The sequence below is a fragment of the Blennius ocellaris genome, assembly GCF_963422515.1.
Source record: "Blennius ocellaris genome assembly, chromosome: 8".
NCBI classification, from domain to species: domain Eukaryota; kingdom Metazoa; phylum Chordata; class Actinopteri; order Blenniiformes; family Blenniidae; genus Blennius; species Blennius ocellaris.
Genome location: NC_137657.1, coordinates 6,713,876 through 6,780,794, shown reverse-complemented (window position 1 = coordinate 6,780,794; position 66,919 = coordinate 6,713,876). Strand labels below are relative to the sequence as shown.

Sequence of the window (66,919 nt, the reverse complement as noted above, 5' to 3'; positions counted from 1 at the left end):
TAGCAGGATAAAGAACATGATGAACGCGGAACAGAGCTGTGATGTTAAAATGATCCCGTGTTAAAGCCGACAGGCGTCGACAACCTGGTTACATAACTCTTCTAAAAGAAGAGAATCTCACGTCGAATATGATGTTCATGATTCTGCACCTTCATAGGCCTTGATTTTAGGACGACGGCGTGAGTTACCTTTACACTGTTTGTGCGAGGCGAGGCAAGGTGAGGCAAGGCGAGGCGAGGCAAGGTCAGGAGCCAAATCTACCCAGAGTGCATCGATAGCAGAATACCTGATAAGTGCCACAGTAAACAGTCTGAACATGTGTCAAATCATGCGCATATTATAGTCCTGCATCTCTCAGTGTCTGCATGTGAACGTCCTCGTTTTGTGTGTTTTCTTTAAAAAAAAAGAAAAGAAAAAAATGGCCAGTTTCTGGTGCAGAAAAATAAACACATCTTGCAGATATGAATCTGCTTTTTTTTCCCTTATCTGGATTTTAGGAAACCAGAAGTGCTCTGGTTTGAATCCCTCACACCCTGAGAAAGGCCCCAACGGCTCAGGAAAAAACCGGGACGAATATCCGGTGTGCAGCTCGTGCCAAATCAAACATGCAGGTCATGTGATTGACTGCGAAATAGCAGCTGAAACACTCCACATGCATTACTCTGGGAAAAAACACACACAAAACAACCTGCTCTGCAGCTGCACAGTGCTTTCATTATATTATTTATGAAGGAAGGTAAGACACTTCCTGGATAGTTGCCAGTCCATTTCAGGGTAAATAGACACACACACACACATGCACGCACACACACACACACACACACACACACACACACACACACACACACACACACACACACACACACACACACACACACACACACATGCAGCAAAAAAGAAATCTATACAGTATATATTCTTATATCAAGTAAATACATGACGAGAAAAGTCCTCAATTTGTACAGTCGGCTTTTGACCTTTGAAAAGGTCAAAAGCCGAAACAGGCTGTATGTGACACGCCTGATTATATCTTATCGCCAGTTTCACAATCACAATCAGGTTGAGCAGTAAACCTGATTGTGACTAAAACTCAACCTCAAGCTGCCAACTGGTCAGTTTGAAACCCGGCGGCTCAGATTAGATCGTCACTGTTTAAACGACTGGAGCTGCACTTCTGACACGGAATAATTCAAAAGTTTATGTCTTGAATATTATGTAGATCATCACTGTTGGGAAAACCTTCAGAAAGTGCATTTTGCATAATATGACCCCTTTTAACAAGGGGAGAACATTCTAATGGACAGACGGCCACGTTGGATTGTTATTACGGTGACTGTCAAAATAAAAGCACCAAGTCCCAGGAGAATATGGGCTGGGAGTCATGACACTCATTGTCCGTCTACTGAGCATGTGCAGAACTATTGACTGCGGCTGTGGAGGGCAGGACGAGGAGCATTTTCCGCATTTTCTGTTTCCATAGAGACGGAGTCAGAGCGTTTTTTAAAAAAAGTGTTGCACCCCCCCCCTCCCCCTCCATGCGCCCCTGCTGCACTGCTCCTCCTTTCCTCAGATAACTACAACAAAGCGTTCTAGTGTCAGAGAACAGGACATTCCTCTGTCTGAGACATACCACAGTGAGGAATGTTCTTCCTGTGGTTCTTTTTTAATATTTGATAAGAGGGCTTTTTGTTTTTTTTCCCCCCCTTTCTTATTTTTTTGGGTTTCGTGAGCCACGCGGAAAACGTGCTGGAGAGGAGCTTTGTGTTTGCTGGTGTTCTCTGGCTGCTGCACGGTGCGCACGTAACACACACACACACACACACACACACACACACACACACACACACACACACACACACACACACACACACACACACACACACACACACACACAAACACGCACGCACGCACGCACACACACACACACACACACACACACACACACACACACACACACACACACACACACACACGCACGCACACACACACACACACACACACACACACACACACACACACACACACACACACACACACACACACACACACACACACACACAAAGGCTTTTTGTCTGACGCACATAACCGTGTGATTTACTCCATCTAGTGGAAGGGGAAGAAAAAAAAACCCCAACGTATTTTTATTTAAATACTTTACAAGAAATTCGTCAGTGTGTTTCCGCTTTTCACTGAATGAGGAAGCAGAGGTGTGAGAGGAAACTGAGAGAGTAAAAAAGAAGTATCGGGGGGGGGGGGGGGGGGGGGGGGGGGCAGTGGTTAAAGTGGGGATTTTGTGGAAGGTATAGGAGAAGGAGGATGCAGGTTTGTGGTCTTGGTGGTTAATATGAGAAATGTCCAGTTTGATCTCATACTGAAGTTTCAGCGATACCGATAGTTTGAACAAAGTCCAGCGTGTGATCGAGAATTTACATAGAATAGAAATGAGACCTTAACCCTTATTATAGCGATTAAAAAGACACAAACGATATTGTTTCTCAAGGCCAATATACACAACTTTTGACCTCAATGACATCACAAGCCGACTTTTAATACATTGCATTGAATCTTTCTGATAAGAGCCTGTCCTTTTAAACATCTTGATCATTATAGAGTTTGATTTTGTTTGTTACATTTGAAAGACTATAATTGAAAATGCAAAATTGGCCCAACTTGGCCTCTTTATGTTATGTTATGTTATGTTATGTTATTTATTTATTTATTTATTTATAATTTAATTTAATTAAATCTTAACAATATAATTCATACATGTGATACCTTCAACATCATGTACATGTACTCCATCTAGCCGCATACCTGTAAATATACATACAAATACATATATAAACCCTTTAGTGATAATTGAAATAATAAAAAAAAATATTTAGAGTTGCATTAGAGAAAATAAACAATCTATATTCCAGTACACACACGTACATACATCTCATGTTATGTGCATTCGGCGGAGATTTACATCACAATTCGTAATGTTGTTTTTTCCAGGATTCTGATTGGCTATCATAGCATCATGTATCTCGTTACAGGCTGCTCATAGTAGCTGTGAACCAGGTACAGATGGTCTGTCTCAAAGGGAGAAATATCAGTTTTTGTGAAAACCAGGGTGCCTTCCCCGAGGCCTGCTGACTGGAAACACCCACACACACACACACACACACGATGCTTTAAATCAGGATTTAAAAGAGAATATTATAAAAAGAATATGGCATCAGAATGAAAATGAGAGTAAGAGGAACAAACCCGACCTTTGAAGAGGGAAATGACACATTTTCATCACAAGATCACTTTTCACAACTCCACTGCTGTAAAGCAATGTCGCTTTTATGGATGAAACTGAGGGAAAAGTTTCACCGTCATTTGGTTGAAGGTGTTTAAATGTGGCGTCTGAAGCAAAAAAGACACACAGAACCTAAAAAAACGCTCATGTATGCAGGTTTGTTGGCAGAGGGAGATGATCCACAGTGCCTCAAGTGAAAACGTATCATCTTTTTGTGTTTAAGTTTCAGAGAAGTTTTGCGTTTACACAGCAGCGGTTTGAAAATGCAAGATGCTGTTTGGCGTAATGAAGAGATTCTTCATCCTTTAGATTTTCCTCTGATAACCTCACATAGCAAAATGAAATAGCTCGTGTTGAGCCACTCAGGCTATACAGTTAAAAAGAAGCTATAATACAAGGGAAACAACAATATTCCATAAATATAACAGGGAAAACATTCTTCGATTCGAAGGGGTTTTCCAGTACAAACTTTATCCGTTTTCACTTTAACAGCGATGAGAAATGTCTCTGATAAAAATCTGCCTGAAGGAAGCAGGAAGATTCATATTTCTATGAAATTTGAAGGCCATTTCCTCTCTGAAGTGACACTTGGGGGAAGAAAACCAACTACCTGCCATTCACACACACATGCTGCAGGCACCGCAGATCATATCAGGACAAAGTGAACACAGAACCGGGTTTACGTGCCAGAGAAGGTAGAGGAGTGTGGGAGCGCTGCCGGGTTTCTCTTCACACTGGTGTCAGATTTAAAATGCTGAATGGACGGAGGGATGGATGCTGAGCTCAGCTCCGTCCACTGAATGCAGCATTCATCTGAGACGAGTGGGAGTCACGAAACATCAAGAGATCAATGGAAAGAAATAAAATATGCAGAGTTAGAGGAATTTCACCATCACTTTGAAATAAAAGCGTTTTTGGTTTTTTAAACATCCAATTAGTTAATTCTTTGAATTTACTTTTTTTGTGTGCCTCATTTATAACTCAAAGAGAACACATAGTGGAGGGTGAAAACAGAGACAATGAGGAAGAGGAAGAGTTGCCTTCTTCAAGGCAATGATTTCATAAGACCTGCAAAGCTGCTGTTTGCATTGATGGCGCGTGTCTGCTGCCACCTCGTGGTGGAAAATAGAGAGACGCGCAGGAGAAGTATGGAAAAATTGTGTTAAAAATACTGAAAATGTTTAGAAATATAACATGGTAGACGAGAAAATATTTAATATTTAAAGTACAAGTTTGTCTCTTGAAACATATTTATAATCTAAGTTTTTTCTGGAAAACAGGATAATTGTGAAGTTATTTTTTTCCCCATTAAGAGAGAGTGTTTGTATCATGTCAATAAAGGCATTTGAGAAATCTGAAGTGGACGACTGGGGTGTCAAACACCAGGCCCAAACCAGGATGTCAGGGTGTAAAATAAACTGCATAGTGCAACAGTTACAGGAGACGTTTTTGTTTGTTCCCACTGTATTTTGGAAGTTTCATTAAAATTGAGATTGTAGTTGTTTTTTGAAGTAATTGTGTGTTTTGTTTGTTTTTTTGAAAATATAGACATTTTCTTGTGGCATAGTAAAAACTTCCAAATTTAAAATGTAAAGGTTATTATGGAACTATTTAACCAATCCAGCTCACCGGAGATCAAACTGGGCTGTTTGATGTCCCTGATCTACAACGTAAATGTTCTTGAATGAGACATAATGAAGAGACGAAGAGAATTTAAAGCAGCAGAGATAACTGAGAGACACTTTTCGTAGTAAACAGGAGTTTAATACAAACACAACAGCCGCGGTCGAACCTGATGCTCTTTTCTCATACGACAATGTTTCACTAGTTTCAACCACCAGTAGACTAAATCTCAGGCTACAAGTGAAATGATCCATTTTGACACCAAAAAATCTTTTCTTTAACATCAATGATGGATTATTTTAATAAAATTAAACGAAAAAGCTTTGACGAGAGCAGAGATCTATCCTGGCAGTGATGCAGTGTTTCTTAACGTTCCTCCGCCCTCCGACGGCTCCACAGTGATTATAAAGACCTTCCTATTTAATCCGGCTCCTTCATACCTCGGTGAACTTCTGGAAACACACACATCCTCCTGTACATTCAGTCCCACCCTCCTCTTCTTCTCCCCTCTTCACACTCAACAAACGCCTGCAGGACGGTTAGCGTCTCAGAAAAACACCAACCAGAGCATCGAGTATCTCTGATGTTTGCTGGACTGAAACAAAAATATACAACCTCATGAAGGCCTAACCTTACAACCCAGCTGCTACTGCAGGTCCCGAGAGCAAGGCATCAACTCACTGCTTCCCCCAGGCTCTGGAACAAACTGTCCACCGAAATACACACCATTACCAACGTTGGCCTTTTTAAATCCAGGCTGAAAACCTATTTATTCAGACTGAATTTTGATTCTGTATATATAAAATCTCTGTAATATGGTGACAATTTAATTTAATTTAATTTAATTTAATTTAATTTAATTTAATTTAATTTAATTTAATTTAATTTAATTTAATTTAATTTAATTTAATTTAATTTAATTTAATTTAATTTAATTTAATTTAATTTTATTTAATTTAATTTTATTTAATTTTATTTTATTTTTCTCTATTGTTGACATAGTGTATGTTTTCAATCTTGGTTTCTTGGTCACCTTGAGGGTTGTAAAAGGCTCTGTGAATAAATTCTGATTGATTGGTTGGTTGATTGATTGATGATTGATAAAAAGGAGTGAAATATTGTCATCATACACACTGATAAAAACATTGAAGCACAGTCGTCCTCCTTTATTTTTTGCATCAAAATATTTCAAAACACCACATGAGATCAAAAACTTTAAAAAGTATATATGAATACATTAGTCAAGGAGAAGTGGGAGAAGATAAAGGTGAATTACTCCGCAGTTATTTGACGGGTTTGCATTTATTTATATGAAAAAAATAAGCTTTCGTCGTCTGTTTTTAGTGAAGTTCGTTTCTGAAAGAAGAAAAAAAAAGTTCAATGTTGTTTATCTGAATTCTGCACGTGTGACTTCACGCCACTAGATGTCAGGCTGCTTCCTCCAGTCTCACCTCACTTTTAATTGAACGTCTGATGAGTTCATGCCCCACTCCTTCTTCTTCTTCTTCTTCTTCTTCTTCTTCTTCTTCTTCTTCTTCTTCTTCTTCTCCCCCTTTCTGCCTCCCAATCTGTCACACAGCCAAAATAATAAAACGCTGACTACACACACACACACACACACACACACACACACACACACACACACACACACATACACAGGAGAACCCAAGAGAGGGAGGAGAGGGGGCAGTAAGAGAGAGATGGGAGGGGTAGGGGGAGGAGGAGGGGGGGGGGGGGGGGGTTGTCTAACTGCAGGCTGGTCGAGGGGCTTCAGCACTGCGCTCCTGTGAAGGTAAGTGTGCGGCTGCTTTCTGGTGTGTCTGTGTTTCCTTCACCTGAACCATTCATGTGTGTCTTTGTGTTTTGGGGTGGGGTGGGGGGGTGGGGGGTTCTTGGTACCTTTAACCAGACCCCCTCCCCTCTCACACCCCCTCCCCTCTCTCACTCTCACCCCCTGTGTGAGTTTGTGGGGCAAAGTTGCAGCAGAACTAATGGACACAACTGTTTTTAAAACCTTTGTGTTTGGAGGTGAAATGAGTGTGTGAATCTATCATTGTGGCATGTGGGGGGGGTGGGGGGGGGGGCTGAACCATCCACCGGCTGTCCGGGGGGAGTTTGTAGATGTTGTCTGTGGAGTTTATGGATAACCCACCCTCCCTCCCTGTCAGGATCCATCACTGCCTGATATCTGTACATCAGTTTGTGTTCAAGTCAAACGTTCCCACTCTCTGAGAGTCTCCCAGTCAAAGTTCCTCCTCTTCTTCTATGGTGGGGCCTCGAAATGTTCTGGAGCAGCAACCCAAGCCGGGTGAGGATTCACACGGCTGGAAGGAGCTGACTTGTGAAGCTAAAATTAATCTGAGGGCTGATTTGGAATGTTTCACTTGGGCGGTAAGACGTGGAGAAGATGACCTGCGGCTCGGTGACAAGTGGCGCTGGCCGGCGGAAGACTTGGCCGGGTCGTTTCAAAGAAGAAGAAGAAACCCCAACAAATCTCTCACCCGACTTCTGTTACAGAAAAGTATCCTCCTTCCAGAAGACGTGACTCCGGGGTTTATTTCTGCCTCTGTGCGGAGACAAACGCCCCCGCCACAGAAGCCGGGGGCAGCAAATCATTTGGGGACATTTACGAGAGCGTAACCTTTGTCACTATGAAATCTAAACCCCAGTAATCTTCTTTTACTTAGACGAGATCCAGTGACTCCTCGCGGTGCTCCTGAGCTACTGGAGCTCTTTCAAGCTCCTCTCAGAGTCTTCTGCCTCTTTCAAGCTCCTCTCAGAGTCTTCTGCAAGTCCTCCTCTCGTTTTAAAATGTAAACTAACTTCGTGGAAGTGGAAGGTTTGAGCGATCTGCTGCTGCTCAGCAGGAAGTCAACAGAGGGCTGGAGAAGCGGCGTCGCAGAGCGCAAATCCCCGCACTGTTGGGGGAGAGTTTGCATCGTGGAGCTCACAGACTTTGTGCAGAAATGAATCGGTTACATGCTTCATGTTGACTCCTTTTAAGGACAGTCGTTCACATGTTTTCACTGATTCTGCCTGATTGGACTTTTGGATCTGCAGCTGGAGCCTCACAAGAGTAATGGAGCTCTTGTTTGGAGGCTCGATGTTTAAAAATCAATAAGAAAACTCAGCGCTGGATCCGTTCACATTCAGTTTTTAATTGAATATCACATGATACTCTTTCTATTAATCAGCCAACGCAGCAGCTTCACACACAACAACGTGAAAGTGAGAATATCAAGGAATGAGAACAATGAGAATAATATAATAACTGAAGAATCCTCGTGTTGAAATCCACACTATTTGCCCCTGAAGCTGACCTGTGACCTGTTTTCTGCAGGAGTGTCATTTTAGATTTTAAAATGATTGACATTACTATTTACTGATGAATTATACTGTGAGAAGAATCATTATTCAAATCCTGAATAGTCATTGTATAACCTGCGATGGCATGAAAGTAAGCCAAAACTTCATTTGATGATGATAATAATAATAATAATAATAATAATAATAATAATTATTATTATTATTATTATTATTATTATTATTATACTAATTATCACATAACAATAATAATATTAATAATAATACAATGTTTTATCATTCACATTACAATTGTCTTGCTTAAATAATCCACTTATTAGTCTAGACTTTGTTATTAGACACAAGAAAGACCAGATAACAGGACCAGGGACACACACTAGTACTTGTCCCTCCTTCCTTGTAATTTTCTTTTGGAAGAAATTACTGTAAATAAGTTTTTGTTTTAAGAAGGTTTGGAACGCTGAGTAAATGCAATGATGGCAGACTTAAATAGTTGTAAATAAGTAATGTTAACTTTGATGTAAAAGACAGAAAATTCAGCATCGAGCTTTGAGTCAATGTGCTTCGAACAGGAGTGTTAATATAAACTTTAAAGTTTTTCTTTGTTGTGTCGCGGAGTACACGTGATGAAAATATCTTGATTTAAACAGAACTAGCTGACTACAATCTCAACATGCAGACAATTTTAATGAAACCTTCTAGTTTAAAACAGTGAAAACTTCTACTACTGTTGCATTATGGGTGTTTTTTACACCTCAACAGTGCGGCTTTTAGGCTAATGCTAGCCCGCTAACTTTCATGGCAGCATCACTGATATCTCAGCTCGGGTCTCAGCATTGTGTTGTGTCGGTACTCTTAAGAAATTTGTTTAAAAGATTAAGTTTTCAATGAAATTTTGACCATTTGCTTGGTGGTTTTTCTGAATTGGAGCCGATTTATGCTTGTTGTGTTCAAGGTAATATGTTCAATCTAAAGTTGTAGTACTGAAAACTGCATCTCATACGTTTTTGAACCACGCCTCACGTAATCGTCCCGATGTGGCCGGTTGTAGTTACGTGTCGATCCAGCGGTAGTTTTCCGAACGGCCCCTTCAGGTTAGAGCAGTAATGAAGAAGCTGTTAAGAGACTCATCTGACGTTTGTTCCAGAAGGGGAAAAACAACTGAGCTCATGGGCTCGTTTTGGTGTTTCTATCAGTCACAAAGTGACCCGGTGCCAGTTGAAAGTTTATTACCGGCAAGGAATCTCCTGTTGAACGCGGCAGCTGCAGGTGGAAGGAGATGCTTGAGAGTTTGACTGGAGAGAGAAGCATCTGGAGCCAGCTGGCGGAGACAGGTGACAGCCAGCCACCAGATTGTTCTGTTTTTCTCTGGGAACCCTGCTGGGACTGCATGAACACACAGAAACACACACAGTCTGCTCCACTGTGGCGACATGCTTACTGGAATCTCATTCTGACTCAGAACTCGGGAGTTTTTAGCTTCACGTGCGACGATAAAACGAGAGAGACGAAATGAGACGTGTTCTTCATTTCTTCTAATTGGCGTGCTGCTGGCATGACAATTGTCTGATCCCGCGCTCTAAGCTCAAGTGTCAGGAAACAGCCGTGCGTTTAGCTCAACAATAAGCGGGAGCTCAAAGGCTCCACTGCAGGCAAATCACATGAGCCGTGATTGGACGGGTCGCCGCGACTCCTTAAGTCACACGTGTCAAATGCAGCCGGAAATTAACATGTTTGTGTCACACTGGCAGATTTACAGCCGACATGTTGAGTTTTTATAAACTACAATGTATATTCAAACAAAACTAAATGTTTCCAATGACTGATAGAAGGTTCATGGTTGTTCAAGCCAGCTAATTAATATGAGAATTCTGAACTTTTTAAATTTTTCCAGCAGCTTCGACTTGAATGTCTTTTTGCCACCTGGTTCCTAAAGAGATGAAATAGTCAGAATTAAAACTGTTTTTTTTGTTGTTTTTTTTAAATCTAGCAGTGTTCACTTTACGATAACAGGCAACATTGAAATAACATTCAACGTGTGAACATTAATTATGCTCTATGTTAGTCCCGTCTGTTGACCTGAGGATCATCACAGCACCAATATAAACAATGTTAAGAGCTAAATTCACTTTGTTTGTTCTACTTAAACATCAAACGATCAATATTAATAGACAGAATTATGCAAAGATGCAGTGCCTTGCTCAAGGACACTTCAGCTCGGATAATATTAGATGAATAAACTGGGGCATTTTCCTTGAAGTGTCGGTATGAGTTTTGCGTTTGGCCTCTGGGTGGCAGTGTTGAGCCACGTTAACACCAGGATGGTGAACTTTGACCCTTTCTTCTTCGGCTCCCGTTCACGACATGTTTTTAAGTGAAAAACAAACATCTTTGGTTGCGTTTAAACGACCGTTTACAGAACAACGGTGCTTGAAGCCACTGAAAACACAACTTTTTGAAAACAGCATTTAAGGCGGGACATTTTGAAAACACTCCAACTCTGTCGTCATGGAAACAGGAGGAAAAAATGCACTTTTTTTAATTTTTTAATTTTTTAGAATATTTTGCTCTCTCAAATACAGTAATAATTAAGGTTTGTCTGTTGTATTGTCGCAGCATTCTGTTTTTATAGTGACATCTAGTGGTCCCAGGTGGTATCTACTCCTATATTTTGGTACAAGTTGCTTCTTTATATCAGTCTTATGAACGGCCAAACAATTAAAAAAAAAGTATGACATATAGTCTGTAAAATATGGGAATTGAAATATGGACTGCTGTGTGGTTAATTGAGGGCATCGTGAAAATAGATGTTACACTTATGATTCAAAACTATCTAGATTTGAACTGTCACGATACAAAAAAAGACTCTTTTGACCAAAACCTTCAATCTGTTCTTCGAGCTGCCATCCGACCCACCATCCTTCAAAGTGCCGCCATCTTCCTTGACATTTGGCGGCGTGATCCAATGTTGGTGTCATTGGATTTACACATTAGAGCCACGCAGCATTGATGAGAAAGCGTCAGTGCAGGAACTTGTTTTAACAGGTGCCTTTAGTTGTCTAAAGATGTCTGGCAGAGCTCGAGTGCTATGGCCCTGCCACGCTCCACATTTAAATGCTTCACATAAGTTGGCCGACCAAGAAGTCCCGATACAGGTGGTGAATCTGTTTTAGCTAACAAGACCCGAGATGTTCAGCTGTTTCTGTGCATGTAGAGTCTTTTTTTTTAATTGAATTTAGAATTAATATAAGCTTGATTATTCAGCAGAATGAGACGAAGCTGGTCATATTAAAGGCTATTATGTGACGTGTTGCTGTATATCTGAAAAGAAATGTACATAGTTATCCAACTCGCTTCAGCTTCTTTAGTCTTGCAGTATAAGTTTACACCACTAGGAGGTGTAATGAGTCACTTACAGAAGCAGCAAGAAGAATAGTTACAACAGCGGGTGTGTAAAAGCACATTTTAGGACAGGGGCTACAATTTCATCTTGAGCCGGTAAAATAGTGCATTAATGTCCTTTAAATTTAAACTAAGCGCAGAGTGTATGCGATTAATATTTTCACAAAACCAAACAGCTACTGATGAAAATGACAACAATCTCAACATAAAACCAAATTTAATGAAACTTTCTGGTGCATATTTCAGTGAAAAGTAAAAAAAAACAAAAAAAACCTTCTTCGATTGCTGTTGGTTTATAGAGGTTTATTACAAACTCCCCCTGACCGCACAGTTTTGAAGCTAATGCTTGTTAGCTCACTTTCATGGCAGCAGATATCTCGGCTTGGGTCTCATTGTCGTGTTGTTTTTAGATTCTCTTTAGAAAATTGTATGCATATATACACTGCCACCCAGTGTACATAATATATGCATAATCTAAATTTTACAGAGTGTCCCTTTAAAGAATAGTCATTTCTTCTTTGTGGAGTATAACCCAAGATTATTTTCCCTGTTGAGTGGATTATTATTGTCAGAATCATCGATTAATGCAGTTATAATTTTTTTTATGGTCCCAGCAACCAAATATGACAACAAAATGTTAAATATTCGCTTGCAAGTTACACACTTTCAGATTTTCAGATGAAAATTTAGAAGTAAATGTGCATTTCAGGAATTTGTTTATGTAAATGCAAAGAAAAAATATACACACAGTTGCACACAATTTAATTGATTTATGTAAAAAATAAAGTATTCCGGTTAAATGAGTGCAATGAGCCAGTCTCAATATAATACATGTATTATGGTATGAAAAAATTTGAAAATTACCCACAACATAAATGAATCAATCACATTTGCAGTGAACAAATTCAAGGTCATGCTTGGAGCAGGTTGAGATAGTTATTTAAACTCACACCCTTGCAATGCTCCTTAAAATACTGCCGTTACATCGTTGCGGCATAGACACTAAAAACAGAGACGCACATTCCAGGATTATATTGCACCGAGGAGGATACAAGCAAACAAACACCGTTGCTGTCGCAGACTTTGTATGAATAGAGAATTACTGATTTTATGAGTGTTTGATGCATTCAGGAATACTCTCAGAACTGCAGTGTTAATAAACCACAGAAATCAAGGTGTTCGACGCACAGAAACCGTGTGAAGCAGAATGTCGTAACATGACTCTTGGGAGCTATTTACAAGCTGACAGAAAAAAAACAAAAAAAACAACCGTCTGCAAAACGAGATCGAATGCGAAGGTGTAAAACAGCTGACTCATGTTCCTGTTGACGTTCATGTGATGGACTCTGACCGGTGGCGTGGGACGTCCTGCTCGTCCTGGTGTCGTAAAGTCACGCCATGAGGCAAAAGATGTGTTCATTTAATGTTGTAAATGGAAAACCAATGTAGAGCTGCAGTGTTTCTATGTAAGCTCCCGGTTGCGTAAGCCCAACTGTTACTATTTCACGAAGCTCCCGTTTACTCATCAATCCTGCCATTGTGTTTTGATGGTTTGTTTACATTGAATTGGCTGACTGCCTGCTGTTGCTGTTTCCCCCCTGTGGAGAATACTGTACATCCCTGTATGTGATTAATAATTCGTTACCACCAGCCAGTAAGCAGTAGATGGAATACCTGTTATTTAAATTATATAATGACTGTTATACTCTGCACACCTGCACAGGGACAATATATAAATTCCAGTCGAATCCGGTTGTTTGCTCTTGGTGGTGCGGGACAGCTGAGCCATCTGAGATGTTCCTGGTTCGTACTGGAGGGTCTTTCTGGAGGTTTGCATGTTCTTCCTATGTTTGTGTGTGACAAACCGGAAGCAGAGGGTCTTCAGTGATTTGTATGTGGTTGAGTATTGACTGTGGAGGGTGTATATTGCCTTTATATCACAGTTAGAACAGATCCACTAGTGAGCAGTCTGGATGGAGTGAAGACGGAGGACGGGTGGGTGACAACAGGGCCTTAAGATCCTTCAGTCAAACCTTGACTGTGATTGGCTGAACCCCCGATGACACTATATAGGGTTTGATTTCTGATTGGCTGGTTGGAGCAACACACTTTTTAAAAACTAAAACAAGGAGTGAGAGGACTTTCTTCACTCAGGCGTCATTCCAGGTATGGGGACGAATATTACTGTTGGAAAACCTTTAAAAAGTGAATTTTGCACAATATGACTCCTTTAACATGAGCAGCAGTTTGAACTACAGTAGCTCATCCATTGAATCCACTCAGCCAAACTTAGATTCCCTTCGTCATTGGTTCATTGCTTTTCCTCCCACTTTTTCTTCAAACTGATCCCTGCAGACCGTGAACACCCAACAAAACCTGCAGCTTCGGAGCCATTCTGACCCAGTTTGTTGTAAAACCTGCTCAATTTTTCCTTCAAATCAACGTCCAATTTCAAAACAACAAAGAGACACCGAGTGCTCCTGACTTTATCCATCAGTGGTCCTAATGTTTAGGCTGATCGGTGTCGACTGATATACTGACCCTGAATCGTTCGCGGCTGAATGAAAGCACGTTGCTGGACCTGAGCTCCGATGGCTTTTCTTCTCTGTCCAAGTTGGGGGAAAAATTGGCCTGAAAATTAAAACACGAATCAGAGCGCTGCATTACTCATACTCTGACAGAATTACTGTACTCGTACCACGACCCAACGTCTGAGGCCTGTCTTTTTTCTGTGTCCTGCAAACATTCTGTGATTGTGTTGGTGTGCCCGTGGCTTCTGATCGCCGGGCACTGGCGGCGGGTCACTACTGTACGAGTTTGTCAATGATAAATAAGGGATTGCACTTTCCACTCTTCTCTCCTCTCATTCTGCTATTCTTAGTCGCTGTGTGGTGAGCGAAGGGTTTAAAGTTACAACGACCCTCCTCCTCCTCCTCCTCCTCCTCCTCCTCCTATCTTTTTCTTCCTCTCTTTCACTCCTCTCCCTCTGCCGGCCCACATTGCATCAGTGGATCTCCGTTGGCCCCTGATTTGAGGTGAAATTGAAGATTAAAGTGTTTTAGCACATTTATCCAGACTCCTGGAAATGTGTCTATTATTACCATCGTCGCATTATTGGAGCATGCAGGATGGGGCAGCTGATAAGCTGGACGTTGGATCATTGAGATGTTTGCCCCGGACAGTGGTTGAAATGTTTGGCGGTGGGGTGGGGGGGACGCCCGGTGGTCCCTGACGGGCTGCAGGAGGTTCCCAGGTGAATTAAGGTCACAGCAGTTATTCATTTACTTAAAATAAGCCATGAAGAGGTTTGATGGATGGATATTTTAATCAGTCGGGACCTATTCATTAATCTTCTCTTGCTAGCTGTGCCAGAACTGTCAAGTACACTGTAAAAAATAAAGGTAATCCAACCTCGAATAACAAGTTAACAAGCATAAGAAGGAAAAGGGCAACATGTATTTGAGTTCCTGATGAGTGAGGTTTACACCCCGTTTACACGACAATGCTTCAAGTGAAAATACCTCGTTTCAGAAAAGTGTTCACACAGCACAATTTGGAAAATGATGCAGTTGGCATGTTGGGCCACCAGTTGGCGCTGTTGGTCATTTTTACACAAATGCAACAGAAAACAATACGCTTTAAACATTAACAATGGGAGTACAAATTGGATTGTTATTACGGTGACTGTCAAAATAAAACTACCAAATCCAGGAGAATATGAACTGGGAGTCATGAAACTCTGGAGGAAATCATTGTTGTTATTGTCTCTACTGAGCACGTGCAGAACTACTACTCACTATTGCCGTGGTACACCTGCACAGTAGCAACGTTTCTGCCATCTTACACCAAGATAGAGGCCGAATGTTTTCAAAAAGTTGTGTAAAACAAAGTTTTACATTTTCACTGATTGCATAATTAATGAGATAATGCAAATTTGAATAAAGCATTTAACTCCTTCATTAGTCTCAGATCTCAAGGTGTTTTTTTCTTTCTGGAGAGTTTGTATGCAGTCACATGACTGACCTTTTTTTTTTTCTACTCTTCTCTCCTCTTCGCCTGCAGTGCCTTCTCACCCGGGGGAGTGCCGTGGTGTGTGTGCGTGAGTGTGTGTGCGTGTGAGTCGGAGCCTCAGGAGCCATGTCGGACCCCAGGAACATCGACGAGGATGCCATCCTCAAGGGCCTCAGTCCCGAGGAGCTGGATCAGCTGGAGTACGATCTGCAGGAGATGGACCCCGAGGTACAAACTCACACTGCATTTGTCTTTAAAGAAAAAAAAAAACTACGACTGACACGCTTGAAACTCAAGACGTTTTGTTACAACTGTAGATAAAGACCCTTCCATTGGCCTTTTAACGGCTGTGTGACAGCTGCGTCAGTGTTGATGTGAGGCCTGCTGTTCTCCCAGAATGCCATGCTGCCAGCTGGCTTCCGGCAGCGGGACCAGACGAAGAAGACCCCGACGGGGGCGTACGACCGCGACGCCCTGATGCAGCACCTGGAGAAGCAGGCGATGGAGTTCCCGGACAGGGACGACCTGGTGCCCTTCACCGGGGAGAAGAAAGGTGGGGGTTAGGGCGGGGCTTGCACTGAACACCAGCTACTTATATGGATTCTCCTGAGGGTGTCTTGACATTATTATGTAGAAAAGACGACACGATACATCAGGACGTCGTTTGATAATAATCGTAGACTGTATGTCGCTCAGAAACATGGAATTGAGACGCTTCAGCTTCAATTCCTGCACGTCTCAAACCTCCATGGTCTTTTTTGTCCTGCGTCCCTGTGAAGCTGTACAGTCGTCCTCTCTGACGCCTCACTGCTCAGTCACACTGTTCTCAGGTCTGTGTGTGGTTTTATGCACCTCACTGACTTTCTCGGCCATTTCCACTCTGTTCCCAACAGGCCGACATGGTTCGACCTCCGCCGGGAAAGGTCTCCTTCTGTAGCTCCGAATCCAATTCACAGAAACTAATAGGACAGCGGATACATCTGTGCTCCGTCTGGAATTAGTTTTTAGGAATGAAATAGCAAAATGGGTCTGAGCAGGAAAAAAAAAAACCAACAACAATAAAAAAACCTTTAGAAAACACAGTGAGGGTTCAGTGGAAAACTGAGTGTATTAGAGCTGCTCTGTAAATCTGTGATAAGCCCTGTTTTGGGAAACATGATCCTAAGCCAGCTTTCTCTAATGTATTGGTTGAGACATTCTGACTGCAGAACCTCATTAAAATAAAGAATAAAACCCCCCCTGGGAATGTCGTGTTTTCAGACTAATGCAATGAAAAGCTCCTGCAAGACCTTTCACACTTTCTCACAATCATTTGTTTCTGTCAATTCCTGCATGTCTTCTTGTCTATTCTTATTACTACTCTGTGCATTTGAGTCCTAATCCGTCTGGTTTGTGCATTTATTATATATTTGTTTCCGACAGGAAAGGCTTTTGTGCCCAAGAAACCAGAAGAACTGCCGGGACATGAGCAGGTGATGCTGGAGCCGGAGCTGGAGGAGGCCCTGAAGAACGCCACGGACGCAGAGATGTGCGATATCGCAGGTGAGAACAACCCTGAACCTCATGTTCTGGATGATGTGGTGAAAAAATGAAGGATGAAACATACAGAAACTTCTAAGTAATCATAGTCTAAAAATCTCAAGTGCAACATGTACAACACTTGCAGGATTTATATCAAGACTTATATATACTATTATAAACAGTTTTTTAGAGTGAAATCCATTATCATTTTGCAGAAGATTTGGATGCAGCTGGTAACAATAAAATATTTAGATGCAAAAAAACTGAAAGTGTTTGTAAACTGCACCCTGATAATATTGTTGCTAGGATAAATATCAAAATACAGAAAAAGAGTTTTTTATTTTTATTTTATAAGTGCAACTGCATGAACAAGGTGTTTTAACATGAGCTTCATCAGATTTGGTGCATAAATGGGGAAACGGGGAAGAAATAGAGCATGGCGAGCAGAAAATAATAAGGTGATTATTGAATTCCATATCCAGGGAGAGAGGTACATTTTTTAAAACAAATAATTACGACGGTGTAATTTCCCCCTAACACCATCTGTTCTCGTGCTGCTCCCGACCAGCAGATGCTTCTTAACTCATAACAACATTGGCAGCGTGGCGTGGCCCGGCGGTTTTCATCACAGCGGCTCCGGCCCACATTCTCCCACTGTATTACGGCGACCCGTCGTGTCGCCGCCGTTAGATTCAAGCTCTTTCTCTCAACACCGCGGCAGCTCCGCCGTCCCAGGCCAGCAGACGTGGCCGGACACATGATGGAGTCCAATTCCCCACGCTCAGCAACACAGGGAAAAATAAGCCTGGCCCCGGGCCACCAGAGAGGAGGGAGGAGTGGGAGTGGGCGAGAAACAGATACACTCTATCTGTTTTAAACAGGCCGGCGTGAAGAAGCTGTGTTTTGGAGATAAAGCAGCACATTTTTCCATGTTTCCACTCGGTTAGTTGACCAACATTGAGTCGTCTGAGAGAAAAGGGTCGTATATTTAAACAGGTGAAAGGCAACTTTTTGAACATTTTCCGACTCCGTCTCCATGCAAATGAGGGAAAACATGACTTTTCTAAAGCGCTGCGACTAAACAGAGCATGTGCAACAGTTCTGCACATGCTCAGTCGACGGACAATAAGAAAAATGTTTCCTCCGTGGGGTCGCGACTCCATAGTCTCCTGGGACTAACAAACAACAGCAACCACCAGTGGCGCAATATGCTAACTACATTATTTTCAATGTTTCTGCTGTCGCCGTAAACGGACATTGTTTTTAAAACTTAACCGTGTAAATGCAAAACTTTTCTGAAATATGAAAAAAAAAACAAAAAAAAAACCAAGTTTTCACTTGATTGCTTTAATTGGACATAATTAAAGTGTTCACAGAATCATCAGCATACAAACGATCTCGATTCAGAGTATGGCTCCTCTGGCTAAACAGGTTTGACTTCAAGAAATCAACAAGATCTGTGATTTGCCTCCTGGGTGGTTTTTAATGATCGACAGGGTGGTGCTTTAAAGTGAACCATGAAACAGATTTGTTTTATTGGGTGTGATCCTCTGAACTCCCCTGGCCAGCAGAACAGGCGGCAAAGGGCCGAGTGGGCGGGCATGAGGCCGGGGGGGGTTTGTCAGAGCACCGATTTGACCCTGGATGAAGTCCAGAGGGGGATTAAGCCTCAGTTAGCCCCTGTCACTCTTTTGTTACAGCTTTTGGGCAAAGACACTTAAAAGAAAAAAAAAGTGATGAATAGCTGGACTGAGCCGAGCCAACAAGTCAAAACGCCGCTAAATTTAGCTTTTCCGTTTCCTGCCGTCGAGTTCGTCCACTCAGAGCTACTGTCGGTTTCTGTCATGGACAAACTGGATGTTAATGGTTGGTAGCTCTCTCTACAATGCCCCCCCCATTCCCCCCCCGGTGGCAGGCAGCTGTCCCTCCGGTCTCCAGCTCCTCACAAGGCCCTTCCCATGGTTCCTGGGGGGGTAGACGAGAGGATGGGGGGGGGGGGGGGGGGGGGGGGGGGGGGGTGTTAGCTGCTGTCACAGCAGTTGGCTTGTGACACAGTTTGGTGTTGGCAAATTACAAGATCAGAAATCCAACCAGTCTGCCCCCTTGTGGGTACAAACTGGAAATGCAGGAGAAGACATTGGTGTGAGATAATTATTAATGTACAGTTTTGTGGATTTGTGGGGGAAATAAAAACAATCATATATCATATGCCTGTCTGTTATTATCGATGAAACCAGGGGTGTCAGACTTAAATTACGTAAATCAAGCTTTAAGTTTTGTTGTTTTTTTGTTGTGGCCACAGAGTATATGTGTTGAAAATGTTTATAACACCAAATTAAATGACTACAATCTCAACATAAAACCAATTTTAATGAAACCTCCTGGTGCAAAATACAATAAAATGTCCAAAAAATGTCTCCTATAGCTGTTGCATTATGTATGTTGTTACACACTTGGAAAATGTGAATCCCATGTGCAGCAGAAACGCTACAAACGAGCAAAATCTTCAACTTGCCATCATTTCCTTGAAAACAATGGGCAGCTGAAAACACACTTGTTGTTACATGTGATACAACTTGAAACTCAGCTCCCCTCCCTGTATTCTAATGAATCAATTAAATGTGTCAAAATGCAGACAGTGAGATAAATATTTACTATTTAGAAGCTGTTCTTGGCAAAGAAAAAAAAAACAATGTTATAGCAGGGTGCTGAATATGTATATGTAAATTATACAATAAACATTATAAACACCCCATCTATCTTTTAGTCAATGATGCAACAAAATGATTTACTTGTAAAATTCAATATTTTCAATGACTTTAAATGGTGAAGGTGTAAATGTCCCATGAGGAAGAATTAAATGTGGGATTTTTTTCATCACTGTTTTTTCAGGGTCAGAGACAAAGAATTTGCTCCAAAACACACTCTGGATGTTCATAAACACCGAGTTGTGTGGTCTTTGAATTCAGTATCAGCTAGAATAACAGTGGAAAAGTTGGAGGTCCGCAGCTTGACCCTGAAACTTCAGCGTTGTCACTCACGTGGGGAGGGGGGGGGGGGGGCTCTGAAAGCTGTGAGATTAAAAGAGAATGACTGAGGTCAAACAACTCTATCCTTATCTTAAGAAACACACACGCACACACAAAAACACACAGAATGTGGAAACGCCTCGGTTTTTGGTTTTGGACTCAAAAACGAATCAAACGCAGCAAAAAAATATGAAGTGAAAATAAACATGACAAGCAGGAAGTGATGACAAGAGTCCAAACTCTGATCGCACTCACATGTTAAAGACGAAGTTCTGTTTGAGTCGCCTCTGTAACGTCGGATGTATTGTGCTTGCAGCGATCTTGGGGATGTACACGCTGATGAGCAACAAGCAGTACTACGACGCTCTGGGGTCCCACGGCAAGATCGCCAACACAGAGGGCATCAACAGTACGTGTCAACCGGACCGTCGCCTCGCCGCTGTATTCACCTGCGCCGCTTCGCGTCCTCAGCCGTGGTGTTCTGTGTCCTCCAGGCGTCGTGAAAGCAGATCCGTTCAAGATGTTCCCCGAGGAGCCGCCGAACTCCACCAACGTGGAGGAAACCCTGGAGAGGATCCACAACAATGACAGCAGCCTGACGGAAGTCAACATCAACAACATCAAGGCAAAGCTTCATCCAGCTTCACAGAAAAACAGACAGAGACTATTGCCTTAAATATATATAGGCAATATATAATAGGCAACCACTGAAAAACTCAACATCTTCACACAACATTTATAAGCAGAAAACGCTGCTTAAAAATCTAAAACTGATCAAGAAGATCAAGCACATTATGCTATTATTGCATTTGCTATTTTAAACTGAAAATATGAAATGGATTCCTGTGGCAGATGGTGTACTAATACTAAGTACGACTATCCAACAGTATAATCGCTATCTGACACAAAGCAGCCGAATTATGTCCCGATATATGAATGAAATTATGTTCATTTGATCTCTTCCCTTTTAAAAGTTACATTATCCAGCTTTTCCTGGATTTTCCTTCATTTGAATATTGGATCATAGGAGCTGCATTCAGAATCTGCTGTGTCTGGGTGAGCTGCACTGGCTCCGCCCACACACGCCCATCTCGGAAAGAGGAGGAAATACTTCCTCTCGTGGTGCCATGTGCCAGAGCAGAGCTATCTGATTGTGGGAGGAGTCAAAGGGGAGGAGCCTACCTTGATTGGGATTGGCTAAACCCCTGATGACACTATATAGGGTTTGATTTCTGATTGGCAGGTTGGTTAATAAAATGTAAACAAGCCAGGGAGACAGATGACAGACTTTCTTCACTTCTGGGGCATCATTCCAGGTATGGGGACAATTATTACTGTTGGAAAACATGAGAAAGTGATTTTTTCAAAACACAACCCCTTTAAAGGGTTGAAAAAAATAAACCATAATTCTAAAAATCTCTCCTCTGAGCCACATAGTTCTACTTCTTGCCGTTAGCGTGGCACGGCAGGATTAGATGATTTACATTTGCTGTCATCTCATCAGTTAAACCTTAAAACCTGCACATCTGTGAGTCCTCTCAAGGTTTTTCCGCCTCCGTCTCCCCTTGCAGGACATTCCCATCCCAACGCTGAAGGAGATCTTCGAAGCGATGAAAGGAAACTCTCACGTGGAATCTCTGAGCATCGCTGCCACCCGGAGCAATGACCCCGTGGCCTATGTGAGTACGCTGGACCCTTGTGTGTGTGTTATCTTTACATTTGTATGCACTTTAATTGAGGAGACCCCATTTTCAAACGAACACGACAATGGTGTTCAAAGTCACTGAAAATTGAACTTTTTGAAAAAGGCTCCCAAAGTGGAAATTCTGGAAAACGCATTTTCAAACTGTATTTGAGTGGGTGTGTTGCCGTGTCCGTGTCCCCAGGCATGTGCGGAGATGCTGCAGGAGAACACCAGCTTGCAGAGTCTTAATATCGAATCCAACTTCATGACTTCAGACGGCATGATGGCCATCGTGAAAGCTATGGCGAACAACGCCACGCTGGTGGAGCTCAAGATCGACAACCAGGTTAGAAACAAACACACCAGAGTATCACTCATCGCAATGTTCCGGGGGTACGACACAGCTGTCATTGTTAGGCATTCATACGTGACAAGAAAGTTTAAGTTTGAGGAACTTATACCTCCAACAATGAAAAACGCCAATGTGGGCTTCCGTATAAAACAACACAGCGAAATTGTCTATGTATTTGTTTGTATGTATTAATCTTTTGATTTACGGTTATTTCATAGTTGAAAAACTAGAAAATGTAGGCTTCTTTCATCTAAACAGTCAATAAAGTCATTACAATGTGTATCAGTGAGGAATATGACTTCCTCTACAGTTGATATATTCTCTCCATGTCTTTGTTTACACAAGTAGAAACCTTGACCGTCAAGTCCTGCAATCTCCTGCAGGTCCTCTATCTTTAATGAGGAGAAGGAAGACTTGAAACGCACTCATTACTTTGGCGATTTTCAAAAGAATTGAAAAGATAAACAGAGAAATCAATGGTTCTCTTTGATCGGTCTGTTGTATAATCAAACTATTGATTGTGACTGATTGTATTTCTGTTGTTTGTGTGGGCATTGTTGTGACTGTTTTTATGTTGGTGTTTTTATGTTGGTGTTTTTAGCAAGGCCACTCTTGGTTGTTTGTTTGTGCATTTGTTTTGTTAGTTGGTTGGTTTTTTGGTAATAGCAATGCTTCTCTTTGAGATTTTATTATACTTCCCATTCCGCCACTTGAATTTTAACGGTGCTCTGGCGTGTATTTTTTTGTTATTATTTTTTACATATGTACTGTACAGATTTTTTACTTTGTAAAAAGAACTCTGTCACAAAGTATGAATTATTTCTGAAATGCTTCTCTTCCCTCTGCTCCAGAGGCAGAAGCTGGGAGATTCAGTCGAGATGGAAATCGCCACCATGTTGGAGAACAATTCCAACATCCTCAAGTTTGGCTATCACTTCACCCAGCAGGGTCCCCGCGCCAGAGCCGCCATGGCCATCACGCGAAACAACGACATGCGTAAGAAACACGGTGCAGCCTACTTAACAATGAGACATGTAATTGCTTCCTTTGATAACACGAAGGGTGCAGATTTAAAAAAAATTAAAAACACACACACACGGATGACATGATGAGGTTTCTGACCAGTGGTAGGAAATGAGAGCTCACTTTATGTGGTTTTTAAAACAATCCCGCTGGATTTTTGCTGGTTTACTCTTCCCCACAGCTGATTTTAAGTAGTCCTAATCAAGTCTTTGCAATTTTCTCTCATTATTTAAAACCGCCACAGGTGAGGTTCATCAAAACCATGATGTTACCGACCAGCAGTCTCTTCTTCACAAAAAAGACTTTTAATGTGAACATTTTGATTTGATGTGCATTGATCCAGGACAGTGGACAGGAGAGGGAAGGAGCTTTTACCTAAAAAAGATTTATACATTTGTCATGTGACTTCACCTCTATAGTACATTTTCACCGTCTCAAAGAACCGTACACCATGAGACCCGGTTTACGCGATAACGTTTGTCGTGGAAAAAACATTTTTTCACACGTTTTTGTGTTTTCATTTTAGAAAAGGGTCACCTTTACACACCAATAATTTGTAAACAATGTCCGTTTAAAACAGAAACGGGAAAAATAGTGAAAACAATGTCGGTGGAATGTTGGGCCGTCTCCATGTAAATGGGGAAAACACAACTTTCACGAAACTGAGCGACTACGCATGCTCTCCACGGCCATATTAAACAGTTCTTCTGCACATTCTCAGTCGACGGACAATAAGAACAATGTGTCATGACTCCAAGTCCATATTCTCCTGGGACTATTAACGTTTATAGCACACTGATCTCTGCTGCATGTGTGTGGCTTCATTACAAAAACAACCAACAGCACCCCCTAGTGGTCTAATGTGAAAACTACATAATTTTCAGCGTTAGGGTTGACATATGTTTCAAACTAAAATTTTAACTCCTCTGAAAGGAAAATGCAAAAACAACACGTTTTCACTCAAAATGCTGTCGTGTCCCACCATAAAGAATCAACTTGACTTTTTTTCATTTTTCTTGCAGTTCGTCAGCAGAGATTAAGATGAAGCTGGCGAGGTGCAAAGAGAAGAAGAAAAAACTTCAGCCCGTCTTCGCAGACTGCCAACGGCCCGGCGACAACCTCGTGCCGGCTTCACCGCCGTTAAACCCGGGAGCCGAATCAAACCCCACAAATTAACCCGCCTCATCTGTGCAAACCACAACTAACGTCCAATCGTCCAGCCGTTTCATTTCATTTACTGCCGCAAGCTTTGTGTAGACCGCTGGATTCATCATAAAGGCGTGCATAGGTCACCAGCAAAACGTGAGGTGTCGTTTTTCTTGTGCTTTTTAATTTTGTGCATCACCACCATCATCCCAAACAAAAAAACGTTTTAACTCTATCCATCCATTTGTTTTGTTTATTTTCTTCTCAATGTGGTGCTACATGATATGTGCGAAGGACAAAAATCTGTAAATACTTTAAATAAAAATATATATTCAATTATTATTTGTAAATGTTTGACAAGTTCAATTGTATTGCTCATTTGTTTAAAAAGCAGCGCACACTTTGAATCACTCAGCCGTTCACGGCCCCATAATAAACACATGGAGCCAATAGAGGAGCACACGTTCAACTCACCTACTACATGTTGTTTTTTTGTTTTATCGCAGAACCCTTACACATCGACATGCTGTGATTTTGTTACAGAAGCAGATAAAAATATATGCGAGATGCTATTTCACTACAAAGCTTTAAAACTTCATGTTTTTAATGAGAATTAACGTTGTAGCTCTTCTATCTCATAAAGTGAAAGTTCCCAGTTCCAGTCAGCAGGTTTGCATGTTCTCCCAGTACTCATACACTCATACAGAAAAATGCAGCACACACCAAAAAAAAAATTGCATTCTTGAGATTTTACATGGAGGGTGTTAAACGATAACACCCAACTGGAATTCATATATAAACTGGAAGAAGAAGCCCACATGTGAAAAGTTACGGCACTTTAATCCCTTGAAGTCTCCTCTGATCCGCTGACTTCCCCCTAAAGACCCCAGTTATTTTTACCCCCCCCCACCCCCACCACCACCCCCACCTGCACGCTGACGCAGAACCGAACCGGACTCGGCTTGAGTTTCCGTGTTCCCGATATAGGAAGGAGCTTGAAGTTTGCTGCGCCCATGTGCGGCCCGGCGGAGATTTACGAGCAGAAACAGCTGCTAGCCTCGGAGGGTTTTTGACGGCATTGCTCGGGTTCCTGCCCTCCACGTCTTTCAACCCCGTTCCTTCATTTCTTCGAGGCTCCTCTCCGCTTAATGTCAAGTATGGCGAGATTTTGTAGATTTCCCAAAAGGTCACAATTTAAAGGCTGACATTTGGAGTTTTGAAGTAATTCGTTTCCCTTTGATCGTCCACAAGTGTATTTTGGGATGCTATCGTCGGGTGCCATGAATGCTGCGGCAGATATATTTCTTGTATCACCCCCCCCCCCCCCCCCCTTGATGTTTCTACATTCACCTCAGAGGACTTTGTAACATTAGACAGAAGAAGCAGGAGTGAATTGAAAGGTCACGATAATTTAATAAGTCGGTTACGAAAACAATCTTAAGAGATGTTGCCAAGTCCACGCGATGTTATGAGGAAGATTTGCGAAGACGTGTCCCTCGTGCTCCGGAGCCATATTAGTGGTGTCATCAGAAACTAACCCATGTTAAACCCCTGAACCCCCCCCCTCCCACCCCCACCACCCCCTCCGGGTGACCCTGACGGCGTTATCCAATTTATACCAACTGCGCTGAGAGGCGCTCTAAATGCACGCCCTGTGGTGAACGCTAACTGCATGGCTTCGCCGCCCAGATTAGCACCAATAACAGCCGATCTGCTGCTGATTTATAATGAAGTGGACGGAGGGTCGGTCCCAGCAGATAGAGGGCGACGGCGCTCTAATGGAGGTGGAGAAATGACACGGTGCCGAGGGGTGGTAGTCTCTCTGAAAAGTGCCCGCTGAGCTTTTACTGATAGTCCTGGGATGGCGAGGCGTTCACCAATTGGACAGGTGAACGACTCGATCCGCCGTCGCCATGGTTACCGATGCCTCGGCATTGGATACAGCGATTGTTTCTATTCTTAAACCTCAGTTCCAGTTACGACTGGTCATGGTGTTGTGTCCGTTTTTGTTTTTTTTGTTTTTGTCAAGTTGTTTGTCCCATTCCTGTTAATTTGATATGAATGAGGGATCGTCTTTCAGACGCTCCCTTCAGATTCTGATCCGCATGTTTGACTTGGCACAAGCGCCAGGCCCAATGCCCTGCATGGGACAATCCTCTGTGGGATTCAAACCACAGCCTCGGAGATCACTGCCGTGACGGTTCACGTTTCGTCTCTGGTGTTTGTTTTTGAGATTCTGACTCCGTCTGTGGTGTCGAGCTCCTTGGCTTCCACTCCTTGAGTTTGAGGGGCCGTTCACACGGCAACAATTTGTAATCAGGACAAGAGCAGTTGAACACGGACTCCTGGTGTGAGACTCTCACATTGCAAAGGTTTTTTTTTAGTTTTCAGTAACTAAGGCCACGTTTACACCAGAACGTTATTGGCTTCAGTTTATATTGGGTGAAGTCCGAGTGCTCTGGTTGTCGCTCGCTCTTGTGTTTCTTGTGGCTAAAGGTCCCGTCTGTCTGTGATCTGTTTTTTTTGCATTGTCCAGTGAATCTTTATTTTTTCTCCTTTAAACTCGTGGAGTTTTGCTTTCAGGAAATTGGAATTTTTGTTCTTTCTTGGAAAGAAAGGTGAACATTTGTCTGGCATATCGAGTCCTCTCCACCCTGCCCGATCGCCTTGAAAGGATTTCCTTAACACAGAACTTCTGTTTTCTCTCATGGGGGAAATAATGAGGTTTTTGATGGTGAGAGCTGACTGTTGCTGCACATTGTACATTTCTTAAAATGAAAATTCTGCAAAAACCATCCAAAACTTCAAATACCCAAATTATAAAACATGTTTGATCGCTACAAAAATTACATTTTGTATCTAAAAGTCAAAGTTCTAGATCAAATTTTCAGTACACTGAATTGATTTCTGTATATTTTAATTAAGTAAGAACTTTTGGAGTCATTCAACCAGTAGAACTTGACTGAATTTGAGTAGATTTAACCAGAAAACAAAACAAAAAAACCAATAGAAAGTTAAATAAATCCCTTTGAAGTAATTATTATGAGATTTAACTCAAATACCTTGTAGCGATTCATTTAATGTGTCGGTTTAATAAATAACAATAATTATACATTTTATTTGTTTAGCACCATCATCGCCATCTCTGACAGTTGCACCGTTACTGAAAAAGAGAATACAGAAACTTCACGTTGAAAGATTTATAAAACCCGTTTATTGCACATTGATAGAATGGAAAGGTCACGTTAGCTGCTGAGCGTACCACTGTGGTACAGTTGTGTCTGTGTTTTCACACAGTCCTCAGTGCGTCGTTATGAAGATGGACCTGAATCAGGCTCGTCTTCATCCGAGTCGAACTCCACGTTCTCGTCTTTGACCCAGCGTCCGCTCCGGTCCCGCAGCCAGCCGTCACTGCAACGACACACGAGGTGAAACTCGGCGAACGGAACCCGGCTTCTGATCTTTAACGTGTGTAAAGATCGGATGCGACACCTCTTCAGTTTGAGATAGTGCTCCATCTCCCTCTTCCTCTGCGCCGTCATTGGTTTCTCCTCCTGAGCGGCTGCAGCCGGACTTCCTGTTGCCGTCTCTTCGTCGCCTAACGAAGACACGAGAGGGACGTGAGGCGGCTTTTTGTCACCGTAGCGATGGACAATAAAGCTCCTGACACGTTTTACCTGTTGCACTTCCACTCAAAACTTCAGTTTCCCCACATGCAGATGCTGTTTGGATGCAAGTGTCGACTCTGGGATTACAGCTTCTGCTGGCAGGCTCCTTCTCAGATTTTGTACTTAAAAAAAAAAAAAGAAAAGAAAAGATGAGACATTTTCAAACTGTGCTGTTTGTTGCAGCTTGAGATGAATTCGTCCAATAAGCACCGACCTGGTTCTTCTGTGGTGGCTGTTATAGGGGACGGTCTTCAGTAAAGCGTGATGGGTGAGTTTCCGGGTTTGTGTCAGTAAAGGAGCAGAACTGGACGCCTCCTGAAACCACAAGGAAACATCTCAGGCCGTCTCCAAAAGTCATTTCAGTTGAACGAGTGATCTCTGTGACGACAATGAGTCTGAATGGGGAAAAAAATACATTCAGTGTTTCTCAACAGGGGTGATCAGTATTAACAGTTTCCCCTCCAGATGTCCCTGAATCGCACCGAGAGCTGAATCTCAGACAGGGAAATTAAAGGCCACTACACTATTTCTTCCAGGAGAAAAAAACCCAACAACAACCCCGGAACAATGCAGCATCTGAAATGTTTGTCTGACCTCATTCAGAGTTCAACTTTTCCACCAAGAGGAAACAACTTTGGATGGATTGTAAGTGTGCAAATTGTCAGTCATGTGCTTGGTCACAGGAGCTCTGAACAACGAGACGCACTGGAAGAGCGTCAGAGACCGAAACGTTCCGTTTGTTCAGGTCGCGATGTTTTTCCACTGGTGATTCATTCACACTCCGCCTGCTGACACTCATGTCAGCAACAATCTGAACTCTGGATGTTCTATTTCTATCATCATCCTCACCACCATTATCTGTCCTCATCTAGGATTCTAGTGTTTTTGTGTTTATACACAAGTGTAGATGTGTTGGACGTGTACATCGTTCATAGTTCCTTACCTGCGTTTGGTCTTCAGCCTCAATGTACTTTTCGTGTTGCCTTTTTGTTATCTCAGTCCTCAGCTGCGTTTTCTTCCCATAGAAATTTTTTAATCCTGCACAGAAGATAAAACATGTTTAAGGACTCATCTGTGTGTCATTTTGACACACCGCACAATATTACATTCATCAAACAAAGGCTATTTTTATAATGTTCTTTTAGCTTTGCGTGAAACTGTTTCTCTCCAAGATCAGCAAAACAATTAAAACATATATAAATTGATAACCATTAAAACATAAATCTGGATTTTGTCAGAGTGCACTTTGAGAATCTGAATATTTCTAGAAAAAAACGTTGTAAAATTATTACATGAACAAAGTGGCAATAATATACTGTAATAAGAGAGAGACGGCACGCACACACATACAGCAGGAGAGCCAAGGAAAGAGAGCAAGAGGAGAAAATAATGTTTTGCCTGCAAGTATTTCCTCCAGCTTCAGCAGGTTGGTGGCTCCTGGTCAGCCAACATGGCAACCTGCTGTTTTGCTGAAGAATTACTTATGTGGTTGTTAAATTCGGCTTTACAAAGTGAATCTAATGACAGCCAGGTAACTTTTTAAAGTGAAACTTTGTGCCTTAACATTATTACAATTGTACTGTGCCGAGACACTGCACCTTATTTATTTTAATGATTTAAACGTTTCAAATTAATTACTTGAATTAATGTGTGATTTTTGATTCTGTGTGTGCGCGCGTGTGTATGTGTAAGATTAATTGATGACCCTAAATTGCCCACAGGTGTGACTGTGTGTGACTGTATGTCTCCGGATACCTGTCCACAGTGTGTCCTGCCCTCAACCCACAGTAATCTGGGAATGGCTCCATCATTGAACAGGATGAATTTTCACCCTCTCACCTTCCAGATGCTTCTTCCCGTTCCTGTGGACCGTCAGCATGTCGACCGTGTCAAACACTGGCCGGTAGGAGCAAACCAGACACGTGTATCTACAACAACACAAACAACCTCAAATCAACTGTCATCAACAACAAGTAGCAGGTTTTAGGGTCTCGAACTTCCACACCTTCCATTTTTCATGAGCGCAGCCTCGTCTTCTGGGATGAAATGAGACAGGAGATCAGAAACACGACGTTTCTGAAACAACCGAGAAACTTTGGTAAACATTAAACTACGGCGACAGTGCGAGCTAACGACATGCTAACAACACGGCTACTCCAACAACACGGACTTCTTTTCCGGGACAACCCCACCTTTAAGATATTCAGCTGACTCTTGTCGTCGCCTTCTCGTTTAAAAGACATGTTTTATTATGGTTGGAAGTCTGAAAACAGGCTTTAATAACACGCTAGTCGCTTCACCACAACTGGAAGCTAGTTCCTGTTAGCAATGCTGCGTTCAGTGTTCTTGAAATAATGGGAGATTCGAACTGCTCAATCCTGTCAGGGATTTTTTTTAAAAAAGTCAAACAACATTAAATTCCAAAGCCTTGTCCATGAAGTACTTTGAAAGATAAAACCATAGAAGTTAACAGAAAAACTAATGAAACAACAAAAAAATTACACATATTTAGTGGATTTATAGTCCAGTAATAGATTGACCCATATGACAGAAAATGGTCCTATTCGAATAATATATCATAAATAAGTTGGACTTACAGTATTATTGTTTACTGTAAAATGTTATTGTTGTTCACTGATTTAGTCTTGTTCGATTTGTTGAATTCGATCGTTTATTTTTCCCATCTGTCCAAAACGCAGCACGGCTTGTGTGAAAGGTCACACACGTTACCGTGGCAACGCACCTAGCAGACAGAAGGACGTCAGACTGCAGCCAACATCACAACCACGAATAAGTTTTGCGTTTCAGCTGTTTTTATCTGACAGGTAGCGCCGCTCCACTTCAGAATAAAGCAGAATTATTTTTTTTTATTTTTTTTATTTTTTTGAAAAACAAATTGTCGGTGACGTGACACTCGGACGTCAATATGAATTAACTCGATAACTAAGCTGTAGCGATGCTAACTGGGCTAAAGGGGTGAAGCGGCTCCATTCATGGTGCTTCTTCACCGCGACGCGGACAACAACCACGCGGCGGCCCGAGACTCACAACACAGTCTGGGGCGTTTTTTTTTTCACGAACATGTCCGGGGACCGTGCACCTTCGCCGGCCCGGGGGAAGGGCCTGCTCCTCCTCCGCGGGAGCCGCTCGAAGTCTTATGGCAGTTTGATCAAGTCTCCGCTGTCTCCGGTCCGCCAGCGGCGGCTCGAGCACACGATCCAGCCCGGAGAGACGCTCCAAGGCCTGGCTCTGAAATATGGAGTGTCCGTAAGTAGATCCTGCCTGGATTCTCTTCATTTAGCTTCGAAATGTTTGTTGTGATGGTGTATCTTCCTTCTTGGTAAAATTGGGGTGTTATATTTCCTTCTTCCGATGATGAGATGTGTATTTACACACATTTCTGGATGTTATTTCATGTTTTTATATCGTTTTTGATGATTGGATTGTATCTACCACATATATAAATTCTAACTGAATTGATCTATAAGTGCTCAGAGTAATAATGACTTAACCATGTGTGATTATTTATGTTCACTGCTATTGTTGTTATAGTTTCACATATTATCTATTATTCATACTCTATTCTTTTCCCATCCTGGTACAAATAAACGAATATCTAATCTATTTTCTAAACTTGGTGACAGCTTATTAATCAAATGAAGTATGACATTTTGAGAAACAGCCGGTTTGTCTCTGCCTGACTGAACGTTTGTCATTTCACTGCATTGAGCCTAAATGTCAAATTTCGACTTCAGTCAAGCTCAATGCATCTATTTTCTCAAAAGCTCACGGGGATTTTCTCCCTTCCAGATGGAGGAAATCAAAAGAGCAAATAGGCTCTACACCAACGACTCAATATTCCTGAAGAAGTCTTTGTTAATCCCGGTGCTGTCAGACTTGGATGGCTGCGGTAACGGGGCAGATTTGACTGAAGAGGACTGTGACGGAGCCTCGGTTCAAGATGGAAACTCCTCTGTGAGAAGGCAAGAAGAGGGAGAACAACAAGCCTCGTCCGACCTCACTCCTGTGGACTTTCTGAAGAGGTTGGACGACTTGATCAGCCAGTCCAAGCAGGCTGCTGTGAAAGGATGTCACGAAGCGGAACAAAGGTACAGCTATGATTGTACTGTTTCTCTTAGCTTTTCTCATGCTAGAGTTCTACAGTTTTGACAGGGTAATGCATTATGTCAATTAAATTCTATTTCTATAGCACCACATACAACAGGCATTTCAAGGCAGTATTATAGAGAAAAACCCAAGAATTCCACTGTCATGAGCAAGCAGAGGAGTCAGAGGAGAAGAAAGACCTCCTTTAATCTGCAGAACCCAGAGGTGGAGACTCTGCTGTTCTGGCTGGAGTTATGGGACAGAAAGAGAAGGACAGTATAGAGACAGAGAGCAACAAACCAGCAGACAGATATCTGCTCTCTGCAGATGTGATGGAGGCTCAGACCATGAACTTTCACTTCCACTGTCAGAGATCCTGCAGGGAAGTAGAGAGAGAGTATTTGATTTTTTTCTTTTTTGAAGAGTTTATTTCGGACATGTGGAAACAAGAACAGATAAAAAAAAAAATCTCACAAACAAACATAACCAGCAAAGTAAGCAAAAAAATAACGATAAGGAAATAGATAATGGCACGACACATTTGAAAAAAAGTTGCAAAAAGCAAAGCTTATTTACTCCTACCTCTTCTCCACCTTAATCACCACCTTTCATACCCCTGTAGTACATATTGACAGTATAATCTATATATTCATATTTAGAAGAAAATAAATGGTAAATATAAATAAATCCTCCTTACACCCACGTCTACTGCCCTTCCTCCCTCTTCTTTGTCACTCCACATATCAAAAGACACAATGACGTCAGTGTTGTGTGAAACACAGTGCCACGATGGTGAAATATCGCTGTCTGTTGAGTGAAAGAAGAAAGAATGTCAGTGTAGGTTCTCGTCGCAGTCTAAACCCACAGCAGTTTGACTAGAACGTGGTCCAGTGTGGCCTAAACCAGCTCTAACTGTGAGCTGGGAACCTTCAACCATTTCTTTGTTTACCCAAAACTTCAACTAACAACTTAATTTATTTCTTCCTCCTGTTCATTAAGTCGTTTGCGTCTTGCTTTGCGAGTCTTGTGTTTGCAGCTGGAGGAAGCAGTCTTGTCCTCTGCCTCCAGACTTACTGTGTCCTCTTCTCCTCTGTCCAGGTTGGCGGCCCTCGAAGCGGCGTGCACCAGCGGGACATCGGATTGGCGGCCGCTCACGAGGTCTCAGAGCGTCATTTCCTCTCCCAGGACCCATCAGCAGGGAGCGCCGAGGGCAGCGCCGCTCGCCACGACCAAACTTGCCAAGAAACTGAGAGACCGGGAGGACGAGATCTTTGAACTGTGACATTGTGTTTCCACTGTCTCGTTATCGTTAAAGAAGCAGACTCCTAGTGCCGCTGCCGCTGGTTTCTCTCCAATGGAGTTTATGAGGTGACCATCCAGTTTTTAGTCAGAACATTTCACTACTTTTATTTATTTTGTTGAGCTACTGCCCTGGAGATTCTGAAGAGGAAGTGACTCTCCTGCGGCAGAGAAAAATCAGAGTATGAAATGTTGCAGTCACACGTCGCTTCAGTCATATGACTGTTCATAAGGCTTCACATTAGGTCGTGTACGACTTCACTGTTTTCTGCCCGGGGAATGTAAAGAATGCGACTCGTATTAACTGTAATGATGAGAAAGTTGTTCATGGGCAGGTTTGTGCGTGTGACTGCTGGAAATGTTAATTTAATTATTGCCAAAGTTTGAGAAATACACAAAGCAATACGATAGATTTATATTTTGAGAGAAATCCTTTATTTGTTGTGGATATTTTTAAAAGTTTGATTTTACTATGATTCATTGTAATAAAGAAAAGTGTGTTGTAGCATCTTGTATTTCTCTACATTGCTTCCGCAAATCAGGTTGCATAAGCCAAACTCTTGGTTTTCAGCGAGAGTTATGCCACAGGGGGAGTATCGGTAAGCTCACACTTGAAAACCACATAAATGCCCACGAAGGTTAAATCCTCCTTCACACATTCCGCCAAGCAACTTCAGGTCAAAACGGCGGCTCTCGCAATCTTGGATTACGGCGATATAACCTACAGATCTGCCTCAATAACGTTCCTTCACAAGCTGAATGTTATTCACGGTGAGTGCGGAAGCAGAAAGCGTCACTGTGTTCAAACTCACTGCTTTCATTTCATTCACTAAACTCCTCCGTATCAACAGTTCCTCGGTCTCCGCTCCACATTTGTTTGTCTGGTCAGACATGAAGCCTGCACCTCGTCATTTCAGTCTCATCTGCATCAGACCTTAAACCTTTTTACATTTATTCCACAATAACCATACAACCAGTAATGATCACCTGCTTTTAGCTCATATCATTTAGTTTCTTAAAATATATCACTGTAAACATTTTTTAAGGTTGTGATACAGTATTATTGTATGTATATATTTGCATTCAATGTTTTTCTTCATGCCTCTTGACCAGGTTGTCATTGCAAATGAGAACTGGTTCAATTGACCTATAAGGAAAAAAATAAAGTCGTAACAGTCATGACAGGAAAATCCCCATTCAAGTTTTCTTTCTCTCTTTTGTCGACCGAATCAAGAACAAAAAAGCTCTTTTCTGACTTCCCTCCACCAGATTTACATAACTGATGCATTGTATTAAAAGTTGTACATGCATGTCGTTCCTGAGCACGTTTTGAAACGACACAGTGAGACGTGAGTGTCTCTTTCAGGTTACTTGCTTTTATTTCTGCATCACCGTCCAAACTCCTCAGTCGCTTGGCCACGCGGCTGCAGAAGCTTGGTCTCGGCCACCAGATGTCAGTGCGGTATTACAGTGCCATCTGTTCCCTGTCCTTTATGTTCATGCAGTCCATCTCGCTGGTTTTTGCGCCTCTTCGATATCGGTACCTCCGAGCAACACATTTCACGGTCTCGACTGTTCAACATTTGATATGCGCGCGACACTGCTGATGCTATATAAATCCCTTTTATATTCAAGTTTCTATGGACATAGGAGAGACACAACTGGACGACATACTCTTCACACCTCTACACATTGAAAAACTTGAGGAATGACTCCACAAACTTTATTCTTATCCCGCGTGTGACGGGCAGCATGGTTTGTTCTCGCGTCACTTGTCCCGCTCTGCCCGTCCTGCGGCGGAAAGACAAAGTTTGAGTTCTGAGTGTTCGGTGAGTCTGCCCGTTGATCTCCCAGCGGCGGCGCCGACGACAACATCCCGAGTGTCATATTGTCTCGTCCTCCACCAGTTTGTTGAGTCCTTTACAGATCTTGGAGAGGTGGGGCCTGAGGGGGCTGTTGGGGTCGTACAGCTTGGTCAGGAATTGAGGGTCGGAGTAATGGTTGAAGACGTGGTTGATGCGACCGTGCGACTTGGTGGTCAGGTGGCTGTTGACCAGCTTGAGCAGCAGATCCCTGCAGCTGGACAGGATGTCCTCCATCACGGCCTTGTCGAAGGTGAAGTCCACCTGCATCGTTCGGGAAAAGTCACGTGATTATGTTAATTTACATCATTTTTTCAAGTTTTAATTTGGACATGTAACCTTGAGTGCGGTTAAAACTGGTAAAGAGATGAAAATCAGCAGTCTAGGGCCCCGTTTACATGACATTTTAAGTGAAAATGCATTGATTTAGCATTTTTGTTTCCGAAAACGTTCACCTTTACACAGCAACAGCAGAAATGCTGAAAATGTTAGCATTCAGTGTCATGAGTTGGTGTTCTTTGCTTTTGTAATGAAACCTGACACACGAAGCAGAGAAGAATACCCTATAAACATTAATAATGGGAGTACACAGATAATTGATGGAATTGGATAATTACGGTAACTGACAAAATAACATGGCACATTTTGAAAAGGTTCCACTTTTAGGGGGGGAGGGAATTTTCAAAAAGGAGTTTCCTGTCTGAGTTTCTTTTTCATGTGAACCGACTCTAAAAATGCAACAGTAGCTTTGCATTTTTACTTAAACATTGTCATGTGAATGGGATATAACCAGTATGTTGAATTAAACCTCCAAAATCCACCTAAGTATGAAGCTTTTACTAGTAGATAACCAGGATTAAATAATTTGAATTGTTCACATTATGTGCTTTGTGCAACCATTTGAATTAACTTCTCAACCAAACTCACTGAGTGCTGATTCCTGCTTGATTTATTGAGAATAAAATGTAAAATAACTTGCACGGATTCCAATAAGACTGAAACCTTAAAGGGCTTGTGGTTAATTCTTTTGTCAATTTTTTATTGCAGACGGCAGCACCTTTTTGTCCTGAAGTGTCTAAAGCCTTCTGCCTGTTGCACAACAAGTTGCGTTCTTTTGCAATCGACGAGAAACAAGAAGTCGTCCATCTGGCTCGTGACTTTCTAAATCCAAAGTTTCAAAGATTTGGCGGTTTACCTCGTAGAAGCTGATTGCCGTCATGGCGCCCATGTGCAGCTTCTTCTTAAAGTCCTGCGCCACATGCAGCTCCTCCGTGCTGAAGCGGTTGTTCCTGAACAGCACTCCGATCTTGACCGTGATCTTGATCAGGTCCTTGATGACCTTCTGAGCCTCGGACTTATTTCCCGTGTACTCCTTGGAGACGCGGTACAGTTCGTCCAGGATCTCGCTGGTGGTGTCGTCGATGAACATCTGCACGGAGCTTTTGGTGACCATGGAGCTCAGGATCTTCTTCTGGGCCTGCATGGCCATGTCCTTGGCGCTGAAGGCATCCATCGTCGCCTGAATGTTTGGGAGACGCAATGTTGTATTTAATGAACGGGACACTCGCAGAGACGCTAGACCAGGGGTGTCAAACACGTTTTAGTTTTACCCAATTTCATCCTGAGTGGGTAAAAGGGTGCCACAAATAACCTTCAAATTTAAACTTTAAAGTTTTTCTTTGTTGTGGTGTCGAGTACACGTGATGGCAATGTCTGCATTTCCACAAAAACCAAACAATTACAACCTACAATGACCTACAATTTCAACATAAAGCCAATTTTAATTAAACCTTTTGGTGAAAAATACAGTAAAATGTCCAAAACGTCTTCTAAAGCTGTTGCACTCTGGGTGTTTTTGCAAACTTGTTAGCCATCTTGCTGCTGGCATACTATCTTTCAAGGCACTATCTCCAATATCTCAGCTCAGGTCTTGTGTCTGTGACTCTTAAGAAAAAAAATCTATCTTTTATTAAAGATTTTACCATTTGCTTGACGGTTTGGCTGATTGAACCCACGGACCTGATGCTCGACGCTCCTGCATTAGATGTTTTAAATCTCTGGTGTTTGTGTGAGTGAAGGTGCTCGTTTCGAGGAGAATATTTACAACTTCATTTTAATTACAAAACACAAGGATCGGGCTCCATTACAGTGGCAAGAAACTGAAACGTTCTTTAAAAATATTAAAGGAAAATCCTGATTGTTATTTTTGATGGTCCCTTTATGTTTTCCGACGCATGTCAAACCCTGTTTGTGAACAAGAATAGTCAATTTCAGGCCCGGATTAATACTTTGTTTGATCCTTCTTTTCAGTCCTCAGTCAACAGAAGGATGAGCTTCTGCACCTCGTGGCAGATTAATAAAAATTTTACTGCTAGAAAGAAACCCAGAAGTTCCATTAGTTGGAGGGGTTAAGTGCCACCTTCAAGGTTAAGCCGCTTGTTTTATTGGAGGCTGAGGAGGGAAACACATGGTGGTCGTCTTTATTCAAATATTCCAAAGCAGGTGTGAAATGAGGAACCTGCCTTCATTACTTTGACATTCTATCCTTCGGTTTGTCGTCCATCCTTACCCTCCTTACATGTACGTACACGTGAACTTGTCTGTCTGTTGACAAACTAATAGCTTCCAGTGCTTCATGAATAAACTCTACAGATGCTGCAGTCAGTAAAATCTGTCGCCTGAAGTGTTTGTTTTTGTACCTGACGTGTACATATGATACCAAAAGGGAAAAGAGCCATGGAAAAGACTCCACAGGGGCTTTTAGTTTCTCCACTGAGATTTCAAGCACACCTCTCATCCACCCCCCCCCACCCCAGGGGAGGTCATCAGCATGTGAACAGCACGACAGAAGTACAAAATCCACCGTTTATCTTTGATTGTCAACACAATTTGAATTAATTCCTTTTTAATTCCACTTAATTTCCCCCCTAATCTCTAACAAACGGAAGCAGGCAGATTTAAAGTGGATCAGTCACAGAGGGGAAACTGCATCTCTATTTTGTTTGTGTGATGTTGTTATTAGAGGAGAGGCACACAAACTGGACGAGTTGAATGAGGGTTTTATTCCCCCATCACCAAAACAATAAAGACGTGAAGCGGCACGGCGAGTGTTTTTGTTGGATACTTGAAGTAAATGGATGCAAACCAGGTGCCTAACCCTCTTCAAATATATTGCAGTGAAATTGCACATCTATATTTTTGATTCCTGCTTCATATTTGGCCCCATTTTTGTTTCAGAAAGATTTTGCGTTTACATGGTAACATTATGAAAACGATGTCCGTTAACACGGCAACGGCAGAAATGCTGAATTTGATGGAGTTGGCAAGTTGGGCTGCGAGTTGGTGCTGTTGGTTGTTTTTGTAATGAAACCACACACACATCCTGGAGAGAACAACACTGGGCTCGAAACATGAACAATGAAAGTACACGACATCGGTATGGACAGATGACAAACTGGATCTGAAAAACTACAATATGGACTGGGAGTCATGGCACACTGGAGGCCGCCATGTTTGTTTTTTGTCCACCTACTCGCACATGTGCAGTAGAACCATTTATAGAAGCGTTTTCAAAAAGTTGTCACCGTCGTCATGTAGACGGACTCCTAAAACGCAATGTTTTGGATTTTGTGTAAACAGGCACTTAATTCACTTTGTCTCAAGCCATCAAAGAGGTTACGTGTATTTAGTAAAGACCACTTCTACTGAGACTTGTGTTATTAGCAGCTCATTCTCAAATGCTGACTGTTCAAAAGGACATCTTTTAGTGCGATTCTCTGCCCTGAATCCCACTTCTGGCCTGTGTGGACATGCCTCCGAGAGGCGCAGGGAGGCTGCATAGTTGAGGCAGGTCTCTGCCTGCTGTTTTCCACGTCGTATCAGAGCGAGAGCAAGAACATAGTGTAGACCGGGAATTATCACTGTCGTTGGGTCCTTTGGTGAATGAAAAACAAACAAACAAAAAAACACCCACACTGTTGGGAGATCATCATAATATATATAAGCTTGTAGTTAAATGAGTTACTGATACCTGCTTTAATGTTTGTACCAGTTTGTGTCTATTCGACTGGATTGGTGAAATTCAGCTCTCGTTTCAGCAGCGTGAGCGAACGACCACCTCCCCACTATTAATAAATGAAAAAGCGATCCAGTCACGGCAGCTGTTATCATTCAAACAGGCAGCTCCGCCACGACTTTCTCCGTTCCTGGAGTTCACCCCCGGTCCCAACCACAACCATCCACATCAACCACACAGTCACTTTTATAGGATGTCCCAGTAGGTCCCATTTCACATGTGCGACCATTCATTTTGAACAAGTGTCACTTTCCTAATAGCTCGCTTTGTTTCAAAAGCTTTGGGCTCCCCGTGGGGAATTAAAGAACATTCATTAGATTAATTTCCCTTAACAGTGATAATGGAAGTGGAGCAGTGTGATAGCTATCTCAGAGTCATGCTTCAATCTCATTTATTTGCTAAAAAAGACTGTAGGGACTTGAGGGTCGTGCGCAGTGTACCCTCGCTGGCATGTGCTCCACACAGCGAAGCTCCCGCAGCAGGCGGCTGCTCGCTGCTTGGCTTTTTTGTGTGTCGACATTGTTTATTTTACGCGGCTCTATCAGGGGCGTTGAGACTGTTTGGAGAGCGCTGACACGTTTCTGAATCACAGCGGTGTATTACCATCAAACCACTTTTTTTTTGTTGTTGTAATGGACATCATTAAATCGGTCACTCCGAGGACGCGTTCGATGCCGAGCTACAATTTTCTGGTGCGGAGAGACTGAAGAGGCCCTTTAAGCATTTATCAGGTTGTTGTTGTTGACATCCACCGGTGACTGACTGCATTACACGTTCAAGTGTTTGTTTTCCTCCCAAATGGCTGCTGAAATTGACAAGCCGCCCGTCTGTTAGGTGAGATCTAATACTGTCACAGAGACACAACTTGTGCAGCGGAGTCAGTTTCAGCGTTGCCATAACAGCCGGGCAGCGTGGAATCTTTAAATGTTGGGTTAATGGACAGTTGGAGGCAGCGTTCTGATTGGCTGAGCCGTCCAGGCAGGCCTGAGAGGTAAATATTTAGCATTCCTCAGATGACTCCAGCTTTCAGCCCCACTGTTTGTGTACATGTATGAACTTGTGTAGATGTCGGTTTTTGAGTAAAAGTAGTTTCCGGCTGTTTTTGCAGATTGTGTATATTTTGTGTGTGTTTCTTTAACAATGTTATTTCAGGGGATTTTTTTGTGTTTATGAAGCTAAATCCTGTCACAGAGTTCAGAGGAGTTTCTTTTTGACTGATCCAGTCAAATGAGCTTTGTATTGATCTTAGAGGGGATTTCTTATTTATTTGCATCACCAGGTGTACATGTTGAGAAGGAAGTGTTGGTCCTTTCTCATTGGCACTGCGCAGATTGAACAATGAGATTATTTCAGACAAAAGCCACATATGATCAGATTGAAATAAAACAGGATTTAAAAAAAAAAAGATTAGCAATGAGCTGGCAGAGTAGCATCTTTTTTTCAAGAATCTTTCAACAGGCGAACAGAGAAAATGAAGAAAAGAAATTCTGGATTTCTCCATCCTTCCTCAGCAACTATCTGAAAGTATCTGTTTTTACTGCTTCCGTTTTGTGTTTTTCAACTGTGTTCAAGATGGCTGTGCTGAGAAGTCTCACTTTCCACTTCAGATTCTTGTGCAACTTGCTTTTAATCTTATCTCCGTCTAGTAGCACGCAGTTTTCTTTGTGGTACTTTGAATGGCTTTGTCCTGCTTCATATTTACTCTGTTTGTGGCCAAGACCACTTTTGACGACTATTTTTTTTTCCAACGAACTTGGAACTGGGAAGACAAGAAAGCATTTTGAAATCCTTTTGAGCACATATTGCAGTCTTTCCTCTCGGCATTGCACAACGTTTCAGAATTGTCGTTTGTCAAGCCGCCCATGTGCGAAGCCCAAAAGGGGAAGTCAAACGGCAGTGGAGCTCAGGGGTTCGGAGTCATCTCGCGGTGCCCCTTGTATGGGCACCGCAGAGTGACACGACAACACCTGACTGTCTACTTGGAGCTTAACGCCTGACACATCAAAGTAGGCCAGTCAAGAAGGGAAAGTCCACCACCTGGAGAACTGGAGTTGAGCAACTCCCCGCTTGTGCAAACAGAAATGTACGTTTTACATCTTTCCCTGAGACTGAACTTGTTCCAGCATGACGGAGCGTACACACATATCATCATGTCAAGATGGGGAAGTTTAGAGAAGTCGCACAGTTTTCAGTCGTCCATCTGGCAAGAACAGAGTCCCAATTGGACACCGACGATGAAAACGTTACGGCCGCGAGCGTTGACGCAAAACCACACATCCAAGTCGATCAGTTCCTTTTTTTCGGAGGGGATTTCATTCATATGAAGAACAAAACGTGTCCTACCTGTGTGTGAGCCGAGTCCCCCTCCCTCCTTGTCTTTTTCAGATCTCTCTCTCTCTCTCTCTCTCTCTCTCTCTCTCTCTCTCTCTCTCTCTGCTGTGTGGATCAGGTTGACAGCACAGGCCAGTTCGTTTAACAAGACCCCTCCATCTTCACCAGATCCAAAATCCCCCCCTGAAAACAGCAGCGCTTCTGCCACCTTGTCTTAAGATAATGTTGAGTTGTACTTCCTTGAGGAACTAAATTGCTATGACACACCCCTCAGCATGTGTGTGTGTCTCTCTGCCTCTCTTTTTCTCCCGCCCTCTCTCTCGCTCTCTCTCTCTCTCGTTCTCTCTCTCTCTCTCTCTCTCTCTTGCCACACAATCTTGAGTTTCCCTCTCAAAGTCAAATTCAAACTCTTGAAAGCTGCTGTTTATCTCTCTCGCCCTCGCTTGTCACACTTTGACACTCACTCTGAATCTGCCCCCCCCCCCCCCTCCCGCTCATGTCTGTATTGCTGACGCTCGGCCCCCGCTTGTTCTGACAAGTGAAAACCCCAGAAAGAATTTAACAATAATCCAGTGATGCAGCCATTTGAAAGAGGAGCGGCTTAACCCCCTTTTTGTGTGCATTCACCTTCACTGGAATGTGGCTTCTGTCAGTGCCGTGTTCCCTCCCGTTGTATCTCCTGTTCACCGTAGAATCAAAACAATGAGTAGCCTGGACTATCACACACACACACACACACACACACACACACACACACACACACACACACACACACACACACACACACACACACACACACACACACACACACACACACACACACACACACACACACACACACACACACACACACACACACACGCACACACGCACACACACACACACGGTCATGACTCAGCGTCTGTGCTCCACTTTAGACTTAAAAATAACCAACATAATAAATCACGGAACTTGTTTTATATCGGTGTTTGGCTCGGTAATAATGTGTCGTGGTCAAGCTCAAGCCACTAATTACATTTTTGTCCTTTCAATAGAAATGAGAACCACGGACCGGCTAAATCAGGTTGGGCAACAAATTTTCCCAAAGGGCCGCCTAAAAAATTAGCACTTCTATTTAGGGCGGAGACTTAAGTTGACTTGAGATTTGCTCAATCAGAATGATCTGTTGATGAAAATGTCACTACTATTGCTCTGCATTACCTTTTCTCAGATCGTTTCCCAGTGTTGGTTGGGAAAATTATGATAAAAAATTTGAATTTTCAGTACATAAGTAAATAACTGTTTTTCAGTAGTCATCTTTTTTTCTCACCATGAATTGCCAATTTTGTGAGGGAATAACTTGCTTAGGTGTTAGACCAAACCAATAGTGTAATAATTGCCAATAACATGACTAATTTGACAATTTTAAGTATAATAAAGGCAGTAATAATAACAGTATGGTGGCGCAGTGGTTCGCGCTGTGTAGAGTTTGCATGTTCTCCTCGGCTGTGCGTGGATTTCCCCGAACAAGACCCTCAGTCCCCACCAGCTCCCCCATCAGTGCTGCTCTATGTGTGGATTTGCCCGAAAAGGATGAATACAGTTGTTAAAAGAAATCCATTTTCATTTAATTGATGATTTCCCAGTGACCATTAAGCAGAGCTAAACTAGCTACTCACTACCACCAGGCCTTATGAGTCCTAAATCCATGCATTGAGATCACAATGTCATTGTAAGCTGAGTACTTTGTGGAGGAAAAAAAAACCCTTTATTAAATCCACTTTCATGCATGGGTTTTGTTATCATGAGTTAATAAGTCCAAAGACTATAATCGCCCTCATGAATGAAAGTTTGTTTAGATTGCTATAAAAGTCTTATCTGGTGTAGTACTGTATACACATGGAAATTGTATATGACTATGTCAACCCAGTGGAATCAGTAGTAAGGTGTGTATCTTTAACAGGTTAAACAGCCTCGGTAGCGACAGTAAACACGTCTGAAGCTGTGAACGGAGCGATTGGTTTATGACCAGGAAGTGTCCTCTCCCGCCACAGCTGTGTGCCGTCCATATATTTATCTCAATGGCAACCAGCTGTGCGTAAGGGGCTCAAGCCATTCACGAAAACTCCGTCCGCCACAAGCTCGCAAATGTTAATAGTTGTCAGGTGTCGGGGTCGGAGGTCAGGGCGAGACCGCAGCTGGACCGAGAGGCGCGGCCGGACAGGATGCCGCCCACCAGAACGCCACCGGGACCGATGCACACCTACCTCTTTTGTTTTTGCCACGAGAAATTAACGGGAGGAAAGTCACGGCAAAACTTTGCAACTACAGAGCGAGTTCTGTCGCCGTGGCAACAGACAGGAAGTTGTGCTTAAGCGGTTTCCTGATGGCTTCCTCTTTATCAAGTAATGACATCTCACAAGGAAACATCAGCAGGGAGTGCTTGACTCAAGATCTCAGTGTGTCAGTGCACACGCTTTATAGCGAAGGAACACACACACACACACACACACACACACACACACACACACACACACACACACACACACACAATGAGTGCATGCTTGCTTACCTGTCTCACCTTGACACTGTACACAGCTCACGTACTTGACTCTTTTGGTTATGAGATAATGGGAAACTCTTGAATTATATCACTTATCTGTCATTAAGAGATCACACACACACACACACACACACACACACACACACACACACACACACACACACACACACACACACACACACACACACACACACACACACACACACACACACACACACACACACACACACACACACACACACACACACACACACACATAATGGCAGTGTGTTATCTGTGGATGACTAAGATGGGAATAACCAACTCCATAACCGCTGAGGTCAGAGAACTGCAGCCGACGACTCGGAGCCTGAATTGGATGGAGGATTTAGCGAGCTTTGCTGCTTTCTACCCCCGTGTCATCTTTCCTCTCGCGTTGTTATCAGATCGAAGGCGAGTGCAGATGAAGATGAGCAGGTTCTGACAGATTTACTATCATCAACCCGCAGATAAGACTGGCCTGAGCTCCTTACTTTGCAAATGTGTTTTATATTTCATGGAGTAACTAAGGTCTTGTTTACTTAATGTTTTCAAGTAAATACGCCAAACCTCTCGTTGCATTTTGGGTGTCCATTTAATAATAATGATGATGCATTTTATTTATAGGCGCCTTTCAAATCACACAAGGTCACCTCAAAAAGCTAAAAATACAACTTAAAAACCAATGCAAGACAATTAAACAAAGATGGTAAGTTGCCATTTGCATGACAGTGCTGCGCGGAGACACTAAAAATGTAACTTTTGAAAATGGCTCCCAAGGTGTGGAACTTATCGAACGCTCCAACTGTCTCTGTGGAAGACACAACTTTTTGTTTTTTATACGGTTTTGTTTTTTGGGATTTCACAAATAATAGAACATAAAATAGTGCATCATGCCATGGCAACACATTGAACATTTGCAACAACAGAGAAAGGATAAAAAAAGAAGAAAAAACCCTCCGTGTATATTAATTGTTTAAATAAATTTGCGGTTGAGAGAAAAGGAAAATTAATGAGTAAATGATGAAAAAAGAATACAGCCATTGTGCTATGTCATACTATTAATACAAGCTGACATCCAGCTGCTTTGTGTGTGTGTGGGTTTATTACAAAATCAACCAACAGCGCCCACTAGGGGCCCAACATGAAAGTGACATTGTTTTCAGCGTTTCTGCCATTTTTTACGGGTTCCATAAGGAGGAGCAACGACTCAGCCGTCTGCTGATTGGCCAGGGACGATCGTCACTCAACAAGCCCACAACGTATAAATATCTCCTGCCATGTAAACCCTCCCTTTGTTGTTCACATCCGCTGCTTCGTGCTCACTGGTTACTTTGTTAACCTTGTTTATCGGAATGTCTGTGCTACACTGCCCCCTGGTGTTCCGACGAGGTGCAGACGCTCCTCTCCATATTAGAAGAGGGGGGAGTATTTTGCTTTCTTCTTTTATAAGCCGAGTAGAACACATACATACCTTTGACATTTTTCAAAGGTGAGCATCAGAAACATCGTGGCGTTTCAGAATAAAGCATAACTAACCTGGTTGAACTAAAATGAACGGCTGTTAATCACTTGCTCACAACTCTTGACATTTTGCACCTTTTTTTCAAATGTGCTTTTTCTTCATTGCCTTGGAAATTTCTCAATAATCTTGTATTATCTGAATTATTAAGATATTTGGCAGGAATATAATGACAAACATGTCGACGGACCATCGAGACCAAGAAACTGCTCAAAAAGTGAAGAAGCGGGTGCAGGCAGGATGGAGTGGGTGGACGTGAGTGTCAGAGCTGCTGTCTGACAGGATAGCGGCGAGAGTGAAAGGGAAGACAGCAGCGGGACCTGCGATGATGAGCAGTTTGAAGACGGTGGCAGGGCCGAAAAGGAAGGAGGCTGAACTGGAGGAGGCAGAGATGAAGATGCTGAGACTTTCATTGGGAGTCGGGTCGGGAAGGTTAGGAATTAAGACGTTTTGGACATGTGCAGAGAAGAGATAGTGGATATATTGGACAAAATGGTGAAGATGGAGCTGCCAGGCAGGAGGACGAGAGGACAAACCTCAAGGAAGATTCATGGATGCAGGAGACGGTTGGTGGGGGAAAGTCAGAGGAGGAGGCGTATGGTGGATAACAATGAAGGGAACGAATGATAGATGAAGTGCTAGATATGTTTTCACAGCTACGCAATGAAGGTAGTTGAAAAATATACATAGGCTGGTAATATTTCTAATGTAACAAAATTCCTGTTTTTTGTGGAACTTTAGGGATGCACTGATGATACTTTTTTAAAAGTACGAGTACTAACCTTTAGCAACTTGCTGATCACGAGTACCAATATGAGTACTTATTAGATACCAGTAAGCCTAATTCATACTACATACAGAAACAATATGTGAAGGCTATGCTTTACAGTGAACCACCTCCGCACAGCCCCTCGACGCTACACGCTCCTCCAACAGCCTTGAAGGCTCCGCATTATGACTGTCTACACTTTGTATTGAGCAGCGTTTATCTACACCCTATGCATACTGCAGACAAGGGAACGAGCCACACTTGAGTCGCACTTCAATCGCGTTTTGCATGTTGCATCACTGGTGTTTAAGCCCCGAAACTCTTTAGCATGTAGCATGTAGCGTGGCTCTATGCTACTGGACCCACTGAGCAGTTAATTGAATGAACGACATCGGGCTAAGTGCTCGTGATTAAGTTGCTGGGGTTGTATGAATCATCTTTCTCCTCCTGTTATACTTTGTCAGAACATAATAACAGACTTACTTTTGTCATGCTGATTAATATTAAAAAATCTCCAAACCACAGACATCGCTTGTCTTCTTGCTGGCGCCTAGTTGCAGAGTACTCCGTGCAGCATCGACCCCAATCTGGTATGGGTGTAGGTACACCCTTAAATAACACCAATACCACATAAAAAAGATAATAGAGAATTATTGTAAGAAAGTCACTTCTATCTAAAACTTGAGTCAAATAACAGTACATATCATACATGACAAGATTTCACACAACACCTAATCTATTTTTAAAATGTGTTGTTTTTGCTGCAGCAGCAGACAGACTGACAACGATGTAGTTGGTATGCCAGGCCACAGGAGGGCACTGTTGTTTTTGTAATGAATCCACACAGGTAAGTGTGCAGAGATCAATACGCTATAAACGTGAACAAAATCGAGAGAACCCGACATTCGTATGGCCTTATTCTAGTTCATTCTTTACCACTGGTTTTTGGTGTCGACCGGGCCTCAGGAACATAATCTCATACAAGGAAGTGTAAAAATGTGTAAAGGTATGAGAATGAAAAAACGTAAGTCCTTAAAATGCACGCAAAAGTATTTTGTTATCTGTAACTGTCAAGTCAGAATCTTTTGGTTTTTTCAGGTTTTTTTATTTTTATTTTTTAGTGGAAAGTAAAATGACAATCATGGCTGTATGTACAGTTTTATATAAACACCATCATACAGTGCAACAAATATAGTTACATGTAGAAACTCTGTAAGGCCATGCTGTAAACATCTAGGCAACCAAATGTCTCCTGAATTTTAACAAGATTACAAACAGCTTCTCATGATGATGTCCGCTCTCAGTGAAATAAATGACATATCTGTTTATGTGGAGGCTTGTAGAAAAAACCCAAAACGAAACTAAACTGTAAAATGGCTTATGCTAATGTTCCTGTTTTCCCACAGCAGCTTGTATTTTGTCATTACACATTTAAATGTGACTCAATAACAGCAATAATTTGAGTCCACAGATGTGAAATAATAATAATAAGAAAAAGTCATTCTTCTTCATTATTAGCAGTATTTCAGTGTTTCTCTGATTTCCTCTGGGTGTGCCACGGATGTATAGAGGATGTTGCACTTCCTTATTTTTCAACCGCTAACATAAAGATTGTGAAAGCTGACACACCGAAACTTCAGTGCATCAGGTGGTAATGTATCTAAACTTCCTTTCCTCCTCTTTCTTTTCTTTGTCTTCGACAAGCTGCAGTGAACGGAGGCAATTGGTGAAACGACTGAACAACGGAGAGTGGAAATGCTTGAAAGTGACGTTCCAGCACACAGTGTCCACTAACTGTTTACCTGATTACAAGTGAAAATGTTTGAAAGCAGTTTTCAGGAGTTTATTTTTTTTTTGATTGATTAAACCTCAACGTTATTCTCAGAATCACACATGGACTTGTCTGGTAAGCTCACACAGGAAGGGCCCGGCTCACAGGATGGCGCAGGAGGCGCTGCGCATGGGCAGGTTGGTGGGCAGCTTGACGTACTGCTGTCTGAAGCTGTTTCTCTTGCTGCTGAGGAACGGACCCGGGTTTTCCAGCCCGTCGGCCGGCGACACCGACTCCGGATTTGCGTTTCCCTCGGGCACCTCCAGCTTGTTCCCCTTGTTGTTCTTAGTCTTTTTGGCTTTGTCCTTCTCCTGAGGCTCGATGGAGATGGTGGGGATCTCGTTGGCGGCCTCCGGCGTGGGCAGGGTGTCCGGGGGCAAGTCGCTGGGGCTCGGCTTCCCATCGGCCTGCTCCTCGCCGCCGGGGATGTGAAGGTTGGAGGCCATGCGTTTGGCGTTGGTGCTTGTGGAACTGGTGCAATTGTACATTCATAGTAAGTAAAAAAACAAACAAAAACAGTCACACTGATGATGATCAAAATAACTGGATTATTTATTTGGAGGACTGTAGTCTTTTGTTGTTTTGAGTTTGCAAATTAATGTATATTTGGAGCTATGCAATATAATTTCACACCTAAATCAATCCTTTGTATAATACCTTTTAATGGACTGAAGGATGTTTCATGTTCTTTGTTGTGCTGAGAAAATGGCCAGAAATGGCTAAACAGTTTAATACATGCTTAAAACATTTACTATGAGGCTTTCATATGATAAAGTATTTACATACCAAAACTGCAGGAAAGGCCGACTTAAGAGATCATCTGAAGGGTAAAACCTATTTAAATTAAAATGAGTATTACTTTTAAAGAAACTCGATTGTCACTAGCATTCAAACACGACTATTTCTGATGTGTGACTTGTGCATATATATTTATTTTAGATTTATGGTGTAAGTTTGTCATAATTTCTAAACGATGTGAAAAAAATCAAAATACCACTAAACGGATCGCTTATCTAGCAAAAGGGTTAAAATAGTCGGCTATTTTGAACATTGAGAAGAAGTTTGCCTGTTCTCCCTTTGCTTAGCAATTATTTTATTTCTGGGCATTGCAGCTTCTTCCCTTCCTTCCTTCCACCATTTGTTGGCGGGGATCCATGCACAGAATGGGTGGATGCAAAGTGTTCGGGCCTGACACCGGTCTGATTGAAGACCTGTTAAGATTAGCCACTGTGCGAACAGTCGTCTGCACATTAAATGTCCACCCCCTCCCGACACCAGCCGTCAGACGGCAGTCCGCCTCCCTACAGACGTCCTCAAACTGCAGCTTTAACAAAAAAAAAAAAGCCTTGTGTGAAGTGAAGAGACACATTTTTGGTATTTTTGTCTGTAAAATGTATACAAAGTAGGATGTATGAGAAACGACGCTGCTGCTCTACTGTAGTTATGTAAAACCACGTCAATCAAGCTTTTTACATTAACTCGGAACAAATAATGTTTGCTTTTCCACGACTTAGGCCTCGTTTACACAATGTTTGAGTGAAAATGGATTCTTTTTGCATTTTAGTTTCAGAGAAGTTTCACGTTTCCACGGCAGCAATTTAGAAACGATGTCCATTTACATGGAAACGGCTAAAAAAAAACCAACTGAAAATGATGAAGGAAGCATGTTGGGCCACTCGCGGGTGCTGTTGTTTTTCTGATTAAAACAACATACACATGGGCAGAGAACGATGCACTATAACTAATTTCAACAATTATGGGAGTACACAAATATTTGTAAGGACAGACGATGAAGTTGGTAGTTTTATAGTCGAGAGTCGACGTGATAACAATCTAAGTCTGGGGAGAATAAGGACTGGGAGTCATGACACTCTGGAGACAAACGTTATTTGCTACTGAGCAAGTGCAGTTTTGTTTTCCCTTGTTTCCACGGAGATGGAGTTGAAGTGTTTTCTAAACGTTCCATATTGGAGGCCATAATGTTAATTTCAGTGACGCCCAAAACGTCGTGTAAACGGGGCCTTAGTAGAAGGTAATGACTTCAGGGTGTGATGGAATATGTTTAGGTGTTATTGGGGATAAATTGTTAACCTACACAGTGCGCAAAGTGCATCGTCCTGTAGCATTATTTAAAATCTAATATAATGGTTGAAGATGGTTATTAAAGGCTTCGAATAATATCTGTTTAAATTACTATAAATTCTGCTTAATTTTGACTTTTTTTTGTACTTCCTTTTTACTCTAACCAACAACTTACAATTGTATTTTTTTGATTCAGAAAAAGAAAATTGGCCACCTTGTTGGTTATCTTGGGAGAAAACTTTTTTTTCCCCCCCAAAGGAGCAACCTAAGCCTCTTGAGCGATTCGTCTATCTCGCTGGCTGTCTGGTTGCAAAGGGCAATGAGCACATCCTCCACTGACTCCACGGGGGGCGCCGGAGGAGGAGTGATTCTTCTGGCCGGCCCGCCGCTCCACTCACCCATTAGAGCTCTTGTCCTCGTCTTTCTGCTCACTGCTGTAGCGCAACTCTGCTGGAGTCTTGAACGATAGATCTTGTTTTCCCTTCAGCCAGTAGGTCTTCATGTAGCCTTTTCCCTGAGAAACGGGAGCATGTTTCCGTGTTGCAGCAAGCGGAGTCATGTAAAGTTATTAATCCCCATCAGGACACGCGAGAAGAAATCGTAATTTGTAGAATGAGACAAATAAGGAGACCGTCGTGTCTTTGGCACCCGCTCACCTTCACAAAGATCTTCCCCCTCTCCTCGATGATGTAGGGCTCATGCTCCAGGTGGTCTTTAGTGGTCTGACTGATGTGTATCTGCATGCCCTGCTCAGACGGACGACGACATTAATCTGCAGCTAAAGCATTGAAACATGAGGCCATAAAAAAACATTTAGCTCATTGGACTCCAAGATGAGAGTTTAATGGAGAGAGCTTTCTCGCCGAATAGGAACGTATGACGAGGAAATTAATCCTATAAAAGCTGCTTCCCTTTTAATTTATGCTGTTTTCATCACAGTGCGCGCGGCACACAACACGGAGTCAGCTTCTCTCGCTGTAAGTAATGAAAAGCAAATGAAGTGATCGGCCTGTTGCATCAGCTAAAAAGCAACAACGCACTCCGGCTCCATTAAACACAAAATGGCTTTCTATTATAATCTACATGAATTTCACTGAGGGAAGACTGTGAAGATTGTTATTTGTCCTGTTGCCGCAGGTTATTTAGCGCTCTGTGCACGGTGGGAGGCCATTAACAATGTTGGCGTAGTCACCACTCCGTTGCTCTCCATCCTCGAGGCGGTGTTCACAGTGTCGCCAAACAGACAGTAGCGAGGCATTTTCAGGCCCACGACGCCGGCCACCACCATCCCCGAGTGAATTCCTTTCAGACGAGACACGGAGAACCAGTAATGAGGTGACGAACTCATGACGGGTTTTAATCAACGCACAAGAAAAGTTCCTCTTTTGTCATTTCTATTCAAAATTTCTCAAAACTGTGGAAACGATATGTAGAAAATAGGTCAAATACCCCGTTAAAATATCAACTGAAAGCGTTTTTGGGTTTTTGTACATTTTTGACAAAGAGTTTATAAGAAAACGGCAGCAACGCTGAAAACAAAGTACCGTATTTTCCACACTATAAGGCACACCAGATTATAAGTCACACCTACATTGATTGACATAATTTACAACATTGTTCATATATAAGGCGCACCGCATTATAAGGCGCATGCAATAGACCAGTGGTCAGCAACCTTTGTGGCTCATACCATTAGGTTACATTTTCCACTGATTCTAACACCCAGAGAGGTGCACACACTTTATTTTGATAGTCCTACCTGCAGCCTATGCCAGGACGACACTACACACAAAAACTTCTTCACTGCTGGTTGACAACTTACAACTACCGGTAATAAACTAAACTACATGAACTAAGCAACAAAAACACAACACAATTATTACCGACACCACAAACCAAATAGAACACCCAATAATTACATTTAAAACACCACAAACAGAAACTCCCATAATTCATTGCAGCTATTGGCTGCACTGAAGAGCTCAGGATGCAAGGCATGATGGGAATTCATGTTTTGTGTTGTTGGAGGTTATTGTGGGTTGTTGTTGGGCTTGGTGTTGTGTTGATTGTGTTTATGCTGTGTTTTTGTTCCCCAGTTTAGGGAGTAATTATTTCATTTAGTTTATTTTGGTTTGTTAGAATGTTGGTGTGCAACCATGAGTGATGAAGGTGTTGTGTGGAGTGTCGTCCGCTCTGAAGTTCTGGTTGCGAAGTAAGAGTTGTCAAAATAAAAGCTTCTGGTTGTTTAGCTGTCAAACAGCAGTCTCAAATAGAGCAATTCTTCCATATATAAGGCGCACTGGGTTATAAGGTGCACAGGCAGCTTTTGAGAAAATTTGAGGTCATTAGGTGTGCCTTATAGGTTGGAAAATACGGTAGTTGGCATCTCAGGCCACTAGTGGGTGCCGTTGGTCATTTTCATTATGACACCACACACACACTCATGCAGCAGGACATTCGTGTGGCCAGACGACCAAGTTGGATTGTTATCACGGCGACTGTCAAAATAAAAGGATCAAGTCCCAGGAGAGTAAGGACTGTGAGTCATGACACGATGGAGGAAACATTCTTGTTTTCGTTCATCATCTCGTACACGTGAGGAGCAAATGGTTAATATGACCATGGAGAACATGTGCAATAACGGCGTTTGAGAAACGTTGCATTTACATCAGTTTCCACAGAGATGGAGTTGGAGCATTTTTGAAAAGTTCCACCTTGGAGGCCGTTTTCAAAAACCTTATCTGTTTGACTCTCACGCTCTTGACCAGTGGTGTTTATAGAATAAATACATAGATGTTTAGAGATTCATCACTTACTGGGGTTGATGGACTCTATTGCCACACTGTGACATTTATGTTTTATGATATAAACATAACAACAACTCTTGTTTCCTTCAAAGTGGCATGTTTCAAAACAGCAACCCCTTGTGGCAAGCTCCTGTCTGTCTTCGCTTTACATCATACGGGTCCAATGCTCAAGAAAAACATTTTTCATTGTATCGCTTGGGATTTTTTTTTACTGACGGCAGAAGAGTGTTTGGCTCGATCAAAGGCTTTAACCTGAACTCTGTGAAGTGGCCGGTTCAAACCGCTGTTTTTTTATCCAGCTATGCAGCGCCGCCGAAACCCAAATCTCCATCTGAGCAGTGGAAAAACACTCAAAACATGGAAACAACACGGCTGTTTCCGTCACTCCACTACACGTTCTCACCAACTCTGATCTGGATGTTGTCCCCGGTGGACGGGTCCTTCAGGTGGTCGATGGAGCTCAGCATGTCCAGGGCCATGTCGCAGATATGATGCGCATGGAAGGTGGTTTTGTTGGGCACGCCGGCCACCACCATGTAGGCGTCCCGGATCGTCTCAACCTGCACAGAACAAACATTTCAACGTATTATTTGCATATCAAAATGTCTTGTTTTTAAAATATATTTCATCCCATATGCATTTATGATCTGCTCACACATGAGCGGTGGAAGGATTTACTGCAGCTGTGTTGCACATGCACCGTAGCTGCGTTTCAGGAAAGTTACATTTTCCAGAGACGAGTGTTTTCAAAAAGTTGTGTTTTCAGTGACCGTTGTCATGTGAACAGAAACCTGTTACGGTGGTATATTCCTTGAATTATTAATGTTCTTGTGCTTAGTGAGGAAATTCAGCAAGAATAAAATTAAACTACATTAAAAAAATCTGAAACACATTAAAAAAAAAATCTGGTTTCACTGGACTCTTTTAAAAAGTTGTTTAGTGACTTGGAGACAGACACTGTCTGCAGAGGTTTTGCATAATAGACTTAAGCAAATTCTTTCAATTTTTTTTATGTTTTCATATTTCCCTTATATGGTTTGTGCTTTATATGCCTGTTTTGTCTGAAACTTCAACGTCTGTCTTGTCCAGGACACTCTTGAAAAATACATTTTTAATCAAGATATTTTTTGGTGACATAAAGGTTAAATAATTTAATAAATAAATGTGATATTTCCCAGTTTATATCAATGGATGACATATATGTTTTTTCATACTGTGGACTTTATGCTGGTATTTTTTGCTATTCAGTTCTGGTTGTCTGCGTCATTTCATGCCTTGAAACACGGACTTCATTTAGTCAAATGAGGAAACTAACTTAGTTTTATCACTAAAATAAATGTCTTCTTTGTCAACCAATTTGGGAAAGCATATTTTACATCCCCATCCTTACAGAACAAATCAGAAATGTAAAGATAATCATTACTGAATATGTACTTGGAACTATATTAAAATTGCATGTCAAACACATCCGACAAAGTGAAACGCTACCCGGCGCCATCTCGGACCGACCTTGTAGACGTTGTGCTTTTCGCTGAGGGTGTCGAAGACGATGTAGATCTCGTTGAGCATGTCCACCACCTGCATGGGCGTGATGTGGATGCAGATCTCGTTGAATTTCACCACGTCGCTGAACAGGATGGTCACGTCCGGGAAGACCTGGCGAGCACAGAGCTCACCGGTCATTGTTCTGCAGGTGGCGTCATGACCTCTGTCCTTCAACATTGCTTTAGATGCAAGAAGTGCTCTGGTCATACTGTGCTATTAACTAAGATGGCACAAATTTACAAGTGTAAAGCAACCGTTGACCTCGATGTAGCACATCGCTGTTTTCACATTTTGTGGGCATTTTCTGTCCTTGTTTCCAAAAAGCGGTCTCTTTGTACCTGGCATGTTTCCAAAGCAGTGATTCCCTTCCTGAGGCGGTCGGCCACAGCTTTAGGGATCATGGCGTACAGCAAAGAGTCTCCCCTCTTCTTCTCTTCATCCAGCTTCTTAATAATTTCCTGCAGCTGAGCATATTTTTGTTGCTCCTGGAGGATCAGAAGCGGGACACATGAGTCTACAGTTACAGTCTCACCTCGGCTAAAGCTCAAAAAAATCCCTCTTTGCCTCCTCTAATCCTCCTAATCCACACCTCTCCTGCATGGCTGAAGTGGATTTAATGGGTGAAATCAATAGGCTGGCAGAAGCTTTCACCTGGACTCACCTGGTCAGGTTGCTTCATACTCCCTCAAAATAACTTCTGCAATACGTTAGGCGACACCTTTAAGGTCGTATAAACCACCTTCAAACTCTGTCGTGTGTAAATGTTTACATAAGCTGAACTCCGGGCTGCTTCGTCTCCGTGGACGGAGGAGTGGAGGCTTAATGTTCACCTGATCGAGGGCCAGCTGCAGCTCGGCCGACTGCTGAGTCCCGGCCAGAATCAGCTCTCTGCTGGAGTCGTGCAGGTTCAGGTCGTTCACGTAGACGCCCATTTTTATCATGTCCTCCACAGTCTCTATACTGCAACACACAGAATCACAGGTTTTCATCAGAATCTTGACACTGTATTCACTATTTTAAAGTCAGTCTTAATGATTATGGAGTGAGACGTCTGTTTTATTGAGGGCCAAAGTATAATAGCAGTCAGCAGAATTACATTTATCTGCTGTCCTTTGACAAAAAAATAACACTCATGTATTACAGCATTCCACAGCTTTGACAGCCTGAGGTGATTTCTTTTTTCTACTTGGAACACATTTTCTGCACTTTGTTATTTGTTTCAAATGTAGCTTTCCCATGCATTTCCAATACAGATGGATTGGGAGCGTTTTCAAAAAGTTGCGTTTTCCATTTTTGAAAACGCCGGATGAATAAAATGACATCAATGTTTTTCCTTGTTCTAATGGAGTATGGATCGGCCTTTAGACTCTCTGTAACGTGTCCTGACATCAACATCCGGCAGGAGGCTGTGATCTTACATCGGCGTCCCCAGGAAGATGAGCGAGTCCCACTGGGGGACGTACTTCATCTGGCCCTTCAGGTGCAGAGGCTTCTTCGGGGGCTCGCGCATATCCTCGAAGATGGTCTCGCTGCACTTCCCTGAAGAGCAGGAGACGTCTGAGGTTCTCTGACACAGTCGACAAGCTTTTGGGTTTCAATCGCATTTCATAAAATGATTGTTAAATATAGCCAGGAAGACATTGGTCATTTGACATTTATACTCAGTTCATATCCCAACATCTCAAAAAAGCTGCAAGGTATTTTTTCTCATTTTGTTAAAAAAAAAAACCCCAAAAAACTCTGTTCTTAATAAATGTTATTGGAAGTGCTTGAAGGTTCTGACCAGTGACAGTCTGGAAGGCCAGCAGTTCGATGTCCTCGCCTCCGGCGTTGGCAGAGCTGTTGTACTGGGTGAGGGCGCTGCTGTACTCTTGGTCCGTGCTCTTCATCTCCTCCGCTGGTTTTTGCTCTGCGGGGAGAGGATCCACATTAACACTGGAGGAGGAGATTAGATGACCCGATGAGCCGGAGGACGAGAGTTAAGAAGGGCACAAGGATGTGAAGTGGGCGCCGTGAATTTCAATCACGTATTCAGGAAGCAGCAGCGTAGCTCCGGACAACACGAGATTAGGATAGGAGGTTTGTAATTACATCCCATGCAATATGCTTCAAGTTATTTATTTCTAAAACTCTCGTGTATTCTCGAAAATTTCTGAAAAATACACCTGGGATAGTTTGCTTGGTGATGCACTGATACCACTTTTTTAAAGGTCGAGTACAAGAATGACTAACCTTCAGCCGATACAAAGTACTGTTACGAGTTCTTATTTAGTGTAATTTGTACTCAAAAGGTACACAAAGGCTATAGGTTGTCGTGAACCTCCTCCACACAGCTTCTGCGTCGGCGCTACGTCACTTCCAACAGCCTTGAAGGCTCCAGTAAGAGACTGTATATACAGTACGCCTAGCGCACTGCCTAGCGTCTATCTACGCAAAGCGCTACAAGTACTGTAGATGGTGGACCGAGCTCTGGTGACGCCACAGCTCACTGCTAACCACTCATAGGTTAATCATGTTTAGCATATAACACCCCAAAACTCTTAAGCATGTAGCATGGCTCAAGAGTAAAATGATTCACTGACCAGTTAAACTACTGAGCGACTTATCTTTTTCCTCCCTTTGATATTTTGCCAGAACCTGGTTTACGGTTTGTCTTACTTTTGTCATTCTCATTAATATTGAAGGATTTCCAAACCGTGGCCATCGCTCGTCCTCTTTGGCATACCTGACGCATCACGTCAAAATACTCGCCGGGTTGGCTCACAGATTTTTCTCGAGTACGAGTTCTGGTACCAGACACTGGTATCTGTATCGCGACATCTGCATCCTGAGAAAGCAGTGTTTTTTGAGGTGTAATGTTAAAGCTTGATTAAGTCATAAATATTTGATTTTGCTCTATCCACACACCTCTGGTGATTTGATTTCATGATCCCATCCATTTGAAATGAACCTGGTTTATACATTATGGATTTGATATGGGGAAACCAAAGATTGAAACGGGGAGCGCGGTACCCTTCTCCTCTTCCCTCTTTGCTTTCTCGTTCTCTTCCTTTTCCTCCGGCTCCTCCTTGCTCAGTTTGGGGATGTTGACCCTCTGCTTGCTCTCCACCACGGCTCTGGACACCAGCTCAAACACGTTGTTCAAATGGGTGTAGATCTGTAAACAGAGGAGGCATCGGCAGAGCAGTCAGCAAGGGCAAGTTTGAAGCTCTAGAAGCTGCCGTGTCCGTGCGGCTGCGTCCGTCCGGACTCACGTTGTCCCAGCTGAACTCCAGCATGGGCCTGACCAGAGTGAACTCTTCGTTGACCTTCTTTCCCTGGAGGTCGGAGAAGACCTCCTTGAGGCCGTCGCCGACGCGGTACATCGTCATGTCGCGGCGGAAGATGACGCTGAACGGGAACATGTCGAAGAAGATGCCTCGCTTCAGCGGCAGCTTTTCGTAGCTCGGCGCCGTCTTCTGCTGCGGCATGCGGTGCTTGAAGGCTGCGTTGTCGAAGTTCATCTTGTAAACCTGGAGCGGGAGACGGAGACCTCTGAATACAGGTTCTGATTGTTTTTATACATCTTTTAGTTTTGAATTTTATGATTTCAACTGTGACTGGGGCCAGTTTATGCCACATATTGCACTCGTATTTTGGTTGCCACGACAACGGTGCTCGGAGTCACTGAAAACACAACTTTTTGAAAATAACTCCAAGTTGGAACTTTTCGGGAAAAAACAACCCACCCTCCTTGGAAACTCGTGGAAACACAACTTTTTGAAAATGTTCCAACTCTGTTTCCATGCAAACGGGGGAAAAATGCCACTTTTCTGAAAGTCTGCTCAGTAGATGTACAATAAAACAATGTTTGCCGAAGCGTCATCCAACATAAAGGTCCCAGTCGGGTTAAAACTTACAACATTGTGGACTTTAAAAGATTTAACAATGCAGTCTGCAGAGGTTTCATATAATATTTATAAAGTATTTGTATTTCTAGTATAAATAAATCTATAAATATTTATAGTATGATACCAATAATATTGCTGGTCTGAAAAAAAATGCTAAATACCCCCCAAAAAAATCAAAAAAGACCAAGACTAAGGTGACTTGTTGAGAGTATTGATGAGTATTTTGGTGTGTTCAATGTTTTACTCTTTATTGAACAGATCTTAAGTGTTAATTCGAAGCACAGCCAAAGACCTGCATCAACATTCAGATGCAGAAGAAGCGCGAGGGTCTGAAATGAAATGCATTGACTTGTTTTTCTGGAACCACGGGGGCGATAGTGGTGGCAGCTTCTCCATCACACGAGTACAGGTACACAGGGTTGCATATTTCATATTTGTTCTCCTGAAAATTTGACTTTACCCAGAGCCCCATCCCAATAAACACTTATCGCCGTCCAATAAACACTTGCGCTCCGAGTGTAAACAAGATCTCTGCCTGTCATCTCCGCCGAGGTGATGGAATCATTTCAATGCTGATTGAGCCAAAGCGGGGGTCAAGGTGACCCGCTACGAGGCGGCAGGGACTCTCGATCAAAGTCTGAGTACGTACCACATACGTCATCTTCTCGGTTTCCTCCTTGGACAGGATTTCCACTTCGATATCTGTGTTGTAAAATTGCCTTCCCACTTGAGAGAGCTGCCCTGAAGGATCCAAGAACACACACACACTGGTCACAGAGGTCAATTTAGAGGAGGTTTGGTCAGAATGGGCTTGTGTAAGCATCATGAGCGATATATATAATGCTTCATTGGTCTTTTATTCTGTTTTACTGTGAGTGTGCCTGATAAGAGGAAGCTGCCCCAGCCGCTGTGTACACACAAGCAAATTACTTTTTCAATCCTTCATATCACACAGAAGTTGCATTCCCAATCTCCTTCAGGCTCTTTGAGATTTTATCCCGAAATTTCGAAGAGGGGCATCTGGCGTCTATCCCCCCCCCCCCCCCCCGGCCATCTTGTTACCTTTGACGAACTGCGTGAAGCCCTTGCGGGTGCTGCGGTAGTGCAGCGTGAGGCTGGTCTCACACTCCTCCTCCACGCAGAAGCTCGGTGGCTGCACTTTTGGGAAGGAGAAACGAAAGTACTCGTGCAGGTTGTCCAGCTCGTTGATGAAGTCGCGCACATTTCGTCCCAACACCTGCATGTGTGCGTGTGGAGGGGGAGTTGGAAGACAAATTTACTTCTATAGCAGCATCCTGACACGAGTTTACATGGGCATGCTAACTACATTGTTGTTACGGTGTAAACGCAAAATCTTCCTGAAACAAAAGTGCATAAATGATTCGTCTCCACTTGAAACTCCATATAAATGGGGCTTCGGTAAACCTCCTTCTGATGACCTCAGGAGTTCTGGATGATTCAAATTCTACAAGTAAATCAATGAGATTAGAAACAAAACCCCCCAAAAATAAACTGTTTCCAGTCCAGGAACAGTAGATGTTCATGTTTGATACAAATTCTCAAAAAGTAGAAACATGAAAATTAAGTAAAAACTGGATGTAATGTTAAAACTAAGATTTAGTTCAGTCTTGTATCTATACTGTATTGTTGATGAAGGTAGAGATGATCTTTTTGTACCATATTTATAATTATTGAAGGGAGCCTGTATCAATGGTTTGAAGAAAAGAGTTCAAATGATTTAAAGGGTAAATTATGTGTAATAGTGGAAGCAGAGGTGGACATGAGTCTTTGGCGCCCCCTGGTGGGGAATCACTGGTCTAAACGAGCAATGTGTAAGCAACTTTTTGTGACTATGAACACAGTCTTTAACATTCCATTGGGAAATAATGAAATCTGTTTTTACACCTTCAGTGTTCATTTTCAGCCTCAACAGTAATAATAGATTCTTTATATGCAGGAAGATTTTAGTTTTTTCTATGACTCTGGAAATGTTTGAAACGTTGTTTATCCATGGGGGATTTTATTTCAGCAAATATTCTGGAGGCAATGAAATTAACTTTTACTGTTCATTATATATAAACACCCAAATCAGTTTTATTCCCCGATGTGCCGGAGGAGGTTTTACAGATATAATAACTGTCGATATGAGAACATGTTCATGTGTTGAGGTGGCGAAGGAATGAATTGGGTCACCTTCAGGATTCGTTCATATCCGTAGTTTCCAATTCTTTTCACCATATAAACCCCGAAGGCGTACATGAGCTCATCGTGGGTCTTCCCCAGGACTTCGCCCGCCGCCTTCGCCAGCCGCAGGATCAGGTTGTCACTGCCGACGACAAAGAGAAGACTAGTGTGAACGCAAATTGGGGTTTAATACAGTGCAAAAAAAAAACCCAAAAAGCAACTACCTCGATATCCAATGAAATATTTAGAATCCTTTATATTCTAAACCCAATCATTGTAAATACCGGCCGTGCTGTGTTGGATATCTATGTCCTTGTGAGTATGTTGGATGAAAAGTCATAAACAATCCACTTCTGCCGCAGACTAAATATTTTGAATTCTTACTTCTTTTAAAAAAAAATTTAGGTCATATTTCTGAGAGCAGAAGCAAAATATGTATCTGTACACAAGGTTGCTCCATTAGGTGAGCTATGTGTTGTGTAAATGTTTCATTAAAGACATCGTACTTGTACATCTGATGCCTGACGAACTTGAGGTGCGGTATCTCCGCCCGGTTCTCGATCAGCCGCCACACATCCTCGCCGTAGGACTCGTTGATGTAATCGTTCACTGCTTCCAGATACAGCCCGTACATCTTCAGGGGGTTGGGGACCTCCAGACTGCTGCCTAATAAACTGCTCAGCTGAGAGGAGACCAGGTGGGGCGAGCGCGCGTCCAAAAATGCAGACTCTTATCCGATCTGTAGTTTGAAATATCACATGCCATAAATCTTCGAGAACACAACCTTCCAAGAGAGTGCAGGCTCCTGGCAAAGTCTTCTCATCAGATTAGAGCGGGCTAATCACAAGTTAGATGTGCAATTTGTATTCCATCCACACACAGCGAGGAACACGGATAAATATCTTTTTAACCTGTGTCGCACACAACCTCATAAATTTAAATATCCTCCCCAGACTCCAGCTTTAGACAGAGAGTAACGTCTTCTGTTTCTGCTGATTGGAGGGTTTTTTTGTTCTTGTTTTTTTTGCTCAGTGAAAATTCAAGCCGGAGGACGAACGAAGCTACTCAGAATGTGGTTAACGCCTCGGTTCCCTGCAATGAAACTCCACAATATTAGTCTCAAAGGTTAATGGAAGCGCACAAAGGTGTAAAGAGGAGTCTCCTTACCTGCGTTATCCCGGGCTCCGACTGTGCCAGCCGGCGCTGCAGCGTCGCTCCCCGCTGAGAGTTTCCACCTGCAGCTGACAGGTACGCTCTCCCCCTGACACTTGCTTGTCAGGTCAACAGGTGACCCGAGCTAAAATAGAAGCGCCAAGGCGTGTTTGTGGCAGGTAGCAAAGAGAAATGTTCTTCATACTTTTTACTGCAAATGTTCCAAGAGCTCGCATGCAGTTTTAGGAAGTCTGTGGCGGCTGTGTGTCTGGGATTCCCTCAGGCAAGAGGTTTAAATACACCACTGTTTCAAGTGATCAGGGTTTTGGGTTTTTTTTCACTTTTGTTTCAGAAAAGTACTTCAACGTTCTGAAAACGATGTCTGTTTACATGGCAGAAACACTAAAAATGATGTAGTTAGCATGCCAGGCCACCAGCTGGCACTGTTGTTCGTCTTTGTAATGAAATGACACACACACATGCTGCAGAGAAAAACAATGAGAATACAGGGATATTCATAGAAGAGCAAGTTTCACTGTTCTTAACGTGACTGTCAAAAAAACAAACAACTACCAAGTGCCAGGAGAATTTGGAGGGGAAGTCATGACACATTCTTATTGTCCATCTACTGAGCATGTGCAGAAGAGCGAGTTCCCAGTGCCATGATGTGGAGAAGCAGCTCTTCCACTGTCAAGCCCGGACGGAGCCCGAGTGTTTTCAGAAAGTTGTGTTTTCAGTGTCTCCAAGTATCACCGTCGTGTAAACGAACACACAAAACGCAACAGGGGTTTTTTGTGTGTGTTCACTTGAAATGTGTAGACCAGCCGTCGGCGTCTGTCCCGTGTAAACCGGAGTGCACAATGTGAGGCTCATTATCAGAAATTAGCTTGTACTCATTTGGAACTACTCATTAGGGCTGCCAGGTTTCTTGACTAATTACTTGAATTTGCATAATTGCAGTCAGGTGCAGGTTGAACCGACAGACATTCTGTAGAAAACGACATTGTGAAGGTTTTCACATCGTTTGTTGCTGTGTGAAATGAAGTTGAATGAATTTATTAAAAAAACACACAAAAAAAATATTATCAACCACACAATCATTGAAGGTCTGATAAACATATTTTTTAATGACTTGTATCCTGGTGACAGTTTTGACCTGCAGACTAAAAAAATAAATAAAACTAATTCATGATTGTAATCAAACCAGGCACTTTTGGAAAAAGCTTATTAAATGAGTAAAGAACTCTCAGATGGGTGAGATACACTTATGATTATCATTGAGTGTTTCCACTAGGGGGCACTGTTAGAACACCATTTGATTTGCTGCTGGTCTCTGCACTCTCCACAGGAGGAAATTAGATTAAAAGTTAAAAGAGAGAGAGAGAGAAAAAAAGTGGCTCTGGCCTTTTAGTGAGGCCAGACGGGGAAGATCAGGCATTCTGTCATTTCATGACATTTGTGGCCTTTTATATCTGCCCTGCTTGGAACTGTACACACCTGACTCAAAGCATTATTCTCCTTCACAAAAGACCCAGTGTTGTCATGAACAATGAAAAATTACTCAACTTTTCATTTATATATATATATATATATATGTGTGTGTGTGAATTAAAATCCTGACCCGGAAGGTGAGAGGGATAACAGCTATCATGTGGAGGTTTAATTAAGAAAACAGTATTAGGCTTCTTCATGCAGCCGCTGCTTCCCACTCGGCCACCAAAGAGGTGCCGACAGCTAACCTGTACTTCTTCCTCAGAGCGATAATGAGACACTCGCTGTTCCATTTCTTCAACCCCCCCCCCCCCCCCCACACACACACACACCTCCAACCTCCATCCTCCAAGCCTTCCCCTCTTTTTTTTCTTTGCCTGCCTGTAATGGCCGTGAGTGTGACTTTGCCACATGGTGGCCTGGGAGGTCTGCTGCCGCCTCTTAGCCGGTGGGAACAGAGGGAGATAACAATGTGCTGATGGTGCCAACCACAACTCCACACAGATGCTGTGGGCGCTTTCATTAAAGATGACATGACTCATTTTCTTCTGCTCCGCCAATATTACACCCTGCCTTCCTGCCTTCCTTCCCCACAAAGAGAGAGGTGTTGCGGCTTCAAAAAGGTGTCCATTCATGTCATTTTTCAAACGCTAACAGGGAGCCAAGGAAAAAAAAAAAAAAACCCTCCCTCCCATTGTTTGATATGAACAACACGAGCGCACACACCTACTACACACTATAACAAGTGGCCGCACGGCCCGCTTCGTTCCCCCGCCACACGTACAGGTGGTATCGCTTTCCTTTCCAACCCATATACGGTTCCTTTCTGTCCTTGCTTGTTATCTGTCGGAGGAGTTATCGGGCTCAGCCAGCCTAACGTAGGGATGATCCGATCTCTGGGGAGAATCAGGGTCACCGCGGGAAGCCATGCAAAGTCGGGGCTCATTCAGCCTCGGCAGCCCGCATCATTTTTTGTGATCCTGTCAAAGCATAAAAACACCAGTGTTTACATGTTTCCGGGTGACATGTCGCACAGGTAAACATCCAATTTTTTGTTCAAATGTGCATGATGTTCAGAAATACCTCGAAGTGTCTCGAGCGCCGCGGGATCCTGTGACATGTCAGCACCTTAAGACCACGCTCCCGTGAACGACGGCTGCGTGTGTGTCAGGAAATGCCCCAGTTTTCATTTCCGCGCTTATATTAACACATTAAAGCGGCGAGTGGCGCGCCAGGCACCGCTCCTGCCATGCAGCAGCTGCATCTGATCCAGGATTCAAGTCTATTTTTCCACGTTTCTCAACACTCTCGAGTGAAATCCAGAGAAAAGACCCGTTGTTGAATGCCGTACTGACGCCCTACCTGCAGGACCGCATAGCAGACGCCATCCATCACGGTTTCAGTGTTGTAGTCATGAAAACGTTCAAATTTTTGTATGGACTGCATTGGATTCAAATGGCCACACTTCTCCCCTCCTTGTGAATCAAAATTCTTGTGCTGTTTTATTTTATCTCAGTAATTTTTAAAGATTATGGACATGACTCCATGTCCATAATGTTGTCTGTGTGTCATTTCATTACAAAAACAAACAAACATGCCACCTTCGTTTTCACAGTTTTTGCTGTGACCATGTCGACGTTAAACTTTTCTGAAACGAAAACACAAAAAAACTTGAAACGTTGCAGTGCAAATGATGCCATAGACAATAATCAGCTGCTAGCATTCCTAATTTATCAACACATGAGTGTGGAGTTACTGCAGAGTAATACTTTATCATGAGTCATTTTGAAATTTACATCACGTAAAAGCTTTATATTCCCGGTACGGAGAGACAGTTTAGCGTTGACGTAAAGAGAGAAACCTGCGATGAGGTGTTGAAGGGTGTGTGAATACAGTCATTGATGGAAGCATGAGCACATTGAGGCGCCGTCACTGTGGGTCCCTGATCAAAAACTTTAACCTTCACCTGCTCAGACTGTGTCAGAAAAGACATCCCAAATCACTGGATCCACTTCGGTGACCTAGAAGTGAGTCAGACCGCATTATTATTGCACCATAAACACCTGTTTGTTTACAACCAGCAGCCCCTTCAAAATGAAAGTGTGCACCTGATAACTGTCGTGGGGACCCTAACTACACTAAAGCTAAGGGATATGAAGCAAAATGGATATCTCTTCCTCCGTGGAGGAGCTGTAACTGCTATTACTCGGTGGTTGTGTGCCTGATGGGAGTCTATCTGTAATCCTCGCTCTCCTATCTTTCAATACGCTCGCTCAGCACCGACCTCTCTATCCCTCCCACCAACTGCAGGAGAATATGCCACATTTCTCTTGCAAAAAAAAAAAAAAAAAAAGAAATCCCATGGTGCCTTCCTCTTATTGGTTTTCCTGTAGACACAGCGGGAGCGGGGCGGCTATAATGCTACGCTAGCTGAATGCTAACAATGCTGGGGCTTCTTATTGTGGTTTTATGCAGCAGCGGAGGGCCTCTATTGCTGTATTTATAGCTCCTCAGTGAAATCTTCCCCCTCGCTCCTCTCCTCCCTCCCTCGCTCTCGCTCTCTCTCTCTCTCTCTGCTTCTTTTTAGTTTCACCTGTCAGCATCTCTATCTTTCCCCCGGTATCCTTTACTCCACCTGCTCGCTTTATACTTCTCTGCTTTAGATCTCGATTAACTCCCTCCAGCCTCGTTTTTTTTTTTTTTAATGCAGCATTTTGGCAACATCAGTCCAGATTATTGCCGTGGCTCATCACACGCCTGCACAGCTGTATCCTCCCTCCTCTGTCTCTCTGCACATTAGCCTAATTGAATCTTCCATCGCCGTTTCCAAGCGTCTGATGCTGAGATGTGTGGCGTTCTCGCCGGTTCCGTGCGGCACGGTGCGATGAAGCTAATAACACCTGACCGTACACCGCTCACATGCACCTTTTTCTCTTGACAGGCCCTTTAAACTGAAATACGGTGCTCATTTAGCTCTTAAAATAGTGTCAAATGCTAACAAAGCCATATCTAAAAGTAAGAGATAGAAGTAGAGAAAGGTGTGTGTGTGTGTGTGTGTGTGTGTGTGTGTGTGTGTGTGTGTGTGTGTGTGTGTGTGTGTGTGTGTGTGTGTGTGTGTGTGTGTGTGTGTGTGTGTGTGTGTGTGTGTGTGTGTGTGTGTGTGTGTGTGTGTGTGTGAGTGAGTGTGTTTGGGGGCATGGATGTGGAGGGATGTGGGGAGTTTGCATGCTGTTAGGAAAAGAAAGGAAATTCAGAGTTCCACAGTCTGCATATAAATATTCTATTAACTTCAGCCGGCTCCATAACGGCACAGCAGTGCGGTTATGCATTCAGTGCC

General features: G+C 42.7%; 5 protein-coding genes across 6 annotated transcripts; 2 read left to right on the top strand and 3 right to left on the bottom strand.

The window, feature by feature from the left end:
- Window positions 1-6,648: 6,648 nt before the first annotated feature.
- tmod4 (tropomodulin 4 (muscle)) lies at window positions 6,649-24,746 on the top strand. 2 transcript variants are annotated; one of them, XM_080501652.1, is made up of 10 exons: window positions 6,649-6,707; window positions 15,704-15,880; window positions 16,049-16,205; window positions 17,075-17,194; window positions 20,519-20,611; window positions 20,697-20,827; window positions 21,774-21,881; window positions 22,089-22,232; window positions 23,090-23,234; window positions 24,284-24,746. In XM_080501652.1, exons 2-10 carry the CDS (start codon window positions 15,779-15,781, stop codon window positions 24,304-24,306), a joined length of 1,023 nt encoding a protein of 340 aa, XP_080357778.1. In that variant the 5' UTR covers window positions 6,649-6,707; window positions 15,704-15,778; the 3' UTR covers window positions 24,307-24,746. The 2 variants fall into 2 exon arrangements, with proteins under 2 accessions (XP_080357778.1, XP_080357779.1); XM_080501653.1 differs by lacking the exon at window positions 6,649-6,707 and adding an exon at window positions 7,110-7,223.
- Window positions 24,747-27,661: 2,915 nt separating this feature from the next.
- On the bottom strand, window positions 27,662-30,403 carry scnm1 (sodium channel modifier 1). The gene is made up of 8 exons (XM_080500321.1): window positions 30,268-30,403; window positions 30,081-30,151; window positions 29,915-30,003; window positions 29,019-29,113; window positions 28,290-28,390; window positions 28,085-28,197; window positions 27,900-28,005; window positions 27,662-27,818 (listed from the first exon to the last, which is right to left on the bottom strand). Exons 1-8 carry the CDS (start codon window positions 30,316-30,318, stop codon window positions 27,719-27,721), a joined length of 726 nt encoding a protein of 241 aa, XP_080356447.1. The 5' UTR covers window positions 30,319-30,403; the 3' UTR covers window positions 27,662-27,718.
- Window positions 30,404-31,016: 613 nt separating this feature from the next.
- On the top strand, window positions 31,017-33,544 carry lysmd1 (LysM, putative peptidoglycan-binding, domain containing 1). Its single transcript, XM_080500686.1, has 3 exons — window positions 31,017-31,342; window positions 31,886-32,184; window positions 33,281-33,544. Exons 1-3 carry the CDS (start codon window positions 31,157-31,159, stop codon window positions 33,462-33,464), a joined length of 669 nt encoding a protein of 222 aa, XP_080356812.1. The 5' UTR covers window positions 31,017-31,156; the 3' UTR covers window positions 33,465-33,544.
- A 1,788-nt stretch (window positions 33,545-35,332) lies between these two features.
- On the bottom strand, window positions 35,333-41,874 carry tnfaip8l2b (tumor necrosis factor, alpha-induced protein 8-like 2b). Its single transcript, XM_080500687.1, has 3 exons — window positions 41,762-41,874; window positions 36,539-36,862; window positions 35,333-35,607 (listed from the first exon to the last, which is right to left on the bottom strand). The coding sequence occupies exons 2-3, from the start codon at window positions 36,854-36,856 to the stop codon at window positions 35,365-35,367; spliced, it is 561 nt and encodes a 186-aa protein (XP_080356813.1). The 5' UTR covers window positions 36,857-36,862; window positions 41,762-41,874; the 3' UTR covers window positions 35,333-35,364.
- A 6,658-nt stretch (window positions 41,875-48,532) lies between these two features.
- On the bottom strand, window positions 48,533-61,573 carry LOC308133781 (soluble guanylate cyclase 88E-like; the record flags this gene model as incomplete). Its single annotated transcript, XM_080501293.1, has 16 exons — window positions 48,533-48,902; window positions 50,912-51,027; window positions 51,170-51,259; window positions 51,706-51,815; window positions 53,724-53,880; window positions 54,830-54,976; window positions 55,204-55,350; window positions 55,696-55,825; window positions 56,284-56,404; window positions 56,649-56,774; window positions 57,878-58,022; window positions 58,120-58,377; window positions 59,405-59,496; window positions 59,818-59,992; window positions 60,949-61,081; window positions 61,446-61,573. 16 exons carry the CDS (start codon window positions 61,571-61,573, stop codon window positions 48,533-48,535), a joined length of 2,445 nt encoding a protein of 814 aa, XP_080357419.1.
- Between the last annotated feature and the right edge of the window lie 5,346 nt (window positions 61,574-66,919).

What these genes read in the sequence shown, in the direction of transcription:
- tmod4 (XM_080501652.1), top strand. Translation starts at nt 15,779, where the DNA reads ATGTCGGACCCCAGGAACATCGACGAGGATGCCATCCTCAAGGGCCTC. An exon ending in CAACACAGAGGGCATCAACA is followed by an intron (nt 20,612 to 20,696) that starts GTACGTGTCAAC and finishes TGTGTCCTCCAG; the next exon opens with GCGTCGTGAAAGCAGATCCG. An exon ending in TCAACATCAACAACATCAAG is followed by an intron (nt 20,828 to 21,773) that starts GCAAAGCTTCAT and finishes CTCCCCTTGCAG; the next exon opens with GACATTCCCATCCCAACGCT.
- scnm1 (XM_080500321.1), bottom strand. Translation starts at nt 30,318, where the DNA reads ATGTCTTTTAAACGAGAAGGCGACGACAAGAGTCAGCTGAATATCTTA. An exon ending in GTCAGCTGAATATCTTAAAG is followed by an intron (nt 30,152 to 30,267) that starts GTGGGGTTGTCC and finishes CGGTTGTTTCAG; the next exon opens with AAACGTCGTGTTTCTGATCT. An exon ending in AGCCACCACAGAAGAACCAG is followed by an intron (nt 28,198 to 28,289) that starts GTCGGTGCTTAT and finishes TTTTTTTTTAAG; the next exon opens with TACAAAATCTGAGAAGGAGC.
- lysmd1 (XM_080500686.1), top strand. Translation starts at nt 31,157, where the DNA reads ATGTCCGGGGACCGTGCACCTTCGCCGGCCCGGGGGAAGGGCCTGCTC. An exon ending in CTCTGAAATATGGAGTGTCC is followed by an intron (nt 31,343 to 31,885) that starts GTAAGTAGATCC and finishes TCTCCCTTCCAG; the next exon opens with ATGGAGGAAATCAAAAGAGC. An exon ending in TGTCACGAAGCGGAACAAAG is followed by an intron (nt 32,185 to 33,280) that starts GTACAGCTATGA and finishes TCCTCTGTCCAG; the next exon opens with GTTGGCGGCCCTCGAAGCGG.
- tnfaip8l2b (XM_080500687.1), bottom strand. Translation starts at nt 36,856, where the DNA reads ATGGATGCCTTCAGCGCCAAGGACATGGCCATGCAGGCCCAGAAGAAG. An exon ending in CGGCAATCAGCTTCTACGAG is followed by an intron (nt 35,608 to 36,538) that starts GTAAACCGCCAA and finishes CGAACGATGCAG; the next exon opens with GTGGACTTCACCTTCGACAA.